A 72089-nucleotide genomic window follows, 5' to 3' on the forward strand; every position below is an offset into this window, starting at 1 on the left:
TCAGGCAACCGGAAGGATACGCTGCTAGTGGTACTGCCAGATATATCCAATTCTTTCTTCCCCTTCCTCATTCTTGTTAATTCGTTTTATATATTCTGTTTTATCGTATTCTTCTACAATTTTATCACGTTTTTTTTTTTTTTTTCAAAGGAACATTTATTGTTTCTATCTAATTTCTCTTTATATTTTTTTTAGCAAGCGTTATAAAAATTATCTATCATGAGGTACAGTGTGGCCAATCCCCCATGTGGGTATGAGCCAAAATCTTCTAGGAGACAAGACAAGACAAGACAAGAAACGATAGAGTATGATAGAAATCATTATGGCTATCTTTCTAAGTTTAAGAACAAAAGTGCCCTGTTTAGGTAACTCAGATCGCGTAAAATTCTACCATCTCCAACCAATGCAGTCTGTGAAGTAATGTCGCCCGATGATATGAAGAAATCTTTGGAAATCATCGCAAAAGAACAAGAGCGTCGATTCACATCAAGCAAGTTGCATGATCTAAGACCTCCGATGGTAATAACAGATTGTACTAGAGTTACATTGGAAGAGTTAGCTCAGGTTGTTCGAAATTTACGCTCATCAGCTCCCAGTCCAGACGGAATTACAGCTGCCATGATAAACTTTTATTTAGGTTATCACCAGCTGACCACCTGGACACTGTAAATTACTCGTTAAAACATGTCTGGATTCCATATGATTGGAAATTAGCAAAAATAATTCTAATACACAAGAAACAAGGTTTAGGCGTTACCAGAGAAAACATACGACCAATTTTCCGTACTTTTAATATGGTAAAGCTTCTTGAGAGGGTGCTTCATAAGAGAATGACAAGCTGGAAGACAGAAAATAAATTATTTAGCCCTAATCAAATTGGATTCAGAGAACACTGTTCGATATGGTGTGCCCACGCTGATTTAGAAAGCCGCATTCAACTTGCTCGCAAAAGAAGGCAACATGCTGCATTAACGGCTTTGGACATAGCCAAAGCATATGACAGGGTGGAATTTTCAGTTATATTGGAGATACTTCTAAGCCAGAATTTTCCTAAATATATTAAGCGTGGCTGGGAGAACTTATAAGATCAAGAGAATTTTATTGCTTTAAGAATGGCTGCACCTCGACAAAATTTAAACAAACTCGCGGAGTTCCCCAAGGGGCTGTTTTGTCTCCAATATTATTCAACATCTTAATGAGTTCAATCGCTTACAGCCAAGATGTTCATGCATATGTGTATGCTGATGACATTGCCTTCTTTGCAGCCGACATTGACATTCATTCCTTATATCAAAAACGGCAGAGGTATATGAATTTGCTAGAGGGGTGGCTAGAGACAATATGCATGTCACTAAATGTAAACAAAAGTGTAATGTTGCTATTTCCGTTAACAGATCCTATGTCAATTATATCTGTTTTAAAGAAGAGCCTATTCCGCAAGTTGAGTCGCTGAAATATTTGGAAATGATTCATGATGACAAATTAAACTTGACTCCTCACATAGAGAGTAGGGCATGTAAGGCACAACGTGCCTTAGGCATGATTCGCAGATTGACCAGTAGATGCTATGCTTTACGCAGGGACACTCCGCTTATGATTTACAAGATGTATATGCGTCCCATACTAGAATTTGGATGTGTGTTATTCTCAGGTGGCCCAGCTTATAAGCTTAAAGATTTGATTGTTTTGGAGCGTGAGGCCCTGCGACTATGCCTAGGGCTTCCTAAGTTCGTTGCAAACAATGTTTTGTACCAGGAGGCGCACTTACCAACCTTACCTTGTCGATTCCGTATCATGACGGTTCAGGCTTATCTAAAATTTTATAGCTATTCGGTAAGACGATCAGAATATGTATCCATCAACGACCCGGACTCTTGCCCCGCCGCGGTGGTCTAGTGGCTAAGGTACTCGGCTGCTGATTCGCAGGTCGCAGGTACCGATCTCGGCTGCGGTGGCTGCATTTCCGATGGAGGCGGAACTGTTGTAGGCACGTGTGCTCAGATTTGGGTGCACGTTAACGAACCCCAGGTGGTCAAAATTTTCAACACCCTCCACCACGGCGTCTCTCATAATCATATGGTGGTTTTGGGACGTTAAACTTCATATATCAATCAGACCCAGACTCTTTTTTTTCTTGCTCATTGGCCACGTTTTCATACATCACAAATTAATTTTCTTCAAAAGCAACTAGACAGAATAAACGTAAAAATTTGAGATATACCTGCAGCAAACGAGCTAAATCAAAATCTCATAATAAATTTTGATGAGAGTTTTCCCTTTAAGCATAAATTTCAATCACACAGGGTCCTAAATAGCCGTTTGCAAGATTGCTTGCACACGTGGAAACAAGTAATGTAATAGCCACTGATGCTTCAGTAATAGATGAGAAAGCAGGAGTAGATGTTTACTCTTCTTTACTTGACCGGTCGTTTTCAGTACGACTACCAGACTTTACACCTATTTTTGAAGCTGAACATATGGCAATTGTTCTAGCACTACGAAAATAACTTTGGACACCCACGCTGCTATAATAATTACAGACTTCTGGTCCGTATGTACGTCACTGACAGTTTCATCTCAATCAGCTGGTTAAGGACAATCCTTACGCTAATTCCTTCACAGCTTAAACTCTTAAAGTTATTATGGGTACCAGGACATTGCAGGTTAGAGTTAAATGAAATGGCGGACTCATTAGCTGTAATGACATTAAATGGCCCAATACTTTCTGTGCTTCCGGTGCTGTTCAGTATAACGGCGATAAGATATCGAAAATTTGCACTCAGGGCTGATGCCATAAAATCAGTAACACCATGCACTAAATTTAGACATTTGAAATATCGATTGAAATCCGGCTGGTGTCATACTAGACAACTGGAAGTCATGCTAACAAGACTGTGATGTCGTTTGCCCTCTTTGAGTTTATATTCACAAAGGGCTGGTCTGGGAATATCTCCCCTATGCAGCTTTTGTACAGGTCTGGAATCAATAGGCCATTAGTTTTTGTTATGTCGCCGTTACAGTCTATTAAGAAAACGTCTCCTTGTCATCCCATTTGCTAACCTTGGGCTGCCCTTCACCACTGAGAATAAACTCTCCTTTGGTGCTTCGGTTCTGGACTACAGCCACAGGAATGCCTTTAATGCCGTTTGCAGTTATCTTTGTGAAACGAAACGAATGAACCTCTGAATTCTAATTTGCATATTTGTTAATATATTATTATTAAGCAAGTCCTAAATATCAATTTTAAACGTTTTCAAGATTACTGCAATTTCAATTCGAGAAATATGTTATTCTGTCTGGTCGAAATGGCAAAAAAATGTTGCACTCTTTCTGTATTTACGTGTGCTGATCCTCCTTCTGTTAGGGTTAGGTATCATACGAAAGGGCTTAAATTTCATATCCTCAATTCTTGGCCAATCTCCCTGAGTGGGCAAGAGCCATAGTGGAGGCATTATCATTATTATCATGGTCTTGTTTTGTTCTGTTAATACGAATTTTGTTTTTCCTGGTCACACCATCGTCCTATATCTAGTTCTTTTCACTTCGCAACATTGGTGGAGGTGCTGGAATTCTCGAACTGATGCTTGGGACACCTCCATGCCCTGGCACTTCGTGTCCGCCACCGCAACGCGTTTTTGCAGTGGATAGTTCTGTTCACCCCAACAGTCGCCGACAGTGAGGCCTTACACCCGAGGCAGTCCCCCTCGGACTTCTCCAGCAACACACCGTGCCTGGAGAAATGGCTACTGGAGGGCCTTTGCGGCTTACTGTTGATTAGCCTCCAATTCCCGAGACCTTCCACGGTTAGGTTTATGAAGACATTGAGGACTGGTTAGCCCAGTATGAGCGAGTCGCCAAGGCCAACCGCTGGCCCACTGAACAAATGCTATCCCGCGTCTTCTTTGCTTTGACGGACAGCGCTCGTACGTAGTACGAAAACCACGAGTCAACGCTGTCTTCGTTGGATGAATTTCAGCAGCAAATTCTCGAGGCATTCGCAAACACCGACCACCGTGATTCTGCTCTGCATCTCATCGAGTCAGGCATACAAAAACCGAACAAGAGCGTCACCATGTTTGCGGAGGACATGACCCGACTAATTCAGTGGGCTGACTCCGAGATGCCTGAAGGTAAAAAACTCCGACATTTGATGAGGGGCGTCAATGAAGACCGGTTTGCTGGTGTCCTACGTAACCCGCGAACAAGCATAGCAGAATTAACCAATGAGGCTACGACAACCAAGCGGTTACTGCAGCAACGGCGCCGAAACCACGACCAACCAAACAACACATCTGTCAGCCTCTCTGCGTTGACTGCCAGCAGTGAGTGTTCTTTGCGTGAGCTCATTCGTGAGGTCGTTTGTGAGGAGATCCGAAACCTCCTTGTGACTCTGCAAGGATATACCGTGGCTTGCGTTGCAGAAGTTGTGCGCAAAGAATTTCACCAGACATTTTTATAGCCCGAATCGCTCTCAGACCAGCGGTCTGTAAGCTACGCATCGGCTGTCCATTGACCCCCTCCAGTGACGTACAACTCGTCACCACTGGCTTATCGCGACGTCATCCAAAGGCCCTACAACGAGCCGTGGGCGCCAGCTTCCAACCCGCCACTGCCTTATGCACAGTCTGACGTTCCTCTGCATACGTCGCCGATATACACTCCACCGACGTCTGCGTCTTGGTCGCAAAGGATGCCCACCAGCCGACCATTCATCCATGACAGACTTGTGGCGGGCCGTCGACTGTCGACCACTTTGCTTTCATTGCTGAGAAGCCGGCCATGTTTTCCGCATTTGCCCATACCGTAATCATAGACATTAGAACTTTCTACAAACCTCCCCTCGTGCATATATCGATAACCACCGTAACAGCAGTGCAGACCCGCAAGCACAGCCACACGATGTGTTGTGTCGTCGACCCCACTCTCCTTGACTTGCACCTAACTCGCTGCTGCAGCGCAGTTACGCCGAGGTGGTTCGGGGCAGATCCCCTTGCCCTCGTTGGGGAGACTAATAGCAGCGATCTTTGGGAGATGGTTGCCAACCTCCGAGATTCTACCACACCCCCAACATATTCACTACGACTCAATACGACGGATGATACCACGGATCGTACAACGGACGATACCAAGGACGACACGGACATCGACTGAAATCGTAAATTCCAATCTAGACATATGTATAGACGGACGCCCAGTAACAGCGCTGGTAGATAGTGGTGCGTACTTCTCTATTATCAGCCGTAAACCCGCCGACTGCCTAAAGAAGTCAGAACAATATGGACGGGCCCGAACATAAAAACTGCAGCGGGTCATTTGGTGGTGCCGATGGGCAAATGTACTGCTCTAATTAGTATCCATGGTTTAGGTTTTGTTGCTACTTTCGTAATTTTACCGGAGTGCTGCAAAGACATGATCCTGGACATCGCCTTCTTGCGTGAATACGGTGCCGTTATAAACATTCCTGAGAAAGCGGTTACGTTTTGGGTGACACCAGGTCAAGTTTCGGATGGGCTCTGTACAGACCAGCGATGTAAACCTTCTCGTGTCTTTGACGACGACGTGACCATCCCACCGCGGTCGAGTGCACTAGTGGCTGTGACATGTGACGCGTCAAGCGATTCTGAAAACATCACGGAGCAAATTCCAACACTGCTATTCAGCCATGATTCACCTATTGCAAGAGGCGTCGTGAGCATAAAATGTGGACACATGCACGTCCTTGTTACGAACTTCTGCTCTGAACGCCGAGAAATAACGAGGGGCATGGCAGTCACGTACGTGGAAGAGCTCGCCGAGATGACAGACTGCATAACTCTTGAGCAAGATAATTGCTCAAGAGTGGGCACGGAGGCACGCGCCGAGACAGCATGCTGCAAATGCCACGTTTTTGCCTTTTACAGGCTTACCTGGCTTCGCTTCTGGTGCTGCAGCCATCGTTGCAAGTTCCGTCGTGTTCCACGAGTGAGTGTTGGCTTCCGCTCCATAGTCGTGGTTACCAGCCACCTTACTGCCAGCACGGAAAGAATCCAAACTCTGTGTCAAGCACCGTCGCCCCTACCGTCTGCGCATGGCCTTTTTCTACGATGATCACTACCAGCGCAAGACTTAAGCGTATGGCGCTGCAACAGCTTCTTCAGTGGGCACGGGGGCACTCACCGAGACATCATGCTGCAAATTGCACGTTTCTGCCTTTTACAGGTGTGCAAACTATGCTCCCTGTATGCCAAGAAAAGTGATAATCGATGTTTGATTCTGCTTCCGTGCCCGGAAGTGCTTGCCTTTATTGCATGCGATTGTTTTTCGATGGTTTACCTTTTACTTCTTTTCTGGTAATATTGAAGCTAATTCGGACCCTGACAAGCGTACGAAGGCCTTGCTTGATATGGATTCATTACCTGATGATTCCTCCGAAAAGATGGCAGTCCAATTTAACCTCATTAAGGACCTTCACACCTAGTCAACTCAGTCAGCCAAAGTGCAAAGCACGTTAGCAACCGACGTCAAAGAAATAAGAGCAAGCCAAAAGAAGATCGAAACTCAAGTTTCAACGATACAGGAGAGGCTGGATGAGTTAGAAGCAAAAATTAATTCTAACAAGCACTTAGAAGAGGCTGTTGATGGCGTGGAGGCGTCAATGAGATTGTTTGATAAACATCTTGAGAACTTGAAAGCTCGCCTAAACGCACAGAAGGACCGTTCCCGGCATAATAACGTTATCTTTTGAGGTATTCCAGACTCTCAAGAATCGTGGCAACAATCTGAATCCAAGATAGTGTCCATCCTAACAAGCACGCTCGATGCGCTACCAGACAACGCAATCGCGCATGCTCATCGGGTGGGTTCTTACACACCAACCACATTTCGGCCAATAATTGTTAAATTATCGGACTTCGAATCTTAAAAAAGTGCTTTCTGCGCGAGTAGCACTTAAACAGCAAGGTATAAGTGTGACGGAAAATTTCTGTGCAGCCACTCGTGATGTGAGACAAAAACTATTCGAGTTTGCTATGAATCAACCTAGCGTAACCGCGCATCAAGTGCGTTACAAAAAGTTAGTCATGAATAAGAAGCAGTGCATCTACGACTCGATAAGCCAATGTGTAAAAGAAGTCGAAGCATTACGAGCACCTATAGCTACGGCCGGCCACACAACACATGTTTCGCCGTCCGTATCTGGTACGAGGCAGTCCAATCGCTCTGCGAAATAGGAACGCGACAGGGTCAACAACCCTGAACCACTCAATACATCTTTTCTTTCTACTAACATCAGAAGCATTATCAACAAACGTCCTTTATTGGATTCGGCCATTGATACATGCGAACCGGATATAATCGCATTGACAGAAACGTGGCTTCAACCAGCAATCGGGGACCATGAATTATTTGGCAACTCACGCGATTTCTCTATTTACCGCTGTGACCACAATAATCGTTCTGGTGGTGGCGTGCTTTTGGAGATAAATAAAAGGTTGCCTTCAGACTGCATTCAAACTGCTTCAAATTTGGAGATTGTATGGGCAGTCGTAACACTAGCCGACCAAAAAATAATTTTGTGTGTTTGTTATCGCCCCTTAAGGTTCACTACAACGTTTGTGTGTGATTTACATGATGCAATTAATAGTGTTTTCTTCAATTACACCACACGGCCAATTTTTCTACTTGATTGATTGATTGATATGTGGGGTTTAACGTCCTAAAACCACTATATGATTATGAGAGACGCCGTAGTGGAGGGCTCCGGAAATTTAGACCACCTGGGGTTCTTTAACGTGCACCCAAATCTGAGCACACGGGCCTACAACATTTCCGCCTCCATCGGAAATGCAGCCGCCGCAGCCGGGATTCGAACCCGCGCCCTGCGGGTCTGCAGCCGAGTACCTTAGCCACTAGACCACCGCGGCGGGGCCAATTTTTCTACTTGGTGATTTCAATATGCCTAATATCTTATGGCAAAATGAACCCGTCACGGTGTACTCAAACTCATCTATGGCGCAAGACTTCTCAGAGCTGTGCAGTACATTTTCTCTAGCACAGTTGATTAAAGTACCGACAAGGATGACACCATTCGTTCTAAATACGCTCTATCACAAGTATTGACCATGCAACCCGATCTTGTTTTTGATGTAGCTTACCTGCCTGGAATAAGTGATCATAGCCTTCTCTCGTTTAACGTTTGCCTTGCGCAACCTAAAGCCGTTAAAACGAATAAGACACTACGAGATTACAACAAGGCCGACTTTCTTACCATCAACAATGAACTGGCTGTATTTTTTGATGATTTCTTGAATTATTTCGACTATCGCGACGTTCAGTTTAACTGTAGTATCTTTCTTGCTAAGGTTGTGGAACTAACAGATAAGTACATCCCTGCTCACGGTATCTCCCCCAACCTAAAAAAAACCATGGTATATTCACCAGCTAAAACGCTTGTCTATTAAAAAGAAACGTTTCTTCAAATCGGCTGAAGTTATCAATAGTAGGGCTCGTTGGTCAGATTACAAGAAGTGCGCTGATGAATACGCGCAGGCCTTAAAAGTTGCCAAAGATCGTTTTCTAAGCAACACCTTACCTACGATGTTGAAGATTAACCCTAAAACATTTTGGCGAGTGATCAATCCTCAAGAAAGTGATCTTATAGCACTTAATCATCTTAGCGGTAATGCTATACCGACCGAGGAATTGTCGAACATGCTTAATGATGTTTTTTGAAAAAAAATTTCTTTACCCACCATCACCAACGCTCCCCATGTGCAACCATATCACCACGATCATATGTTTCCTGTCATTCTCAGCTACGATGGTGTCGCAAGCATTATTAAGTCACTGATACCATCCTCGGCACCGGGTAGCGATCAAATAAACGTCAAATTCCTCCAAAATACTATGTGTTATTCATCCATAATACTAACCAAAATTTTTCAACAGTCGCTCAACGACGGTGTTCTCCCAACTGAGTGGAAAGTCGGGAAGGTAGTTCCAATCCACAAATCGAGTAACAAGCATTCTCCCTTAAACTACAGACCCATTTCTCCCACTAATATACCATGTAAAATATTAGAACACATTTTGGCTTCTCACCAAGCAAACTTTTTAGAGTCCCACTCAATTTTCACTCAATCGCAACATGGATTTCAGAAATCATACTCTTGCGAAACTCCATTAACACTTTTCGTGCATAAACTAAACACCATTCTTGACAACAGCTTGCTCTCCGACTGCATTTTCCTCGATTTTTCCAAAGCTTTTGACAAGATGTGCAACAAACTGTTCATTTTTAAATTATGACTACTTAACCTCGACACCTGCCTTGTAACTTGGATTGAAAAGTTTCTTACTAACCGCTCACAATTCGTTTCGGCTAATGGAATTCATTCCGCGGAATGTGTGGTACATTTTGGTGTACCACAGGGCTCCGTTCTTGGTCTGCTTTTTTTTGTAATCTATATTAACGATCTGCCATAATGCGTCACGTCATCTGTTCATCTTTTTGCCGATGATTGCGTAGTTTTTCGTAAAATAACTGGACCTAACGACGTCACCCTTCTTCAATCAGACCTCACTGCTGTCCTTAACTGGTGTAACACATGGCCCATAGAATTAAGCATTAAAAAATGTGAATTCATGCGTGTGTCAAGAAATATCACCCACTTTGCCTACTTATATTTTACATATTACACAATTAGACAGTGTCACCTCATACAAGTACCTCGTAGTTTATATCAGTAACAACCTAACATGGAATACTCATATTAACTATGTTGTTTGTAACGCTAATCGCATGCTCGGATATCTTCGTCGTAACTTCTTCGAATCACTTTCTGTCAAGCTGATGTATATAACACTAGTTCGTACTAAACTTGAATATGCCGCATCTGTTTGGGATCCATACCACCATAATTTGGTGCATTCATTAGAAATGGTACAAGATAACTCTGTTCGCTTCATAACAGCTAACTACGATGAAAACACGAGCATCACACTAATGAAATCTACCCTTATATTACCTTCACTTGCTTCTAGTCGTACTGTGATCCGCTTAACCCTTTTCCTTAAAACATATCACCACTCATACTTCCGTGATTTACTAATCCTTCCACCGCATTACGTTTCTCGTCGTTTAGATCACGCTCATAAAGTTGGCATCCAATCGTCTCAAACAGAGTCATTTCAACAATCATACGTACCACGCACTTCACGTGATTGGAAACGCCTTCCCGAATCGTTTGTAACAATTTCAGATCATGACGCATTTGTGACTGTATTAACCAATTCTTTGAATACCTGGTCGTAGTATTTCACCTTATACATTTCTAAAAGGAAGATTTCACTGTTATCTGTTGTATTTGTTGTACCTGTGCACTGAAGTGTAACAATGCTCAATGTATACTTAGAAACGTTATTTTTATCTTTTTATAAGAATGTATCTTTCTATTTTCTTATATGCCATTTTGATATTTCTCATTTCTTTCTTTCTTTTGTTTTCTTTCAATCTGCTGTTGTATAACCAAAAAACATTGCATTGCCTCTTGCACTTACAAACTTGTTTTGTTGTTTTTCCACTCCCCTCTGTAATGTCTGTTGAGCCTGAGGGTAAATAAACAAATAAATAATTCAACTGATCTGCCCCCTGTAGCTCCATGTGTCGATATAGGCCTAAAACCGGTTTGAAGATTGTTTCTCTTCGACGTCCAGGGTCCGTTAAACGAAACTGATGAAACATCGAATTGTAACGAACGACATGACCAAACTTATCAGGCAAAACCCGTACCGAGTAGATTCGCGGGAACGTGAAGCTATCGAAAACGAGGTGTGACAGGTGCTCAAAGATGACGTCAATCAGCCGTCAAAAAGCCCTTGGGCTGCACCGGTTGTATTAGTGAAGAAAAAAGACGGCACCTTACGTTTCTGCGTGGATTACCGCAAGCTGAACCAGGTGACAAAAAAAGATGTCTACGCACTTCCACGTATCGACGATTCACTCGATCGACTACGGCATGCGCCTTATTTCGCATCGGTGGATCTAAAAAGTAGGTATTGGCAAATATAATTCAATGAAAGAGACCGGGAGAAAACAGCTTTCGTGACACCTGATGACCTTTTTGAATTTAAGGTACTTCCATTTGGCTTGTGCTCAGCACCGTCAACGTTTCAGAGCCTAATGGACACCGTACTATCAGGCCTCAAGTGACAGACGTGCTTAAAGTATTTATATGGCGTTGTCGCATTTTCTGCCACATTCGACAAACACGTCAGGCGACTGCATTCAGTATTTCAAGCTATCCGTTCCGCCGGACTAACCCTAAAGCCGGAGAAATGCCACTTCGGCTTTGAAGAGCTTCTGTTCCTGGCGCATCTTGTCAGCAGTGAAGGTGTGCGGCCTGACCCTGAAAAAATAGCTGCCATTACGAATTTTCAGCGCCAACTGAAAAAAGGTGGTCAGATGATTTTTAGAGCTATGTGCTTACTACCGACGCTTCATTGAGAAATTCTTGCGCATTGCCTCACCGTTGACCCGCCTTGCCAGAGAAGACGTCGCATTCGTATGGAATGACGAACAGCAAAAATCATTCGATAAGCTGCGGCAACGCCTTCAGAAGCCACCAGTCCTCACACACTTTTACGATGACACCTTGACGACAGTGCACACCGACGCCAGCAATGTCGGCTCAAGAGCTGTACTCATGCAGGGGCAGGATGGCACCGAACGAGTATTAGCTTATGTGTACAGAGCTCTTTCACGTGCGGAAGAAAATTATTCCACCACAGAAAAAGAGTGCTTGTGGTGGTGTGGGTGGTTATTAAATTCCGCCCATATCCGTATGACCGTTCTTTTAATAATGTCAGTGACCATCACTCCCTCTACTGGCTCACAAACTTAAAAAGACCCTTTAGGACGGTTGGCGCGCTGAAGCCTGAAGTTTCAAGAATTTGACATGATGGTGGTTTTCAGATCGGGGAAGCAACATTCGGACGCTGATTGCCTTTCTCGTGCGCCATATGAACCTTCGACGGCAGAAGATGATGATACAGCCTTTGTCGGAGTTGTAAATGCGGCTACTGTCGCACAGCTACAACGAGACGACCCAAAAATAGAACCCATAATTCGTTTTACGGAGGGTCGCACTTCAGCTGTACTTAGACTGTTTGCGAGAGGGCTTTCGTCATTTTGCTAACGCCACGACGTCCTGTATAAGATGAACTTTACGCCACACAAAAACGACTACTGACTCATCGTCCCAACATCTCTAAGAGTGAGGTATTACAGACATGCCACGATGAACCAACATCCGGCCACTTGAGTTACATGCGTACGCTGTGCAAAGTGAGGCATAAATATTACTGGCCAAGACTGACGGCGACCGTTCAACTCTATGTTCGAACGTGCCTTGATTGCCAGCGCAGAAAAGTGCCACCCGTCAAATCAGCAGGCCTCCTCTATCCTATTGACGTGCCTGTTACTCCATTCGCTCAAGTCGGAATGGATCTTTTTGGCCAATTTCCAACCTCATCGGCACGTCGCAGATGAAGGGTGCTTTGTAGAAAATCAACAGGAATTACAAAGAAACGTCAGCTGTGCGTACGGTTGAACGTGCATAATAAAAGCACGCAAAAATGCGAAATATAGTTGATCCTCGGAAGGTCAAACTTACGCTGTCACTCTGCAACATAAAGTCACGTAACACCTGCATGCAATGATTGCCGTATGATTTCTGGTCGATAAGTTGAGTGACTACCACAACCTCAGTTGAGCGTTACTAAACGTCAGCCAGCAGCTAATATAACATCCATTCTCCGATCCCTTCTGGTACTGCACATACGTTGAAGAAATTTTTTTCGCCATTCTGCAACGAAGCTTACTCAGCACTCACCGACACACACGAGGAATGCTAAGATATACGTTCATTGTACTCTTGCACTTTTCTTTTTCACTGCAGTTCTGTAGTGTGACGAACGTACAGTGTCGTGCTGGAGCCCTTGTCAGGTGATTCATAACGTCGTTCTCAGTCTCCTGCACCGCAATAGCCATGTATGTTAAAACATGAAGAAACATTTAAAAAACAAATACGTGTTAGGCACTCACAGAATTACACGCAGAAATAGCAGTATATTTATGTTTTTAGCATTGTGTGCGTGCAAATTTACAGTGGTTATGGCTAGTATATAAATACCATTGTTATATTTAGACACCCATTGTTAGCCATCTTGCAACAAGTAACTCAACATTCCCGCGTGCCTTAGAGTTACATGTACGCCTCTCTGATACCACATCGGTACGCGTAATCAAAGACGTCATCGTATTGTGGATACAAGTTTTATCGACGTAGCACGCCAGTTCGACAAGAGAAGATGGCTATAACTGTTTGAGTACACGTGTAGGAGAAGGCTGCGAAACGCATCGTGAGCGAGAGATGTATGAAGCTTCGTCTTCACAAGCTGGGATACCTTGACGCACAGCGGAGCCATGAGCACCAGAGGCAGCTGTGAGGTAAGTGCTTGAGCGGAGCTTGTTCTACGATTAGAATCAGCCTAGCTGTGAAGTACCGTTACGAATATAGAACGCTTGCAAACCAAACGCAGATCACACCAATTCTTTTCTCTAAGAACAATATGTGCTTCAAAGAGAAAACTTTAGCCAAGGATCAAATCAAAATAGACGTTTGAAACTGGTATTTGAGGCGACAACTTTGCGAAATTTACAGGCGTAGCGTAAGCTATGCTAACATAAGATAATTGTAACTGAACGTCGTCAGAAAAAGGCCTTCATAGGATGATCCTGATTATATAAGAGTTCAATACAATGGAAATGCATTTATTATTGCAAAGGCGTTAGACGCCTCATCAGCCGCGAAAATTGACTGGAGGTGGCGTCAACACAAGTGACACAAAATATTATCACTTACAAGTGTGGCAGCTTGGGCTAGTTGCTATGGCATGACGATAGTTATAGCGCGAGAACAAAACGACGACCCAGAGACAAGAAGGTATTTCGTGTGCTTCGATCTTGTCTCTGTGTCGTTGTTTTGTTCTCGCGCTATAACTATCGTCATGAGCATCACGTTATGAGGCCACAACAAGACATATTCATGACATCATGAATTGCCAGGTAGCGTCTCCCGATGGTGCAGTACCATCGTTCGGTGAATTGTGGGGCGATCCTGGAGGCACTGCTAAGATGCGTAAAGCTTCCGATGACTTCGATCTTGGAAGAAATGCGTTGCCTCAGAGATCATTGTAAAGAAAGCCAGCGAAACGTCAAAAGAAACCGTGTGACGGACCGCGAGCGTACTGCTATAGTGCTGCTGTAGGTTTTCTTTACAACACGGAAAAAACAGGAGTGCTAGACGTATTCTACAGGAAACAATTTTGTCGGTGGTGTCTGAAAGTGCTCTACATCTCAGTGTTCACATTTTGGGTTTACAACTCATATTTAAAAAAGACAGGTAATTAAAAATAATGAATAATTAGTATGGGAAGAAATAAAAAATATCCTGAGTATTTACAGGCTTGTGCAAGTAGTATGAGTTTGGTTCCATTCGCCCCTGAAGTGTCTTTCATATTCAAATTCTTGGCTCAAGCTATGTGGGACACCCTGTATATGAGTTCTTCATGCGGAACTCCCTAGTTTCACGCTCTGTGTTCTCCCAGCTAGCCTTCGAAAGGGTCATGGATCACTTTAACAAATTTGTCCTGCTACATCTTATTTTTGACAAAGTTGGAGAATCCTGTTTCTTCGTCCCAGTGCTTTGAGCGTCATGGCTTCACTGAATATACCAAACCAAGCATCTCAAAAGTTTCTTGTCTTCGAATCGAGAATTCGTTTCATTTACAATTTTTCAAGCGAAGTGTTCACGTGAAACGAGTTTTTCAGATCGCAGGTAACGATGCACTTCCTGTGCTGAATGCTTCTCGTCCGACACGACGCCTCGTTCGGAAGGTCTGGAATGGCGATCAAATGAACACACAGGAGAAGACGAAGTTCGGCGCCAACTTTCGTGTCGACTGAAAAGATGCGGCGCCAACAATGCCACTCTCGCACTTTAATTTTTCTCGAACGTCTTCACAGACGTTATACATGGCAGCTGGGTCTCGGCAAATTGCGTCATTTTCCAAAACTTACGCCAGTCACGCTTTCGACACGCTTACCTGCTTTATGGAGATTGCAGACCTTCCATCGCCAGAATATACAATTTCACAAGGTTTCTTTTTTTCTTTCAAAAGGCGCAGTGGAATAAATCAATTGATCACTTCATTCTTCCTCATTCTGCAGTTATATATGTTTTCGCAGCGCGCATCAGCTCAGCAGACGACTTAAAACACTTGGTAGCAACAAGCACGAGATAATGCTAGGATCAGAGCTTACAACGCACACTCTCTGCGCATGACAAATCCTAGGAGTTGCGTCAAATTAACAAGCTAACAATAATATTTCGTCACTAACAAGAATTTCATGTCAACGAAAGTGTTATTTGCGGAATTCTACCGGCGTCACTGGGCTTGCAGTTTACTATCAATCTTTGTTCATTTATTTTTCACAATGAGAGATGTTACATTTAACTTTCTTATAATAAATACACGCGTGCTAGAGTTCCTTTTGAAGGACCCTAACACAAAAATAAGTCTTGGCTAGATTCTTACCAACATTCCATGATGCGAATGCAGGCCTTGAACAAACAATACGAACATCTAACAAAAAGGGCGCCGCATTCGAGCCTACACATAACGAAAAATAGTGATGCTCAATGCCTTTCAGCACCGGGTAAAAATACAGTGCATCGCACATTCTTTGTTTTAGGGGACCCTGACACGCAGAATCGCCTGCTCATATGAGGGACAAGATCTAAGGCTAGCTGAAACCAGTCGAGTTTCCCTCGCAGATGCCTTCATTGTCTCGCTGCCAAACAACTAAATTGATCATGTCTTGTAGAGGCTAAAAGCCGAACAGGCGCGCCGCAAGTCTAGAACTCGACATTCAAACACAAAGAATGCTGCACAAGCGAAAGCAATGATCTGCATGTAGGAAATATTAGCAGTTAATGACATTGTTGCACGACAGCGTATGGATACTAAAGTGCCTTTGAAGCAGACAACCGTGTCGTATGAACAAGGCGCACTCGTATTTCTGAAATAGGGCTGGACACGTGGACGTTACGAAGAGTGCCAGTGGAGCAGCAATCACTATGTCTCGCAAAGCTCCATTCAAAGACGTGCCAAGGTTTCCCCGTTAGAGGCGTCTCATTCGTTGGTTAGCCATTCATTTAGATTTAGCTGCAACCACTCGACATATAGAAAGAAGAACTAGGCAAAGTTTCACCCCATTCGACCCTTGCATGCCAGTGCACTTTCATGAACACCAGATGGCCGAAATTTCCGGGGCCTTTCACTATGGCGTCTTTCATAAACATATCAAGATTTTGGGAGTTGAAGCCTTGGATAATATTATATGCAAACAGACCATACGCTTTACAGTTTTCGAAAACAAAAATGACGATATTGCGATGACGCCCTTCGCACAACTGCCTCCCTTATAATTCTGGCCTTCTAGGAATTAGGGTGAAAGAAAATTCGGCAGATCTCACCTACCCCGGCAGTTGATGTTATTCGAAGCACGCGAAAGCAATATGACTGTGTTGTAATTTTTTCTCGAATGACACATTACAAAATGAGGTTAGAAATATTTAGAAATGTTGTGCGCACAGAATATGTTAAACAAACACACGTCTATTGTTGCGTAACGATGCCAACAGCAAGATGGGTATAACAAAACCAGATGCGGTAAGCTTATATGCAGCGCTTGTACCAGCGAGGATGGCAGCCCTAAACAGTGCTAGATAAAAGAGTTTCAATGAATGCTGCTTCACTACGATTCTTGTTAACCAGATGTGTTGGCTGTATCATATAGGAGAACACACGTATTTTATAAGGTTGAATAGCTGGCACTGCAATAAAAATTGACGTTTTCTAAATATTATGATGTACTTCGAGACCAGGTTCGATACCTAGCGTGGCTCTGTGGTAGAATACTTCACAGTCTCGCAGAAAGGGGGACAGGGAGGGGTTCAATTTCTGCTGGGATGATCATATTTATTTTATGCGTTCGTTGCGTCAACGCTGCCGATGCCAGCTTTTAGGGTTAAGCACCTTATGTCCGACCTAGTTGGAGACCATCACGCCCCTTAACTCCTCAGCTGAAAGTGAACACACGCAAAACTAAAAACGAAAACATAAGGTAAATAACCGACTATATGTGTGCAATATTCAACTGTACGACAGCACAATACATCATTCCTTGCGCCTTTCTTTTATTTGTCCATCAATAAATATGGCCATCCGCCCACGCGTCTCTACATCCATCTATCCATCCATCCTATCATGTGTCCGTCTGTTTGTGTGTGAGGGCGCCCTACCGTCCGTGTATCTATGCATACCTCCACCTGTCCATCGAGGCGTCCATCCGCACGCCCGGCCGTCCATCTGTCCGTTTGTAATCGTGAGCTACTTCAACGCAAACATTATGGACCTTAAAACATATAGGTTCGTTCACTCGCCGTCACGCACTTCATGCAAATGCTTGATATTTCTCTACGCTCTTGAATTAAAATTACAAATGTTTCTTCGCGCCATCCCTTAATTGTTATATGTAGTGTCAGTCACCTTCAGTGCATCGCGCTTAACTACAGTTGATCCCAGCCTTACGAGACAGCTGTCACGTAGGGCTAGGATCATTACGTCTAATTGAAAAGCAGTTGTGAGATCTTGCGTGGTTCTGTGGTAGAATACCTGGTTGCCATGCAGAACATTGGGGTTCGATTCCTGCTGGGACCCTGATACTTTTTTTATTTTTATTCGTTGGGTCAATGCTGCCGGTGACGGCTTTTTTTTATTGCTCACGCGTTAAAGTTACCGAAGACTGTAGTCGCTGTTAATGTTTCAGTATAAACTGTCAATAACCTGTGCCACAAGTCTCCGCATACCCTTGGCACTTACCCTCCCACGGGTATGTGCCTCTATCTGGCGGAAAGTGTTTGACGACGTACGTGACGGGATCTTGACATTATTCATGTCTCTAGATAGATAGATAGATAGATAGATAGATAGATAGATAGATAGATAGATAGATAGATAGATAGATAGATAGATAGATAGATAGATAGATAGATAGATAGATAGATAGATAGATAGATAGATAGATAGATAGATAGGTAGATAGGTAGATAGATAGATAGATAGATAGATAGATAGATAGATAGATAGATAGATAGATAGATAGATAGATAGATAGATAGATAGATAGATAGATAGATAGATAGATAGATAGATAGATAGATAGATAGATAGATACCAGGTTTCAGCATGGATATTCTTTTTGGGAAGATTCTACCGTTTGCGAAGTTTCGTATCACTGTCTGCGAATCATACGTGCGTTTGTGTTTCTGCTGTGGCTAACGCTATAGCTATTTTCTCAGCGGTTTCAATGTGAGGCGTACCCATGATAACGATCGTCAAACAGTTTTCCTATTAGGTCATCACCATGGCAGTGTAGGCACGCTTGTGTCTGTATCTAGCTGCATCCACGAGTGCATTTTTTGTCCATGTCTGCTGTTACCAAATTTCTTTTGTGTATCACGTGCTCTGCTTTCTCGTCCTTTCTAATGCGTGTGGGATGCATGTTGTTGGGTATATAATGGAACTTTGTCACGCAAGTGGTTTGTCTTGGCATAACTAGTTTGACGCTAGGTTGGGTGTGATACAGGGTAACCTAACGATAAGTTAATTACCGTACTTTTAGGGTATTTTCGGAATATTTCGACCAGCGTAGGGCACTATGGCGGCGTAGTGGGGTAAGTTGAGCATTGTGCTTATCATTTATCACCAGAAATTTAAAAGATCCTCACGACATATCTGAGCTTTACACTCCTTGAAAGACCATAACTAGAATTATCTTAATTCGATTGCTTCCGGCACAAAGTAAAGTAAGTCAGGCCTTATAAGTTCGTAGGATTTTTTCTCATTGATGTTTTCTCGCCCTCTTTTTTGTCCAGCTTGACTCTCCTTGTTACGACGTCGCTTACACTGCCAGCTGTATAGTTGCTGATTAGTCTCCCATCTTCCTTTTACAACTTGGAATCAACGCTCTTCCCACACAAATACCGGAACGCTTTTTCCTCCTATCTGCAGTCTTTCATGCTCCTTCATTGCCCTCCGAAATTATTTCTAACCACTGACGTCATCAGATTCCAGCATTCCTATACGTATGTACGTAATACAGTGTATAATAGTAGTAATCTTTCAATGTTGTACAGTGGTACTTTTAGGTGTAGGATGAAACGCAGGGTAATAAAAAAGTTGTGTTGGGTAAAGTAGGGTAATTTTGAGCTTGGCGTAAAGGTATTCTGCAAAAATTTTTTGGCAACCCGTGTGTAATACCCTGCACCTAGCCGAACCATTATTTGCCTGTACGTTTAAATTATGGACAGGCGTTCATATAGTGTGATGCACCACGCCTTAATTAGCTTACACGGTGTACTATGTATAGTTATCTGCAGTAAACCATCATTGCTATTTGATTGATATGTGGGGTTCAACGTCCCAAAACCACCATATGATTATGAGAGACGCCGTAGTGGAGGACTCCAGAAATTATGACCACCTGAGGTTGTTTAACGTGCACCCAAATCTGAGCACACGGGCCTACAACATTTCTGCCTCCATCAGAAATGCAGCCGCCGCAGCCGGGATTCAAACCCGCGATCTTCGGGTCAGCAGCTGAGTACTTTAGCCACTAGATCACCACGGTGGGGCAAAAACCATCGTTGCTAGTGGTGTTCGAGAGTTCAAATGCTAGCTTGTATATTTTCCTCATTGAACGGTCTAGTTTGTATGAATGAATGGACTCTGAAAAAGCAAAATCTCACTTCACTCTGTATGTCCGTATGCCAGCAAGTCCGATAAATTGATAACACTGCCACATCCTATATTATCCCAAGCAGAGGATTAAAAAAATCGCACTCCTTCTGGCAGAGTAGCATTTCTTTCCGCCCTCTCGCTTACGCGAAATAGTTTGTGACAGTGTTACCAATTTACCGAACTTGTGAGTATGAAGATTGAACTGTCTTGCCTTTTTCGTGTGCATCCGTCAATCAAATATTGCCATTCCACATTACATTCGTTTTCTGACATTTAAATGTGGAACTTCCACAGGGAAATAGCTATGCCGGGAAGGCCAACGGCATGGGAGAGTGCCCGAAAGGCGACCATGTGCTGAACGACACGTCTGTATTGGGACCTGATGGAAGACTGAGCTGGGTTATTGCGATCACGTGCTTTGTGATTAACTTCATAGCAGCCTTTTTTTACCGTTGCCCCGGATTGTTCTTCAACTCCGTGATGGACACATTCGACGCTACCCGAGGCGATGCATCCGTTCCCATTTCATTGTACGGAGGATTCTACAACATGGCTGGTAATATCATCAGTTTCTTTCTGAAGTGCCTTCTGACACTTTTTATGGCATTATCAATACACTTGTGTTGAACCTTTTGATTTGTTCATATCCCACTATCCGGTTTTCAACGCGCGCACCATTTCTCATTGTCGGAGCCATTGCGGTTTTGCAAAGTCTCAGAAAGCTGCATTTTGGCACCACGAGCAATGCTGGAGTGCATTCACCGGCAAACAAAGCTAGGTGTTAGTGCTATACAACGATAATCAAGTAATAAATGCGTTCCATTCAAATGTAAGCCCAAGTTTCTCAGAGGCTGCAAGGCAGGTGGATACGTATTTGTTTCATTCTGAAGAATCAGTATGAGCGGACCCAGCTGGCTACTATTTCTGTGAGCCCACGTGTGAGTAAAGTCGGCTGGGTTGAACTAAAGTCAGTCAGTGTCCTTGTGAACTCGGCTGAGGGTAAATCGTTACGGTCTCGACCATAATTGGGGGACCCTTAACCTTCGCTATTAAGAGTTGAATGCGATATTCTGTTCCTAGTGCGTACTTCAAACACCTAGTAGTTGAATTTTTCTTTCGAACTTGCTACGTACCCACTACGTGGTCATAAGAGCATAGTACCGTGTGTGCTTTTTTAACGGGCGACTGGCTCTAAACTCTAAAGGCATTATGATGATCCCATATTATGACGTCAGATGGCAATGTACGTTTGTACCACGCGTTATTACAGCAATATTTATGTAGTATTTTCAAGCGTATATCCAGAATGCGTGTGCTAATAAAAAATAAAAGTTAATTTCACTGCAGTTCCAAGCAGAATAAATTTTCACTGTATTCACAAGCAGAGACGTGGCTCTGTGCTAAAGCACATCACACCTTAAAATTATTTTAGAGTAGTCGGGGCTTGTACGTTTTCTAACCATAAAGGAACACATTTGTTCTTACTACCTCGAGAAACGTTGATATGCTACGCTGATACGATAGCATTATTTGCTGCTAAGTGCCTGATCCAATGAGGGTCTAACGAAAATTCTTTTTTTGACGTTCTCTGTAAAACATCTCAAAGGTATAGGCCTCATGTGCTTTAGCAGTGTTAGACAGTTGTATCAATTGTTTTGTAATGTTTTTGTGTAGTGTAATATATTTACCTCGTCATCCCATGTGTGGAGTTCCACCCAAAGTAACAAAAAAGGGCGTGGTTTTGTGGTATTACACCCAGTTTCCACGCAAACGACCTGAGTTCGATACTCAATCTGACCCAGAATTTTTAATTTTATCTGCATATTTCTTGATTTTTCGGTCAAGAAAACATGACGATTTTTCACTTACAACCAACGCGAAAAAAAAAGATGGCTCTTGATGACGACACGGCGAATCTCTGGCAATCTGACCTGAATAACACGAATCTATATTATTCCTAGAGCAGAAGGAAAATCTCTTCACATAATCTCGAAGTCCTATTGTCTTCATTGATTCATTTGTGTTTTCATTTCAACGAACTCCTTATTTCATTAGCCCCCTAACCCACCGCCATTCGCGGCGGTGCTCATTAACCCTTGAAATTAAAGCCGTTGCTCTAAATTACCATCGGTTCCCTATCGCACGCATTACATGGTTCACTTAGGCTCAGTTTTACTGCCTCCTGACCTCCCGAACATCGGCACCGCTGTGTTTGTTCTTAGCTATGCTGTTGTGCAGATACCGGCGAATGTTAGGTTTATTGAATACAAAACATTTTCGTTCTGTTACGCGATGGTAGTCGTCAGAGCTTGTCATCGATTTTTTTATGTTGCCTTCCAAGTTTCATACCCCTACGCTAACGCTACCAACACGAAATGATTGTACACTGTTGCTTCAAAGGCAGTGGCAAATATGCTGTTATGATTTCGTGATGTCTAAGATGTGTACAGATCACGCTTCTTGCGTGAACTTCATCTTCATTAATAAGTTGCCTTTTAGTCGTTTTAGCTACTCTTGAACATAATAAAACTCAATGTGCTAATTACTAACTATTGTCCTGTAGACGTACTACTGACCTATACCATGATCGCTGCTGTTTTTCATGTTGCGGCCTTGCAATTACGTTGTAATCTGAAACCCAAAGCAAAAAAAAAAACATGTGGCACAGGCTTTTGGATGCCGACTGATTCGCATGAAACCGAATCCCGCAATGAGTAAGATCTGCCGAAATTTCGTACCTTACCCCACTCCAGCCCTTACAGAAATAAGTACATCGACGTTCCAAACAGGACGCCACTGCATCTTCTGAGATGCATACGAGTCGAAATAATGTTGTTCTTAATTTTCAATCTTGACTCCAGAAATACTTTGTGGCGTGAAATTAATGGCAGTGCAATTTTTGAGTAATACTTTATCAATATGAGCTCAGTAGTTTTTTTTCTATCTTCCCATAATAGTTCCCCCAATACAAACAAAAGATTTCGCCCAACAGAGTATCTTGTCGACGCTTCGTTCACCTCGCGTTTTCTCTGTGCACTTTCAAGCTCAAAATTGATCAAATTGATTGATATCTAGGGTTTAACGTCCCAAAACCACAATATGATTATGAGAGACGCCGTAGTGGAGGGCTCCGGAAATTTCGTCCACCTGGGGTTCTTTAACGTGCACCCAAATTTGAGCACATGGGCCTACAACATTTCCGTCTCCATCGAAAATGCAGCCGCCGCAGCCGGGATTCGATCCCGCTACCTGCGGGTCAGCAGCCGAGTACCTAGCCACTAGACCACCGCGGCGGGGCATAAAATTGATCAAAACAAGGCGCTGACAAATCGCGAAGGCAGCCGTTGGTGTTTACGGTGTGGCGAGTTTAAGACACAGTAGTCCTTAAAATTTTCGTTCATATATATGTGTTGTCTTGGTATTATTTTCATCTCATTGTGTGTTTGTGTCCATTTGGACACTTCACCAATGCTAACAAAATGGTTAGAACGAGCCAGTTTGGGCCGGCCTTTCAACTTTTTTATTGTAACTGTCTCTCGTCAGGCCTCGTTGCGGGTGCTCTCATCGGAAACTTTGGAGTTCGCACAACACTCATCTTAAGTGGAGCTATGATGGTAATCGGATTCGGCGTGTCCCTCTTCGCGACTTCTACGCTGTTCCTCGTCTTCACTGTAGGAGTGCTGGCTGGTAAGCCTCTATGTATTCATGTATCTAGCGCTTTGTGCTAAGCGTACGTGTCTTTATAGTAAAACTGCGTCATACAAGAAGAACGTTTACCCTCCTGTTCTCTGTTCACTTCTGTCTATAACCATATTTGCGCTCTCTTCCCCCGTGTTCCTTATTGTTCGCTGCTACAAGCGGGTGGCGAGCAGCATTGAATCCGGGACCGCGACAGAAGTCACCCATTTGTTGCCGCACCAAATACGTGCATATTTTTGTTTTATTAAGCCGTCTCACTTTCTAGCAACCACGTGAAAAGGATTTTAAGAGTGTTTGTTGGCTTATGAAAGTGATATGATCTCAATTAGCTTCTGATATACGGCACTGCCCAAAAATTGGCAGAACAGTAAAAGCTAGCTCATTGTGATATTGCAGGACGGAAAAAAAGCCCGAACCAACTAGATGCCCAATCATTTAAAACACCAAGAAAACAATAAACAAGTATTCATTACACTATGTCAATCAAGTAATTATTTCACATTTGAGGAGTGAAAACGCCACAAATTTCGTTCATTTGAGTCTTCATTGGCAACGTGAGCATAGCTCGGAAATTCGGTATTAGAATCAGAAACGTGTCCTGAATCCCATTCTTATTACGTACAAACAACGTCATTATGACGATCCCGTCTTTCTGAAAGCCGAAGGTTCATTTCTTTTCACACATTTGCGGCACTTTGCGCGAAGCATGCTCCGTGGGTCGTTCAAATAAATCCAGTTGTGTTCAAATATGACCGTATTAGCGATGGCTTGATGCCAATAAAAAATGCACATTGCGTCCCGGAACCTGAAACAACTCTGAAATATCAAATTTTTCGAACAAACAAAAGACAAATTTATGAGCTGCAAATGAGTTCTGCAAAAAACTTTCGAGGTGGCGGAAGAGTTAAAAAAAAGAAGGCAACCACCCACCTAAATGCAATATACAGCATTTTATACCACTAGAAGTGCGAAACAGCAAGATCATGCAAACGTCATGAAACAGCCCGAAACGATGTGAAATAGCGAAATACAGCGCCTTTGTACAGCTTTTCTAACTATTTCGCCACCTTGCAGGTTTACCGCAGAACTCATTCGCAATACTTGTGTCCATGTGCGTCGAGTTGTCGATGAATTCATCCTCACGCTGTCAATTGCTAGCTGCGTGGTTAGCTCAATTCGCAAAGCGACCGCCCCGGAGAGGCGTTATTACTGAGTTCGAACACTGGGCCAGGAAGAATTTTTTAGCAAGAGGCTTTCGTTTCTGAGAAATCTGTACGGATTTCCTTGTGGTTTCGTGCTACCAATGGGTGGTTGTCTTCGCTCTTTTTCTTAATTTATGAGCTTCTCTACATGTGCGTGCATATTCAAAGCAATCGCAGAGATGAAGTGAAAGAACTAAGTCCTTCGGTCATGCACTGGCGACTAGCTCAATAAGAAAGATGCAGTTCTTACATACTGCTGCTTGGCACCATGCGATGCGCTCATTTTAGAGTAGGTCACGCTAACAAGTTGAGCGAACCTGACCTACGTCGATCATCGCAGTCTGTTCACTGTTACTGTTAGTCGAAATCGCCCAGCATTTAATCGCTGATTTCAATACGCCGAAAGACAATCTAAGACGTGAACTGTGGCAAAGAGCTTCAAACATATAGCGGGTACGTAGGTGAGACATTGCACCGTATGACCGCGCACACCAGGTTACACAAAGAACACGCACACAAAGGGACGACACTGTCGCTTGTGCCGTCCCTCTGTGTGCGTGTTCTTTGTATAATCTGGTGTGCACTGCCATACATTGTAATGAAAAAGATCAACGTCTGTGCTCGAACGTCTGTGTGTTTCGAGCTCACAATGAGCTCGAAACCACCTTTGTAGTTCGACGCTGTGAAATCACTCAAGCTCTTGGTAAGTGACAGCTGAACGTCATGAATGTTGTGTTGTTTAAATCGCAAAACGGAAGAGGAGAAGCAGGCGCAGCATAGAGATAACACTCTATTTATGTATCTTCAGCCGCACGGCCTATGCATGCTGCCATCGCTAAGCGCACTGCACTGATTCTAACAGCCGCACATTTCAAAACAAAGTTTTTAAGGCCCAAGCGCATGCACGCGATTTGCAAGCGACGGCGACAAACATGTTACATCACGCTGTCGCGACAAGTCGGCAACAATTTTTCATTAGGCCGGTATAGTTTACCGTTAGCGTGAGATCAGGAGCTAAAAAAATAGCGTTACTGTGTCGCAAATGTTTGTTACGGACAGCGCCTTGGAATTCAGCGGTATAGCGTTTACGTGGTATACGTGCCCTAGCTGGAATGGTGGCACCACCTCGTGGAGGGTGAATATGTTAGATAGTGAAAAGTACGTGAGAATGGCAATATTTTCCTGTGTCACCACGTGAAGTAATGCTACAAGCTCTTTGGTAATATTAAAATTGAATGAATATGAACCACGACACCAAACGCCAAAATATTTATGTCGCTGGTTTGTTTACATCGACACTCAAGTTAGGCCTAGAGACGTTTGAAATGGGAAGCTGTATCAAAAAATACGCTAACTTACCCGTGATACTCGGTAATCAAAACTAACTGAAGGCAAGCGAAGCCATTTTAAACAGTCGTTTGCTGTGAACGAACCTTTCAACCTAGGTATGAAAAATACGCCAAAATCACTTCAAAGCGAGCATCTGAAACCGCAGTCATTATTTGCGTACGCTACTAAATCACGCTAACATGTTATCGATAAACCTGAAAATTAGCATGCGTGTGGCGAGCGGTGCGGGTCACCTGCGTTACTGCACATGAGCACTTCCACCCCACTAAGCCTGGTAGAATATAACTGTCTACTGTTGCTGGATTGAAAACTATAGTTCATGCACGCCCATAAATTGCAAAAAGAAGTTTAAAAATAGGTCGATGACAACATAACAAATTTATGAATGTCTTGTGTGGCGTAAAGCAGCCTCAAAAGCGTTTCATGACCTTTTTTTGTATTCTTTGGTTTAAACATGACAGGGTGCCCACAAGCACACACTACGATAACTATGACGCACATCGCTTTACGATTTTATATTGCAGCTAGCTACTACCGAAATCGAAACAAACTATCAATAACAAGATTTACGATACAATATGGCCGCTGTCTCACTCTCTGCGTAGGATGCGAACGTAAAGAAGCTGGTCGATACCTTGCATTCCTTGAAGTTCGTGCTGATAACAAACATCGAGAGCTAACTGCAGCAGAATCAAGAATCAGGACTGCAGTGATGTTGCTGGAAACAGTAACGCTATATTCCGGGCGATAAGTGACGTATTCTAGTTTTCCAGAAATGCGTGCCACGACAAGCAATGGCGACAGATTGGCCTCTACGACAGAAAGTCGCGTGCATGTGGTTGGGCCTTTACTGAAGTGCCCATGTGCCGCTTATCAGTGCTACCGAGCTATGACAATGGCGCGCCCTTTCGCATCAGCGCTGTTGCGCAACGATTCCCAGAATCAGAAGCACGGACAGTTGTGAGCCTAGACGGCGTCGTTGTTGTTTGTGAACAGGAACGACCGAAATTTTTAGTAATATTAGAATAAAAACATCCCTTTACTAAACAGCGTCACACACAGCGTCACACAGCACACGCAGCGTCATTATCGCTCTCAGCATAAGTTTCTGAAACGTCTCTAACAAAATAATGAAGACATTACACTACAAGAATTATGATATTGTCACGGAGTCATAACGCTGACAAAAGTAGGGAGGACTTGTCCAAATGAAAAGTGCCTACTTGATTGGCCGAACTTGTGGTCACGTAAAAGAAAAGTCAGATTACAGCAAGACACTGGCTCTGATAGTGGCGGGCAGAGCTTCGGCCGACGATCAACTGACAAGTGGCGAAGCCTGTTGGCATTTATACACTTGCCATCGAACATTCTAGCGTTATCGCTAGTGGTGACGTAGGTTCCAGAATAATCTAGAAGGTTCACGAAGTGGGCGTTATCAAACAAACCAATCTACTACACCCTCGAAACTTCTCTAACACCGAAGGCGTGGTTTGCACTGAACATAGTGTAACGGGCCGATACAAAACTTGAGGAAAGGAACGTGGCAATATACATTGAGTTTATTGATTGATTTGTGGGGTTTAACGTCCCAAAACCACCATATGATTATGAGAGACGCCGTAGTGGAGGACTCCGGAAATTTCGACCACCTGGGGTTTTTTAACGTGCACCCAAATCTGAGCACACGGGCCTACGACATTTCCGCCTCTACATTGTGTTTAAGAAAAGCAATAGAGCGCAAATGATTTATTGATGCTTGCTTCGTTCATTACGAACATCATTGTTGGAGACAAGCTGATTCTTGGTCTACTTATCTTTCCCCACATTGTACTGAACGTTGCCTCGACGGCATTCCATGTGTGCTCCACAAAGGCGTGCCAATCGTCTGCACGTGCTGGTTGAGCACAGAAATTTTAGGTGAAGGAGTGCTTGCCTGCACACGGATATTTGCGATCTTTGTTCTTTTTCGCGGCTTGGAGAATGCACTCATCTCCACGAAGTGAATCACGACGAGTGGGCAAAGCATTCGCATTGGGCAGTTAATCACCCGCCCACTCCAGCATGTGAATGAGTGACAACGAGTGTGTACAGTATATACATTGGACTATTGGTCATAACTCGTAAGATGTGTTGACTTTTTCATTCCATTTTGCCGTCATCATCACTGCTTCATTGTCTGTTGAACGCAGAGTCAACGGTTCTTCGATGGTATCTAGCCTGAAGTTGGGAAATACGGGGATTGTGCACGTTTTCTTTATATTTAGTTATTGCTAGAGAGGTCCGTTTTCTAAGCACTACCACGCGCAAATATTTTGTTTCTTTACTAGTTCGGACTTGTACGAAAACTTTCTTATCGAATTTCACTCTGTGTGCACGCCAATAGCTGCTTTGTCAGGTATGTTTCTATGAAGTCATCGCATGGTTTTGTGAGCGTCTATCGGGACGTTGGCCACTTTTGATGCCGTACTGCCCGTTGCCGTGTGTTAGACGCCTCATGGTCAGAGCGGGAGCCGCGGAGTGATTATTTGCCTTTTCCCGAGCTTTCACTTCAGGGGTAGCTTATTTTCTGCGTCACCGTTCACTTTATCGGGCGAGAGCACGTTCACGTTCCTTTTCATCCATGGCAGGAAGAGATATATGGTGATGATGATGATGCTCAACTATGGCTCATGCCCACCGAAGGGGACTGGCCAAGAATTGTTTATACGAACTTTCAGGCCTCTAGAGTAATAAATTATTCCGAGAAAAGGAGGAAAGAATGTTCCTAAAGAGAGAATAAGAGAATAAGAGAAACCACCTCTTATTGTAGATTCTGCTTACAAAAACAGTCCATGTATCATTTTGTAAACACGTACTATGATGTTTGTTTGTTTATTTGTTTCTTATTAGTTTTCTTTTTTTTCTTTGTTTTGTGCGTGTCAAACCGCAATGCAAATACTTTGCAAACGCATGCGGAAAGGCGTAGCTTGTGTCATTTTTGTGTATTTATTTTCAGTTTCGTAGCAGTTCACAGAGCTAACATACCTTTTTCTTTTGTAAATGTGACCTTGTATGCATATTTCGATGCCCCCCTTATGTAATGCCCAACCCAGGGCCCTTAAGGGACAATAAATGATGATGATGAATAGTTACTGGTCTGGAACGCGCTTCATCGTCATCAGCCACTACACAAAGTGCTCTTGGAAAAGAACCAAGCAAGCAAAGTGCAAACAACGCCTGACAGATGTTTAGCGCGTACCTCGCAGCACAATGACAAATGGCATAGTGCCGTAGTTGAAGCTTTCCTAGAACAAAGTGACGGTGGGCGCATAGTGGTGCTGTGCCGTGATGGACATACGGTGGGCATCAGGCGGCTACCTTGCATGCGCTGTGCCGAACAACGAACAACGCACAAACCTGTACCATATAGGGCGCTTCACCACTAAAATGCACGTCAGACGTAATTACTACAGAATCGGGCTTCTGTACAAGCGGCTAGAAGCTGTAATGTGATCCTCAGAACATTTTTTCTTGTGTGTTTATTCGATGTATATTGCATATTGTTATCGTGGATATATAGCTGTGCCTACGTCACCCATCCGTTCGCGTATGCCTGTGTGTGTGTGTGTGTGTGCGCGCGCGCGCGTGTGTGTGTGTGTGTGTGTGTGTGTGTGTGTGTGTGTGTGTGTGTGTGTGTGTGTGTGTGTGTGTGTGTGTGTGCGTGCGTTGCCATTATTCTACCGTATAGCAGTCGCTACAGCTCCATGTCACTAACGTTAGCACATGCGAAAAAAAATTGGCACCTTTCTGAAAACACTGTTATACTTCGGCTTTAGTGAACACACATATTCGTACATTCGGATTATCTTTTCTAGTGGCACCTTAAGGCTCTACGGCGCGGCGTCTGTTGGCCAGGTACTAAGCCATATATTTCGTAAGTTAGCAACAGCATTGCTTATGAGCGTCTTTAGTACTCCATCACTGTCGACCAGCAAATCGACCAGCAACTGACCAGCGGGGCCAGTTGTCCAGTAATTCAAATTTCATCCGCAACTTCTAAGTGTACTACACGGTGTCTTGACCACTTCTCATGCAAGTAGACTTGTAACTTTTATGTGAAATATTCACATTCTTTCTATGCTGTGGCATGCTGATGTCATCGCTTACCCCTGGTTAAATGGCTTCTTTTTCTGTCTTCATGGGCTTCTTTTTGTTCTGTTTGAAGGTGCAGGCCACGGCATGGTCTTCAGCTGCTGCATCGTGGCCGTTAGCGCTTACTTTGACAAGCGCCGCGGAATCGCTCTGGGCATGAACATGGCTGGTACACCAATGGCGTCCCTCTTGGTGCCCAAGCTGCTCGATTGGCTGCTAGGAGAGTATGGACTGCGCGGCACGTTCCTCATACTGGGTGCCTGCATGGCGAACATATGTGTATTTGGCATTCTGCTGCGTAACCCACCGTGGGAGAAGAGCATTTCTCAAGTTGCGGTCGTTCAAGCAGAAGATGGGTACACGGAGGTAAGTGTAAATTTTAAGGTCTCGTCTTCTTAGTTAGACAGACTTTCCCTTACTCAAAGCGAAACTCTCATTCTGACAGGCTTGCTGACCTGAGTAGGTATGCGAAGTATTAAGGGTCAGCTGTCATCTCGCGATAGGACCACGTACTACGTGACGCCAAAACAGGCAAAATCACTGTTCAACACTCTCCGCCATGGCAACAGGCGGCGCTAACTTTGATCTCGAACAAGCTACTCAACTATTGACCACATCCATACTATTTGATACAGAAATGCTAAGAATACACCTGTAGCGAGAGAGGAAGACGAGACGGCGGCCAACGTGGTCGTGTCGTTCTCTCGCCACTTTATTCCACGCCTCAAACGGAGCCTCGGTGGCTGTTTACGTCCGACACACCAAGTGCTGATGATGATCATGATGATGATCCTTGACACTCTGGCGCACACCCACAAAGGGGGATCGGCCAAGAACCAGGCGGCAAGATCTTAACTAATAGGCTAATGGTTTTTCAAACAAAACGTAATTTTGGGCTGAAAAAAATTATACCAAGTGCACCTGCTTGTTCTAATCCTCGCGCAGCTCGAGCTAGCATCAGCTGCGTGAGAGGCGCGGCGCGATGATTGAGAAATGATGATGATGATTATGCACTACACACCCAAACACCATACACAGCCTTCATAGATTGCGAGAAGGCATTTGATTGAATAGAGATCTTAGGGGTTACGCAGACACTGAGGAATCAGGGTGTCGACGAAGCATATATAAATATCCTGGAAAGAGTGTAGAGTATTGCTATGTGGGGTTTACCGTCCCAAAACCACCATATAATAATGAGAGACAAAGTCTAGAGGATTAACTACCACTACAGTGCAGCATGATGAAAGCGGCAGAATACCAATGAAGAAGGAGGGTGTAAGACGGGGGATGTGCTCTCGCTAATGCTATTCACCGCGAGCACACAGGAGGTTTTAAGAGGCCTAGAATGGGAATAATTGGGGATGAGAATTATGAAGAGTAACTTAGTAAGCTGTGCTTGGCCGACGGCCTCAGATTGCTCAGTCACTCAGGGGATAGATCACAATTCATGATTACTGAATTAGACAAGGAGAGCAGAAACGTTTGTCTTAAAATTAGTCTGCAGAAAATGAAAGTAACGTACAGCAACCTCGGAAGGCAACAGCGCTTTCAGATAGCTAGCAGTGTACTTGAAGCTGTAAAACAGTAAGTCTATTAAGAACAGGTAGTGACCGTGAAGTATAGCCACAAGTTTAGAGTAAACTAGTAAAATGAGAATAGGGTGGAGCACAATCAGCAAGCATTCTCAAATCATAAATGGTAGTCTACCATTCATACATTAAGAGGAAGGTATATAGCAGCTGCATCTTGCTGGTACTTGCCTGCGGAGAATAAATATGAACGCGTACAAGAGGGTTAAGCTTAAATGGAGGACGACGCAGCAAGCGATGTAAAAGAAATAGATAGGTGGAACCTTAAGAGACAAGAAGAGAGCAGAGTGGGTCAGGGAGCAAACCACGGTCAAGGAAATCATAGTGAAAGTCAAGAAGAAGAAATGGGCATGGGCTGGGAACGTAGCGCACAGGCAGCATACCGCTGGCCATTAAAGTTGACTGACTGTATTACTAGAGAATGCAAGAGGGTGAGAGGGAAACAGAAAGTTTGGTAGGCTGATGAGACAAGGAAGGTTGCGGGTGTAAAGCGGCAGCAGCCAGCACAGGAGCGAGTTGACTGGCGGAACATGAAAGAGGCCTTTGTCTTGCAGTAGATGTAGTCATGATGATGATGATGATGATATATCGCCACCATAGCTAAGTGGTAGAGCATTGGAGGCGTTATTTGAAGGCCACAGGTTCAGATCCTGTCCGTGGCAAGTCATCCTTTCGTCTAAATTTCTTTCATCGTGATTACATTGCAATTATTTTTATAACAGCCGCTGTACTTTTTCTGGCTATATTATCGTAAGTTTCTAATACTACTTTTAGGTAATAATTTTGAGGCTTTACAGGCCAAAGCTACACACCGTAATGCAAAACTCCCGAAATTCCGACCACTTGGAGGAGTACTTCAACGTGTATACCTAAACCTAAGCGCACAGACCTCTAGCATTGCCATCTCCACCTGCAATGCGATCGCCACGGTCAATCTCAAATCCATGGCATGGTGTTCTGTAGCCGAGTACCGTGACCACTGTGCCACCGCGGCGTCGGCTCCAGTGAGGCATACAGTACGAAATACAAAGTGTCAGGGACCGAAATAGTCATATCGTCTATATGAAACAGCTTTTAGTTCGCAACCATCTTCTTTGCCTAATTTACAGTGGTATAATTGCGAAGTGTTTTTTTTTTCATGATGTTGCAGACAACTTACAGCAAGATTAGTAATATATGCTACCTACACCATATAAGTACTCGCGTTCATCCAACTCTAGCAAGCATTACTTTCAGCGCCTTGACCCTGATGCATCTCAAGCACATTTTCTTATACGAGGTGAAGTTATTACAAAAAATTTAGTCAGTAACAGTGCCTAATTTCTTCATGCACTTTCGGAAACGCACTTTTCGCTAAAACGAGTCAATATCTAAATTCAAGAGTTTCCAACACTCAATCCATAGAATCATTCCGCAAGGCCTACAAAGCAAAAGCGCTTGAATCTATATATATATTGTACAGATACCCTTTAAAAATGACTATCAAAACTCTACGAACATGTTCGGGGGCAGCTTTCCTTGAGTCGTGTTTTTACGTTTTTACTCTAAATCAATCACGAGAGACGCAGAGACTAGAGTCAATGTTCTGAGGCAAGTCTTTGGCGTATATTGAGTGTAAAATGTGACGACAGTGCAGTTATTATTATGATCTTCATCTTCAGTTCGCAGAAGTGTGCTTTTGTTAGCAGCTTTTTGGTATGTTCATTGAGCTCACTTTATCTCTAGTGCGCAAGCACCCGCTTTGGTATGGAATGGTGTAAACATGATTTTGTAATGAAGTTTTGAATACATATTTTGGAGAAAAGTGGCAAAGTATGATTTTCATTTGAAAGATGCTGTCACAGACCCTACGGCACGAGGAAAAGGCAGCTTGGTTAGGCGCCAAATTTCGATCTTGGTGGGCCCCTCAGAAACTGTAAATATACAACAAGAAAAATGTATTGCGCCATTTCTCGTCTTTTCGGCTCACTTCATGACGCCATCAAGTGATTGCCGTGACGCAATTTCAGTAAAACTGTTGATTGGTCTACGTGCGAAATCATCAGTCATGAATTCTTTCCTGCCTTGCTTTGCCATGCATTCGCGCTACCGCTTTGCTTTGTCTCGCATGATTTCGCTTTGTTTTCTTCACTTCCGATGTTCCAAAGACAAAAGTGTGTAGCTGACTAGCACGAGGTCCTGGCATGCTCAACGCAGACTGCTTATATTTTATACGCGGTTAATGAAAAGTTAACTTACGAGGAGGTAATGTCGATTTTAGTAAGGGTGAAGAGGGTGAGAGAGCAGCCACACTCTTGTCTTCTAATTCGGAGTGGATTGTGCGACCTTACAGAAATTTGCCAATTTATATTTTAGTACCTCCATTCGTATTGCCACTCTCTGTGCCAGGTGCTGCATCCCTCAGAGTCCCGTTCCTTATGATAAACAAAAACTGAGAGCTATCAGCAGTAAAAAAGAACGCCAGGTTTCTTTATACAATCAATGTGATTCGAAGATGAACGCGTATATTGCCTATTAAAAATTCACAAAAATTACCATTCTATAAATGCAAAAAGATACTTCTCACAGTTTCTTGTTTATTTATTTATTTATTTATTTATTTATTCACTTTATTATTTATTTGTTTAATACCTATTTTACCCTGAGGGTACAGAGTAGATTTCCAAGAGAAACGGGATATGCACAACATATAAAAACAAGAAATACAAAGCACAATCATACAAATATAGCAAGTGATTGAAGTAAAAGAATGAATACATCTTAAAACGTATTAAAAACTAAGGAATTGACTATATCTTCATTTTTTATAAATCGTTAAGGCAATAACGAATACAAAGTAATTGTTGGGTAAAATATAAGAGGCAGTAATTAGGAAGTGATGACATTGAGGATATGCTTGAAATTAGTGGAATCAGTGATGCTTGTTGCAGATGACGCAGGGAATTCCAATCGTTAGAAGTTCCTGCGAGCTATGATTGGGCATAGGTTACTGTGTGTCAATGGGGCACTTAAACATTTTTTTTGTAATTATGACGACGAGAAATGAAAAAGATTTAACGAAAGAGTTTAACGCCCAATCTCGTGTTCCTCCACGTTTCCACATGACATAACTCTGGGGATGGCGTCAAGTTTAAGTAGCGGACAGCGCCCATGCGATGACAGATGGAGTTCAACGCTGCGAACACTGAAGCGTGCAGACGAAGGCTCCATTCGGAGGCACCTCTGTATAGGTTCTCGTAATGAGTTTCTCCCTCGCAATCAGCAGGCCTAGTCACGTTAAGGGAGCCGTTTACTTTATTCAAGCAACAAGGCGAAGACTAAGTGAACGCGCCGCTCACTCGCCTCCCGCTACGTTATTACCGTGACATCGTTAAACAACTAGTTTCGCTTGAAATTCTGGGGTCATGAATAACAAAGCAACGTTGTCTATGACTAAAAATTTGACATGTATGTAAAAAATTTTAAAAATCACCTTAACATTTTTGGTACAACCCAGGGCTGCTATGAGGCCAGCAGCGACTCAGCCATTTACGAGCTAGAAATTATAACGGAAACAACTTGGACCATCTCCCCGAAGGCAATCTTGATGGGATGCGAAGCAGCGACGTTGAGCGCGGGTGGCGTCATGGGTTGAACGGCGCTAACGCGGGCACTGCTGGGTGCGCTGGAAGCTTCATTTGAAGTGGTGGCTGAGGTAGATCTCGTAGGTGATACATACAGGCACGTTTTAACGTGTACGTAAAGTGTGCGTCAGGTTTATTGCACGTGAATCGACGAGTCGGTGGTGTAGCGAGTGGCGGATGCAGCAGGTGTTGCAGGCGAACTGACTAGGCGGCAGCTGCGGGTGTTGTGGCGAGCGCGTGGCAGGCGAGGGAGAATGACTTCAGCGCGCGACAGCGGCGTCCCCCTGCGGCGCGCGGCGCGTACGGAGGGCCAAGAACAAGACAAGGCCTTTGATTTCCTGCACCGGGTTGTAAAAGCAGCGCAGGCCTTCGGCATCATTGCTCTGGTTCACGTACACAAGCGAGAAAAGCACCACGGAGGGACAGCGTTACACAGGCTAGTCAAAGAGCTGCTTCGCATATAAAAAAACACTGTACGGATGTTACGTGATGCGAGGAGTGTCATTACCACATATACGATAGCGTGGCCAAGGCGTAGAATCATACCAGGAGTCAAAACATGCGAATTGCACGACGAGTTATTGCTTTCAAGGCCCAATAATTACAATGCACACAGGCAAAAATATTTATGCTTATCAATAACAGCAACGAGAACACATAAAGCAGCACGTGTTGTTTACGAAGCTGTGTTGGTACCTCGCCTACTGTCATAAGGAAGCACTACGGCTATGCTAAATTACTGTACTTACAGTGAGCATTTTAATATATTTTCAAAGCCTCCATTTACAGGCGCAGGAACGTTGCTTTTCTAGTGGTATTGTTTCGGGATTCACCTAAAAGCGATACTAGACAAGTGATTGGGAATGCAATGCGAACGAATCCTATTTCGCTATCGCATTCTATTCTTGAAAGAAAGCGAAGCTTATGCGTCCTCCAGGTTTTAGGGGCGAAACTTCTTAAGCCCAAACTCCATAAGCGCGAAAATGCACGCGACAGCGACGAGCGACGCTATGAGCGACGAAACAGGGCGTTCGCGCGACGTGTCGCGTGCTCGTTTTCGCGCGATCGCTCGGTTCTCCAGATTTGGAAACCGTCGCTCATCGCCCGGAAGTGCTGGGCTCAAGCAGCCGATAGCGATAAACCGGAAAAGACGAAGACTACATAGGTGCACGTGACCCTGCCCGAGTCACCTATGCGCAACAAGAAATAACGCAATGTTTATTACGCATGCGCATATATAAAATGCTGCAAAGCAATAATAAACACTTTCCGTTCCATTACACAACAATATATCTTATTTTTAAATTGGAAACCGCTCGCTACGCGGTTTTCTTGGTGCGAGTTGACGGCCTCATGCCAGCAACAGTGGAATTCGCTCGCCGAAGCCGTCGCGTGAATGAGGTTTGCCTGCGCTAGCGACTGATCGCGCGACGCCGATCTACGTCGCGTCGCTCGTCGCTGTCGCGTGCATTTTCGCGCTTATAGGGTTTGGGCTTTAGAGTGTGGGTTGTTTCCTTTTTAGTTTAACTGTAGTATGCATCTCTAGTTTAAGAATAGCTCACTAGATGGCATCGTGTGTACTTGTATTTGGAAATAATATCACTAGATGGAGTCAGTGGTTTTCGTATAGCTGACTATTCAAAAAATGGCACTGTTACTATAAGAAATTCACAGCATGTCCCCGGAGGGAAAGATGAAGAGTAGGGCGAAGCGTCTGTCCGCCCGTCCGATGCGAGCTCTAGTGTGTTAGAAGCGGATGGATGGATGGATGGATGGATGGATGGATGGATGGATGGATGGATGGATGGATGGATGGATGGATGGATGGATGGATGGATGGATGGATGGATGGATGGACGGACGGACGGATGGACGGACGGATGGACGGATGGATGGATGGATGGATGGATGGATGGATGGATGGATGGATGGATGGATGGATGGATGGACGGATGGATGGACGGACGCACGGACGCACGGACGCACGGACTGATGCTTTGGCCCATTCATTATCATTCTATCCGTGGATATGCTGTGAATGTTTCGTTCTGGAACTTTTCTTTTCATTTTTGAGTGATCGCGGAGGACAGATTGTCTGATGAGCAATGTGTTCTTTGCCTTAAAATGAACACTATTGTGGCTTCAGTGTTGCAATCTTATAGGTGATGTTGATCTTAATATTCCTCTTATAGAGTGTAAACCTGAGACATGCAAGTCACACGGCTGCGTCCTGCAAAGCGTAAAAGCCTTAGATGAACTTGTTCTTGCTTTCTCAGTGTGCTTTGACAAGAGTGACATTCATCACTGCCCAATACCATCTAAGCGTCTGCACATCCTAAGGACACATGGTCATCAACGTACTGAGAGGCCTAAGCGCAAAAATAATCTCTGGTTTACACAAGTTAGGCTCTTTTTATTCCAGCGCCGACATTTTTTAGGCATGCTGCCACTGGGAATCCGTCCACGTCATTTGTGTCGCGAAAGTAGCGTCAACAATAGAGAACGTGGGTAGTTCAGAAAGAAATCAAGAACATAAAACTTATACTGGGTCACCCGGCCAACGTGTCCAACCTTTGAGGCCATCGCACCGGGAACTGCGTCACAAGTTCTGGTAATTTTTTCTTTTTCTTTTTCTCTCTTTCAAGACCATGTTGTGTACGCTTCGCGCATTGACAGCCCACCGCGCCCGAAGGCGTGTAAATCAGTTGAACGGAGTTACGAGTCATATCACTCTGGTGAAATACCAATTTCAATGTACTGCGCCGAGTAAAAAAAGGCATAAATCATCGCTCTATGTGGGAATCATTATAACCCGAAAGTGAAACGTGTCTTACATAGGCAGTTGAGCGTTTATTGTGCATTGTTTCAGCAACAGCAACGAACTGCGAAGTCATGTCAGGAATGACAGGCAGCTCCAAACTTGTATCGCGAACTTCAAGCAGAAAGCAAGCATGACAGTAGAATATATAGGACGAACGCGGATTAAAAACTGTCACAGCTAAGCACCTAAAGCACGCTGTTGAAACAAAAATAAACATGCCCAAATTGAGCGCACAAAACAAGCGAGAACAACTGTCACAATTCTTTTTGCGTCGTTTAATCGCAGTGTGCTCCTCTCTAAATAAGACCATGGCAGCGTGCGAAGTGACCTCTGTCCTCTGCCGAGATATGATTCTGATAAGCACGCATGCAGGAAAAACCACGCTTTGTGGAGGTGGTCCTTCGTGGACACGACGACCATGAGAGCGCGTCCAAAACGAGCCTGTCACGCCATCTCGCCCCTGATGACGACGATGCGCTGAATTTTAGAAGCTCTGAGGACTGCCAAACAGTGTATGAGTATAATAATGGCTTGCGTTAGCATACCACACAACGTACGCTCCGTGGCGTATTGGTTAGCGCTGCGCATTGAGGTTGATTGATTTGTGGGGTTTAACGTCCTAACACCACCATTTGATTATGAGAGACGCCGTAGTGAAGGACTCCGGAAATTTTGACCACCTGGGGTTATTTAACGTGCACCCAAATCTGAGTACACGGTCCTACAACATTTCCGCCTCCATCGGAAATGCAGCCGCCGCCGCCGGTAATCGAACCCACGACCTGCGGGTCAGCAGCCGAGTACCTTAGCCACTAGACCACCGCGGCGGGGCGCCACGCATTGAGAGTCGATGGGTTCCTGTTTCGATTCCGGGAGACAGACGCCTGTCTTCTGGTTTTATAGGCAAAGCATTCCTTAACAAACCTCGGCGACTTTGAGCACACCTATTTATCTATCTAGCCACCTACGACATTTAGCCTTCCTGGACGTTTCCATAAAGGTATCAATACAAAAATAATATGACATTACAAGACTGCATGACGAGCATAAGTGACCAGTCACAACATAAGACTCATGACATGAGTGTCATGATTTACATTTCATGGTCTCGCTGCTTTGCGGTGGTTCCGTTCACATGATATGTTGCAAAACTAGTGTGACATGATTGCATGGTGCACCCAAGAAACAGACCCTAACGCGGAATTCATGACATGCATGTCATGTAACTCGTGAATACATGCCACGCTCATGATGCACTCGCGGCCGTTTCGCTAGCTTCACTTATACCGAATTTGGTATGAGGAGACGCCAGTGGATGACGAGGCTATGTCACTCGTGCAAGCATGATAATGATAAGGTGCGTGTTATGCACCAACAAGACAACATAGCGCGCTCAATTGCGCTCACGGCCGTTTCGCTAGCTTCAGATACAACTTTTGTATGATGTGACGTGAATGGACGTTGGAGGTAAATGACACGTTCAAACATGACAATCACGACAAGCATGTAATGTAACAACATTACTACAAGGCACACTCAGGATACGCTTGCGGCCGTTTCGCAAGCTTCATATAAACCTAGTTTTGTATTACGTCACGTGAATGAACTGCGAAGGCATGTGACTGGTGCAAACATGATAATCATGAGATGTACGTCATGTAAAAACATGACTACATCCCATACTAATGATGCACTCGTGGTCGATTTGCTAGCTTCACGTATACGAAATTCAGTATTACGGGATGTGAATGGATGACGAAGCCATGTGACTGGTCCAAACATGATAATCCTGATAATGGTGTCATGCAACAATATGACTACTTTCCACGCCTATGGTGCACTCGCGGCCGTTTCGCTAGCTTGATATACACCAAGTTTGGTATTACGTGACGTGAATAGATGGCGAAGGTATGTGACTGGTGCAAACATGATAATCATGACATGCGTGTCATGTAAGAACAGGGCGGTATATCACGCTGATTGTGCACTCGCGGTTGTTTCGCTAGCTGCACACATAGCAAACTTGGTATATCATGACGTGAAAGGAAGACGAAGGTAAATAACAAGCCCAGAGATGATAACAGTAGCATGCCTGACATGTAAAACATGACTACACGCTACGTTCATAGAGCGTTCATGGCCGTTTCACTAGCTCGACATTTCTAATGCGTGCTTCGTATATCATCAATTGGCACTGTACGTGGAATCTGTCAAGTTATTTCCCTTTGCAATTTCTTAGTAAATATTTTGCAACGTCACTTCCGTGACAGACACGTCAGCAAAACCGTGTTGGTCCCCAGCATAAAACACATTTGTGTTCGAATTCAACAGATCCTCCCACCATGGTAATCAATGTTATGCGAAGACGATAGTTATAGCCCGAGAATAGAACGGCTACAAAGAGACAAGACAGAGACGTGCGCTTGTCCCTTTGTCTTCGTTCTGTTCTCGCGCTATAACTATCGTCATGTCATACCAACCGGCCCAAACCACCACACTTTTAAGTTACGCGAAGCATGCGGAAGGAAGGTGACCACGGTGGAATTTTTAGGAGCCTGCTCCGCAAGCTTCTAATGCTTGCGCGTTCTTCGGTGATGGCGGTGGCCAACAGCCGGCGTGTACGCTTGTGTTTCCGGTGTCGCTTCTGTGGTCTACGCTTAAGGCATCCTTTCCGTTGACTCCAAAAATGCTCACTAGATGGCGCACTGCCACCCTAGGATTCGGTTCGGGCTGTCACGGTGGATGGACGTGCTTTTTGAGCGCTCCGGATCGACTGCGCAGATAAGTTGAAGTTGAAGTTGAAATTTTATTTCACCACAACGATACACCGTGATTTACACAAACAAGAAACAATTGTGGCATGGAAAGTAGGAAAAAAGCTGCGCTATAGCAGCTTGACTAGCCCCACCTCCCATTTGTACAAGGCAACAGAAACAATGGCACACCAAACTCCATACGGTGCTCACGTATGATTGAAAGAAAAAAGAAAAGAAAATAACATTCTAGTGGTTGTTTATGAAGTACAGAATAGATGCACACTTGGGTGTTTACAAACAAACAATTATTGGGAAAAAGGCAACCAAAATAAGACGCTATAACAGAAAAGGGTACACTTAAAATTTCATGCATTTAACAGTACTGGGTGCAATTTTTCTGGGTTTATAGCTCCTTATACAAACAGGTTTAATATATCACTACTTGAAAGGAGACGCAATTGCTGTTCTGTGAGGTTGAACTTATTTAGTATATGGGGAACAGAGTGCCTTAGCATTTGGAGTCCGTAATTTGTTCGCGGTCGGGGGATGTGCCAGTGTTCAGAACTCCGCATCGGATGCAACAAAATTTTCGGCTGTAAATGTGCTAAGCCTCTCAGGTTTGTGCAATTCTTTCGAATTTCAGACCTCAAAGACCACAACAAGTTATGTTCATATGCAACACAAAATTTTAAAACTTTAAACTTGACAAATAAATGGGATGTGTGTTCTCTGTAACCTATATTTGCAGCAGCCCGTAAAGCGCTTTTTTGAAGTGTATACAACTTTTGTTTTGATGTTTCAGTTCCAGAAGCCCATACCAACTGACAATAGCGTAGATGAGAACAAAAAAGCGTATTGAAGATAAGAAGTTTCTGGGGGAGCGGTAGAAACGACTGACACCTTCTCAGCACGCCAAGAGCTTTTCTTAGCTTAATACACAATTGTTCAGTGTGAGAATTCCAGAACATATGTTGATGAAAGATGACGCCCAAAGTTTTGACAGTCTCTGAAAGTTCGATATTGAAATTATTTAGCATCAGTTTTTGTGTGTACGTACATGTCATTCCTTTCGCACGGAAAAGAACGGCCTTGGTTTTAGAGCTGTTGATCTGTAACGAATTTTGGCAGGACCATTTCGAAAAAATGACTAACGTTTTATTAGCTGCTTTTATCAAATCGTCTATATTTGTTCCCGTAAAGAATAAGCTTGTATCATCTGCATAAATAATGTAAGTTATTGAGTGATCCACATTTACAATATCATTGATATAAAGGTTAAATAGAAGAGGTCCTAATATGCTTCCCTGTGGTACACCGCGTTTGATTTTTTTGGGCATAGATGTCTGCCTATTTATAGACACACACTGGTACCGATCACTAAGGTAGCTTTCTATTAAATCGAGCGCGATGCCTCTAATCCCGTAATAAAACAATTTTTCTAACAAGGTTTGGTGATCAATTCTGTCGAACGCCTTCGAAAAGTCTATGAATACGCCTAATGTTAGCTTTCTTGCTTCAATGTTGCCCAGTATCAACTCTTTTTGATGCAACAGCGCTGTCTCCGTCGATACGCCAGACCTGAACCCATATTGTGCTGTTGTAATCACAGAATGCGAGTCCAAAAATTTATACATTCTAGTGAAAATTATTTTTTCTAGAGCCTTTGAAAATATAGGTAATACCGATATTGGCCGGTAATTACTCATTTCATTTTTGTCACCACCTTTAAAAATCACTGCAACTTTGGCATTTTTCATCCGCTTAGGGAACATGCCTGTGCTTAAAACAATATTATAAATATGCGTCAGGCAGGGTGATAATAAATCAATAACAAAGATAACCGGTTCCATTTTTATGCCGTCAATGTCCTCACTTTTGCTTTTTTTAAGTTTCATGAAAACGTTGTTTACCTCAGTTTGCTCCGTTGGGTCAATAAATATTGAGGGGGCTATAGGTGTTGGCATGTAACTTAATGCATTTCTGTCGTAAGTACTTTCTGACAAAGAAGTAAAGTACCCATTGAATTTATTGGCTAATGCTTTTCCTTTAAATATATGATTATCATTTGTAATTTCGTCGACACCGGGCGTCCTATTACTTGAAAATATAATTGTGTTTAGGTTTTTCCACATTTGCTTGACATCTACAATACCGTTAGAAATAGTATGGTAATAGTCGCGTTTGGCTTGCCTTAAAGTTTTTGAAAGACTGTTTCTGTAGGCCCTAAACGCTTTCAGTGCATTCAAATCGCAATTTTTCAAGAACACCTTGTACAGTCTGTTTTTCGTACGTATCATTTTCAATATACTTAACGTATATTGTATTTGTATGTTTTGAGCTTGTTTTTCATAATTATAATGCAGCAGTTGAAATCTTCGTAGCACTTATTTTATGGTACGGCTTTCGGGGGCCAGTCACCAAGTATTTATTAGTTAGTGCGGGTGTTTGTGTTTGAAACTTTTTGTTTTTTTTTCTTTTGCCACCTCGTGGGGGAGGTGCGCGTACATTGAACACGCAAATTTTTGTAGTAGAGCTTATACTTTTTTTTTTCGTAGTGCAGGGCTCGAGTTTAGTAATTATTGAGTATAGGGACAATTGGTGTTAGAAAGAAATGCTTAAAAAGGCTGTAAAGTGTTCAAAATGTGGAGTGGTTTCGAAAGCGGACCCAAGTGTAGAAGCGGATGGAGAAGAGGCTGATGCGAAGTGTAGGCAATGTGAGGTCGAGAAAAAATGGAGAAAATGATGGTTGCCAAGAGTGAACTGCTGATGAGAATCGCGGAGCTCGAGACTACGTTGTCGACAGAGCACGAGAAAACGAGGGCAATTGGAGAAAGACTGAAGTCCGCCGAGGAAACACTAGCGAAGCTGAACAAAGAAGCGGCCTCCGGAGAGAGCATCAGGGAACCGGCAACCAGAGCGGTGGAGAAAGAAGAGCAAGCAAGCTTGGAAAAAACAGGTTCAGCCGGTTCAATTGTCGCAAGGCCCAGCTTCAGCGAGGTAGTGGTGGGGCTGGGAGGTGACAAAGCAGCCGGCGTCACAGGTGCAAGTAGCCCCCAGGTGCATAACGCTCAAGCTGAAAAGTCATAGCATGTGATAATCGCCGGGGACTCGAATTTAAATCGATGCACAGAAGCCATCAAAGAGAGGGTAAGAGGTGACAAGAGGGTTGCAGTAGGGGTGTTCCCAGGACGCAAGCTTGAAGCAGTCATGAGGCAAGCGAGCGCAAAACTCAAAACTACAGCTGATAGACGAAACCTCGTGATAATTTCAGGCGGTTTAAACGATGTCTTAAATGAAGATGCAGCAGGACTAGCAACCACACTGGCGAAAGGCGTCGATGACATGCGGGCCAATTCTAGCTGCTAAGGTACAGGTAGTGATATGCACAATACCGGAGGTACCGGTGCGTGATAGCCACCAGCAAAGAGCGGTTGTCAACGCAAACCAAGAGATATGGCGGAAGAGTCGAGAGAAAGGCTTTGAGGTGGTGGAAATAAACAGAGAGGTGCATAGGTGGGGAGGTTTTCAACGAGACAGAATTCACTTCGATGGACGGCTTGGTCATGAGGTGGGCTGGCGGCATGCAGGACGCGCAGTAGCTTTTTTGGGGGGCAAGCGAGCCCTTCGGGGTGCAGGATAGCTAGTAACGAGGAAAACAGCCAGGGAGACTCTTCGACAGGTGGTATGGACAGATACGATTCCAAAGTGGCACCAGTATCTAAGATAGGTAGAGTCCGGGGATAAATAGACGTAGCCACGAGCACCGAGCCAATTCAGGCATATTGTATATTAACATGCAGGGTGGTAGGAGCAGGCTGAAGTGGGAAGAGATAGAAGAACAGCTAAGGGAAGAGAGGCCGATGGTATACGGTTTTGTAGAAACACATCTCAGGGACACGGAACAACCTCCGAACACTTTGAACTACGCGTGGGAATATTGTAATAGAACAGAAGGCAGCAGAAAGGAGGGTGGTATTAGGGCATTCATTCATAAAAGTACAGACTGTCAAAGGGTCAAGCAGGAGTGCAAGGAACATTTATGGCTAAAAGGGAAAAAGGCAGGTCAAATGACACTCCTTGGTTTCGTGTACCTGTGGACGGGAGCAAAGGCCAGAGAGGAAAACCAGGGAATGGTAGAGTGTATATCAAAAGACATTCAGGAGTTAGGAAGAGAGTGCGAGATAATTATACTAGGACACATGAATGCGCACATAGAAGATATAGGTGGGTATACCGACCCTACAGGCAAAATGATCATGAATATGTGTGAAAGGCTTGATTTGATCATTTGAAACAGTACCGAGAAGTGTGAGGGCAAATAACATGGGAGATAGGAAGGCTGCAGTCGACGATAGATTATGCACTGCTGTCACATAGGATGTATGATAAGCTCAGGCGAATGCACATAGATGAAGGTGGCTCCAGAAGTCTGGGTAGTGTTCACAAACGTTTCGAGCTAAGTTTTGGAAGAGCAGTGAAAGTGGGAAGGAGACAAGATGAGCAACTACAGCAAAATTTTTATTCAGAAAGGCAAATTGAAATAGCCACTAAACAAATTGAGAAAATAATCACGGAGGATAATAAGACAGTGTGGACATACACGAATCTAATTAGACTGTTTGAGCTAGAGCTTGCCAAGACGCGTGACAAGTCACCCCGGAAAAGAAGACACAAACCCAAAAGTTGGTGAGATGAGGAAGTTAAGAGAGCCATATCAAAACGTCAGAAAGCCTCTAGGGAACACAGACATGCTAAGCAGCGGGGTGAACCGACAGGTGATGTTGAAATGAAATGGGAAACCTTTCTAAGCTGTAGAAGGAATGCATCCCTTTTGATCATTGAAAAGACTAGAAGAAAAGGAGCTCAGTGGCTGGCAGAAGTACATAAAAAAGTTAGAAAGGCAGCTGCAAAATTTTGGAACCATCTAAACTCCCTAAGAAATAAGACGAGCCTAGAGCAGAGGTTTATAACTACAGCCCAAGGTGCTAGGCTAGAAGGGGACGAAGCTATTGAATATATAAGAACAAGGGTGACAAAGAAATTTCAACAAAGAAGTGATGTATGCACCACAATGGACAAGGACGAACCAAGTGGTGCAATGGCTCCATTTTCACAACGTGAGTAGGGAAGGGCTGAGAAAATGGTTCCTAGTAGTACATCAACAGGTCCAGATGGCATTCCAATTATGGTGATAAAGACATTAGGTCCGAAGTCTAAGCAGGCTTTGAGAGAGGCAGTGAGCAAACTAATAATCGATGGTGAAGTTCCCGATGGATGGAAACTTAGCAGGATCAGCATGATCTATAAAGAAAAGGGGGAGAAAGCTGACATAAGCAACTACCGTCCCATAACAGTTACATCAGTGGTCCACAGGTTGGCGATGCAGATTATAAAAGAAAGAATGCGGGCATTAATAGAGGATGAGGGGGTGCTGGGAGAACTGCAGAATGGGTTTTGGAAACACAGGAGGTTGGAAGACAATCTGTTCTCACTGACACAGTGCATAGAAATAGCAGAAAAGGAACACAGGCCCCTGTGGCTAGTATTTTTGGATATCAAGGGAGCGTACGATAGCGTGGTTCAAGAGAAATTGTGGGGAATACTGAACGCACTAGGCGTGAAACATGTAGTCACTAATCTTTTAAAGGACGTCTATAAAGGTAACAAGGTAGTTATAACGTGGGAAAAACAGGTATCCAAGCCCGCAGGGGTAAAACGGGGGCTTTAGGCAGGGGTGTCCCCTGTCACCCTTATTATTCATGATGTACCTACAAGGATTACAGGCCAAATTAGAGAGAAGTGGACTGGACTTCAACCTCTCTTTAGTCAAACAAGGAAAACTCATTGATCAGGCGCTACCAGCAATAATGTACGCAGATGATATAGTGCTAATGACCAACAACAAGGAAGATTTGCAGAGAATGATGGACATCTGCGGTAATGAGGGAGATAGGTTAGATTTCAGATTCAGTAAGGAAAAATCAGCAGTCATGATTTTAAATGATAACGAAGGTAGTGATCTTAGAATACAGGAGGTCACGCTAGAGATAACCGATAAATACAAATAACTGGGCGTACGGATAAGCAATGGGACCGAGTACCTAAGGGAACACGAAATATACGTGACGACTAAAGGTAACAGGAATGCAGCAGTGATGAAAAATAGGGCACTGAGGAATTACAATAGGTATGATGTTGTGAGACGAATATGGAAAGGGGTCATGGTTTCTGGGATGACGTTCGGCAATGCGGTCTTGTGCATGAGATCAGAAGTTCAAGCAAGATTAGAAGTTAAGCGACGTGTATTAGGTAGGGTCGCCTAAGCAGCTCACGGGAATACACTAAATCAGGGAGTACAAGATGATATGGGATGGACATCATTTGAGGGCAGGAAAGCTAGCAGCAAGATAAAATTTGAGAAGCGATTGAGAGAAATGGGGGAGAAGCGTTGGGCTAGGAAGTTATTCAGCTGCTTGTACATGAAGAATGTCGATACGAAATTGCGGAAGCGAACCAGGAAATTGACTGGTAAATACTTGGAAAACAGCAGGGGGCCAAACCAAAAAGAATTATCGGTTAAGAAAAAGGCGAAGGAAACGGAGACTGACATGTGGAGAATGGGCATGATTAAGAAGTCCTCACTAGAGATCTATCGAACTTTCAAGCAGGAAATAGCCGAGGAAAAGATCTATGATAATACTTGGGGTAGTTCTCTACTGTTTGAGGCCAGGACGGGAGTATTGCGAACAAAGACATATCGGGCCAAATACGAAGGGGTAGACACGGTATGCAGTGCGTGTGGAGAGGAAGAAGAAAGTGCCGAACACTTGATAATGTTCTGTAAAATGCTTCACCCTGTAGTTCAGGTTGATGGCGCAGAGTTTTTCAAAGCCCTGGGATTTAGGGACAGTGAGGGCAAAATAGACTTTAAGCGGGTAGAATTAACTAGAAGGAGGTTATCTGATTGGTGGCTAAAGTCAAGGCACGAGTGAAAATCGAACCCTTCGCTGCAAAGTACAAATCTTCAACCTCACTATTTAGGGAAAAAAAATCTAGTTTTTGTTCATTAAGTATTACGGCTTGGTGGCGCTAGCCACCGCCAGATCTAAAGGGTACAGCCATATCCATCCATCCATCCATCCATCCACCCATCCATCCATTCATTCATCCATCCATCGTATAGAAATATTCATGTAGGAAACATGCCCTTAAATGTAACTTATCTGGACATTACTGGGGCACATCACAATGTTAGTTAGGAAATGTTGTGGGACACAATAAAGGAAGTGGCATAGGTGACTACTGTATACAGCTTTTGAGGAAAATATACCGAGAAAGTACATTTTGCACACAATATGAAGGAATAAGTAGAAATGACAGCGTTGAAATTAACAAGGGGCTGAGACAGGGGTGTCCTTCGTCCCCGTTATTTATGCTGTACATGGTGAGGATTGGAAAAGCGTTGGAAGGTAGCAACATTTGGTTTATTCTGTCGCACAAACAGGCTGGCGCAATGGCTGAGCGGAAGCCTCCAGGTCTAATTTATGCAGATGATATTCTCCTCTTTGCGGACAGTCAAGACTATATAGAGTCTAAGGTAAGATATATGTGGAAGGGAAGTCAAGGCTCTAGGAATAAAATTAAGTACAACAAAATGGGGATTGATTGTAATCAATAATCACAAAGACCATGAGGCCTTAATACAGGGGCAAGAAATACCGAGAGTAAGCGAGTTAGGTACATCGGAGTATGGGTAAATGAGGGAGATATATCTATGTAGGTACAGGAAAAACATCGGCAGCAAAGGGAAAGAGGAATTCTGCAATAATGGAGCACAGAGTCTTATGGAAATATAATAGGTACAAATTGCTTCGAGGTCAGGGGAAACGCGCAATGGTTCCAGGGCTCACATGCGAGAGCTCAGGGGTGTGCATGAAGTGAGAGGTGAAATCAGGAATGGATGTAAATCAAAGGACTGTGGGACATCTTGCGTTGGGTGCTCGTGGGAAGACGACGAATGAGGCTGTAAAGGCAGATGTGGGATGGACAGGCTTTGAAGTAAAGGAAGCTCGGAGAAAAATCAGATTTGAAGACAGGATTAGAACAATGAAGAAGAGTAGATGTTCAGGGAACTTAGTCAGGTATTTGTATTGGACGAGCAAGGACACAAAGAATAGAAATGAACTAGGAGCCTGACCAGTACATATACGGCTGGCAGAGTGGGTGACACGGCAACAAGAAGCATTAAGCAAAAAGTCCTTGAGGCGGAGACGATTTATTGGATGGCAAAGATGGAAAAGAAGTCGGCTTTCTGTAACTACCCAAAGGTCAAAAACAAAATAGAAAGGGAGAGATTTTATCAAATTTCAAAGGCAAGCGGTTTACTGTTACAAGCGAGGTCAGGCTGCCTTATAACGCGTAGTCTTAAGTGAGATTCAATAGAGAAGAAGAATGTACATGCATTGAGGGAGTTAACGAAACTATAGAACATGTTCTGAATGATTGCGACGATGTACACCCAAGTATGGGTATTGGTACAAGCCTACATGAGGCTTTGGGTTTCCGGGACAAACATGGAAAGCTGGATACGTTCGCGATAGAAGCAAGTAAGAGACGATTTGAGAAAAGTACAGATAATTGACAGAAATAGTGAGAAACTTTGGTCATTCTGTCTGAAGAGACAGTGAGATGGAACACAAATTTATACTTTTTTGCTATATTAAGATGGATTTTTCAAAAGTAGATAAGGCAATAGGCCAACGAAAAAACAAAGATTTCTTTTCGTTTTTTTCTTGCTAGCCTAGGGCACAAATTTCACCGCCCCGTTATAAAGGGGACGCTCACAGCATCCATCCAGTTGGGAAACCTTCATGTGCGCCCCGGAAGAGGCAGCCAGGTGCGTACATGAAAGCTCCGCCCAGCGCACATATGAAGGCTAATGAAGACTTCATGCAAGGCGTTGGTTTGCAATGGCCCGCGCGCTCGCATCCTCGCGACTTCGCCCACTTCTTTGTCATCGCTTCGTATGCACGGCAGCACGTGACAAGTTCCCACGATGAGTGTTACGCGCGGGTACCGATAATTTTCCAGGCCACCTTTCCCACCTGCTTTCAACTCCGCTGAAGAACGCCTGGTACCTCCACGTCAGCCATTTATGAGCGTTAGGCATTTGACTCATGGCAGCGGCCACTATGACATGAACAGGCAGGTGGTTAACGTGCCGATGGACGTGGCTAACACTGTGCAATGCCGGGCGCGGAACGCGTCCGTGAACGCCTCCTTCGATGTACTGTTCACATCCTTCCTGTACACATTCTACTGTGATAAATCTTTCTACTGAGATAGTCTCGCCAAAAAACTCCTGGTGCACCTTCGAGCAAGCTCTTCTAATATCATTTACTTTGTGCATATTTGACTCAGAAAAACGCTACAAATTGACGCTAAAGTTAAGTATGAATGTTTATAATTGCGAACCAGTGTCAAACAGAGCCATATACTCTGTATAAGCAGTTATTAGTTGAGCAACGATGCCAACCACAACATGAGTATTACCATCACCAGAAGCGGTAAACTGATATGTAGCGCTTGTGCTTGCGAGAATAATATGTACTGGCGCAACTTGGTCATCAAAGGACCCTTGCGCCAATAAACGTCACATATTGATCACATGAGAGTAGTCATGGATGCTCATCTCAGGTACCATCATCACATTTTACTTATAAAACACAGGATTGCTCATGCTACCAGTACATTAATTGCAGCATGACCATTCTTCAACTTGCACACTTTGTTTAAACTACACTACGCCTTTATTCAATGTCATATAACGTAGTGCATTACGTCGTGGGCGAACACTTATTCATTTCATTTCATTTTATTTATTTACTCTCAATGCCGTATGGCGTTACAGAGAGGAGGGGTACAATATTAAACAATCAAGAGAAAAGACAACAGCGGGGTGGTTACAAAAAGTGATTGCTGACAGTGGACCTGAAGTGCGCAGCGTCGCTGATGGAGATGATGGAGGCTGGGAGGGGATTCCACTGCACAATGGTCGTTGGGACAAACGAGTTCAGGTAGAGGTTTGTTCGGGAGTTTGGCACACCAACTTTGAACGGATGATCAATGCGGGATGACACGTATGATGGAACTGAAAAAAGGGATTGTTTTAAGGTCTGATTGGTGTAAAATATTTTATGGAAAACACATAGGCGGGATATCATACGACGGGTTGCAAGATCATGTAGTTGTACTACTTGTTTCATGTTAGTAACACTGGATGACCGGGAATAATCAGAGAGAATGAAACGAGCGGCCCGATTTTGGATAGCTTCAAGCGTGGAGACAAGATTGGCAGAAAGTGGATTCCATACAGAAGAGGCATATTCAATCTTTGGCCGTACAAGGGTTTTGTAAAGCTGCAGTTTTAATGAAGTGAGAGCTCAAGAGAAATTTCGTCGAAGGAAGCCGAGCATGCGGTTCACATTATTGCTAATATATTCAATGTGCGAGTGCCACGAAAGGTTATCTGAAATCTGAACGCCCAGGTATTTGTAGGTGGCAACCGATAATAGAGGGGTAATAATTCATCTGATATCCTCCCGCCGCTTCAACGTCTCCAAACTCAAGCCATTCGCATACTAACCATCAGTACCCCATTCATCAGCGTGTCTCCACTTTCTCAGCAACATAGTGTACTAACAATGTGTAATTTACTCAAATATAAACTGAGATCCTTGTATTTGTGTGACTTAACGGTTTCGTAACAGCCAATTTTTTGCAAAAGTTTTAATTCATAAACACTAATCTCACCAGGTTTGCCGCTAACAATTCTTCACTGCCACACACACGCTGACTACGAGGAACAGGCTACCGTATTCATTGCCTTACAATTTCTCAATTCAATACCACTATGCACGAAACATTTGCCATTTAACAGTGCTGCTCGAACCAGATCTCCGCTTCGTCTTCGGGGATGCAGTTCCCGCCCTCGCGGTGCTGCAGGCCAACTTTGCGCCAAGCAAACGAGGTTTGTCTGCTACAGCTAGGCGCGGTGCAGCCGGTGAGCAGTGTTCACACAACACCGCAACTTCTTGGTTTAGCACGAGGAGTATAACGTAGTGCCTAGATGCGTGCGCGGCGTCTTTCCAGGTCCTTGGTGAGAATAATTGCTCACGTAGCGTGGTGCTAGACAAGCATTTGTCGGTTAAAGGGTCGTTTTGCCGCCCTGTAACTTCTTGTTTTTCCAGGTAGTAGAAACAAAATTTAGAGCTCAGTTGTATTGGTAACGTCTCACCGAAGCCGCGGCAGAAGCTGTGACTCATCTGGTTCGAGATTAGTTGTTTAGAAGCTACTTTCGCGAGTCTCAGAATAAGGACCTTCCACACTGTGCACACTAACTTACGCAGCAAAAAGCACCTCGGCGAGCCATACTCTAAAGGAAGTTGAAACCGAGCTATTGCTGTAAAGTATTAGCCACATTTAAAATCTCACTGAAACGACGCTATTTCTCTGTTCAGCTGGTGTATAAACTAGTGCGCTTTCTTCTTCTGAAGAATTCAGATTTATGAGTTTCTGAGTGGATAATCCTTAGGACCATTTAAATATGCAAAATTTGTGAAAATAGGTAAACATCAGTGTATTGTCACAAAAACACTTGTCACTCTCACGCACTAGTCACGAGCATTCGAATTTCAATTTTAAACAAGCGCATAGCTGAATTCCTGTAACGATTTGGGCTTGTGAAAGGCAAACAAAACATAAGACAATCTGTTTTGTACCTAGACCCATTCGGTCGTTTTAATTGTTGCATGATTAATTTACTATGGAGGGATACTTTCTGAACTTCAGGTAAATCTTCAACTAGATCAGTGAGAGTTGCTGGAGATGCGGTCTTCTTTATTTTTATTCAGCCGGCGTATTTCAAGTTTTTTCTGTGTTTGAGTGGTGGTGGCACAGATCAAGCGTTTCTTCGATTCGCTGGTAGCAATCTACAGATTATCCATAGTTGTTTTTGTCATTTGTTTTTTTTTCATTGTAACCGCTAAAATGACACAAGACATGCATACATCTGTTAGCCCCAGTCATGCCCACACAGTCCTTGTATTGAATATATCTTAGCGGCACATTTTCTTCTTTCGCTGCGCCTGTAGATGTCTTCTGTGAATTCTGCACTATAGAACATTATTACCAGAGGGTTTTCTGCCTCCTCAAGGACCGCCAAACTGTAGTTGCCGAGAAGTTGAAGCATACTTTTTTTTTCAATCGCTCAGAACAACTAGAGTCCTCCGAAGAAGCGGGGACCTCTTGCCAGCATTATTCTGGCATATCGCAAGGCAGCAGCAGTTAGCTGTTGTACAGGTACCGTTTATTTGCGGCTTCATTAAAATTACACTGAGAAATTCGGAAATAATCAAGGAACTCCAACACTCCTCGATGCCAATGCACCTTGGTCGGTTTAGACTTCTCCATTTATGATATGCCTATATGTCTTCAGGATGTCACTTTCTTGAAAGTAAACTTCGTCCACCTTGCGCGTCTTTACCATACTTTCCCATGGATCTTTCCCACTTCTGCATTAACCACGTGGGTCGGACGGCGGGGAGAAGTGGTGTTTTTAGGGGCTTTTCCTCTAGCAGCTGGTGCGCCCGGTCACAAAACACATTGTTATGCTGTCCAGAGGGTCCGAGCTATGGCGCGCGAGATAGCAGCAACAGTAGAATGACCCTCGGGAGACGTACACACGTGCTCGATGCGTGCACACGTGGTCAACGCTTAGATCATGCCCGTGATGTCAACAATCGGAGAGTTGCTTACGTAGTGAATGTCTTCGTGACTTTACGCGTCGAATTGTCTTCAGAAGACCATGTAAGCTTGCCTTGCGACGAGACATACACACGGAAAAAAAGTCCGACTGAACACCGGCATGGTGCGCACGAAACTCCATCCGCTGTGAAGCCAACGGGAAGTAGCCGGTAACTTGGCGCGAAGTTAGGCTGCAGCGCCCTCACACTCCCTTGGAGGAAACCGCACCCGCCTCGAGAAAAGGAGCTCAAAAATAAAATATATATATATATACATATTCTATATATATATATATATGAGAAAGAGAGTGTGCACAACTCGCGTTGCGCATTCAACCTATCCGCTCGTGTGTGTGTTGTTTTCGATAGATGTTTTTACCAATGCAGTGTCTGTTATGAAAGTGTTTCTGCGATCGGTTGTGGCGATGCGAGCCCCCACATAGGATTGGCTTCCGTAAAACCCTTTGTTCGAGTGAGGGTTGAAAAGAGGGTCTTTGGATGTAAAAAAGAGAGCGGAGGTTCGGGCTTGGACCCGGGCAGAAACCTGAGTGCTGCACCAAAGCGTCTCTTCACTAGACTACTGCTCTTCCTTCAAGCTGCAACCGAGCACTCCAGTCACCGAGGGAGACCCAGACTCTCCATTCCGAACCTTTAACACCTTCCCTTCTTAGCTTGTGTAGAAGCTAGCTGAGGAGTAGGAAATTAACTCCCTCTAACCGTCTCATCCCCATTTTGGTCTGCACCAAGTTAAGGAGGGGGTCACGAGAGCACGCACACATAGATAGATAGATAGATAGATAGATAGATAGATAGATAGATAGATAGATAGATAGATAGATAGATAGATAGATAGATAGATAGATAGATAGATAGATAGACAGATAGATAGCTAGATAGATAGATAGATAGATAGATAGATAGATAGATAGATAGATAGATAGATAGATAGATAGATAGATAGATAGATAGATAGATAGATAGATAGATAGATAGATAGATAGATAGATAGATAGATAGATAGATAGATAGATAGATAGATAGATAGATAGATAGATAGATAGATAGATAGATAGATAGATAGATAGATAGATAGATAGATAGATAGATAGATAGATAGATAGATAGATAGATAGATTTTTTAGGCCGAAGACCGCACATTACTCACTGGTCGGTCATCTCTTGTTTCGTGTAGAGAACACCAGCTAGCTTCCGATTCATATCTCGTTATTGTTGCCAATGTAGTAGAGACTTGAAGGACAATTTCAAACGAACTGCAGACAGTTTTCACGAGGGAGAGTCATCCAAATTATTCGACAGTTTTCTGTTCTCTAATCTCACTCACTGTTCTGAACCACTTTGAAGGGTAGCACAGTAGTAACACGTACCTTCTGACATTCGCAGGCTGTGAATGGTGGCACTCAGCCCATCTCTTTGATGGCCAATGGAAACAACGATAACCCTCTCCATCAATTCAACGTGAGAGCAAGCGCTAGCTCAGGGAACGGGAGGCGGTGGTCAACCGTGACGAACATCACGAACCACAACGGAATGAAGCGGGATGCAATTGTCATCCCGAGTCGAGTTCGAGATACAGGGGTCGCTTGGAAAGGAACTACGTCCAGCGTCAACACCGATCGCCGGTTGTCCAGCAGAGCATTGCAATCAGTGCCCGAGCAACGGCCTTCAATCGTATCCAAGCAGAGTACGATCACTGGAAGCGTTATGGCGTCGAGTCGACGTTCCTCTTCTATTGCACCAAGAGTTTCAGCAAGACGCGATGCAATGGAGAGAAGAGGAACTATGATGAGCGTGGCAGGCTCAATGATTGCGTTCAAAAGATCATCGCTGAACGAGGGGGGCATGTTCTCGCGCAGAGGAACAGCAATAAGTGTGATCGGCTTGTCTGTTCCCGAAAAAAACGAGGTTACAAGTGTGAAGCCGATGACGATGACAACCGAAGCGCCATCCTCGGCACTGAGCAGCCTGAAAGAAGTGCTCTGCGCGCCACGGATGTACTTCCACACCTTTAGCTTCTTCACATGTGCCTTCTTTGTGGACTCGTTTCTCACCGTCATGTTCGATCTTGGCGAAGACATCGGGGTGCCTGCCAGTGAATCTGTGCTCGCCCTGACTATCTTGTCAGCTATGGACACTGTAGGAAGGCTCTTTGTACCTTTCTTGACCGATTACGGAGTCACGTCGGCCGCGTGCTTGCTTACTCTGAGCTACGCTATGCTTGCAGTCATTTCGGCGCTTATGTCATGCATCTCAGGAAGGCTAATGTTCTTGGCTTTATCAGCCCTTTTGGGACTCCCCGGTGGCTACATCATCGTTGGAACGTCGGAAACTCTCTCCAAGGAACTAGGGACTAAGCACCTTCCGATGGCGTACGGCGTCCTGGCATTCATAGCTGCATTGGGAGGCTTCGCTCGGCCGCCAGTTGTGGGTAAGTATGGAGGGTTATACTTCATTCGAAGAAAGAAATTTTCTATGTGTTTGGCTTAATTTCGAAGTCGTAGAAGTTCCCACCGAAAACCTACACAAAATTTGATTTGCATTTCATATGTTGTTGCGAGTACATTACTTAGCTTCACATTCTTGCCCAAAACAATCGAGCAGAACATCCTGCACTGCTCTAGCTCTGTACTGGTACTGACATCTTGTTGCAAATATAAACGTTTCCCAAACGTGTGGCATCAAATAGCAATTATTCGCGCTACATTCGTCATACGGTGTCTCAAGTATACAAGTCCAGCGCACTGTGTAGTTATGCAATAGGCACCTATCGCTAGTCCTACAAATTTAAACATAACATGTCATAAATATTGATGCTGAAGATGACATGCTACTGTGGTAAAGTGGCTATGGGGCTAAACTGCTGACCCGAGGGTCAAGGGGTCGAATCCCACCCGAGGTAAACGCTTTCCAATTCAGGCAAAATGCTCGACGCTGTGTGCCCAGATTTTCGTGTACCTTAAAAGGACGCAGCAGCAAGCACAGGGCCTAGTTGACAGGAGGAACATTGGAGAAGGCTTTGTCCTGCTGTAAACATAGTCAGGCTGATGATAATAATAATAATAATAATAATAATAATAATGATTATGATGATGTGAAGATGATGATGATGATTGTGTTCACCCTACAAAAATGTTACTGAACAAGTGTTTGACGACTCAGATAACCAGTATCTATTATTAAAATACATATCGCAAGCATTTTAAATCTAGAGCGCTCCGCGGGGCGCTGTGGCGGCGCAAGGTAACAGTGGCAAATATGCTAGCTGCGATGTTTGGTGGTGTCAAGAGCTTTATTGAAAACACCGGCCCGTTCATGGCCTGGGCCCACGCAATCCTCGAAGATGACCGGAGACCTTGTCTCCTCGCTGCCTCAAAGTCTTCCAGGATGGCTCACAGTTGATCCTGGAGGTTGGAGGCTGGAGCTTCATCTGGGTGTGTGCACCATAATGTTTCCCAGTATGAAGCTCGCGTTATTGCTTTTGGACGCACTACATTTTTTTTAGATTACAATGTCAAAATATGGTCTTGTCGAAGGTAAAAGTGTCCTTGCTGCCGAACACCTCATTTCGATTGTCGCAAAGGTCACGGTCGACTGTCGAATGAATGTTTCTTTTTGCACAGTTCACGTGTTAATGTCCGGACGCACATGAAACCCCAGTGTGGCTGCAAAGAGTTTTTAAGAAGCCTGTGCATGTTATTCAGCTAAGCAGACAAATTGTTCGGCACGGTTTCGTAGATAGGTGGGCTAATGCAGTAGGCAGTTTCCCGTGGTCATCGTTTATCAAGTGCTGATGGCCTAGAGCATTACGGTGGCACGCCAATATTTTGAAGCGTCCTGCACTTTACCTCGTAAGGTGGCGTTAGCACGCATAGCAACTTAAAAAGTTTTGCTGTTGCATATCCGGCGCAGCTGCGCTGCAGTGCGTCTTTGTCATCACAACTCTGACAAACCGTGCAAATCAACAATCTTGACGAGTGGGCCGGGCAAACCGATGCAGCCAGCTGCATTAGAATTCAGCGAGTCCCCCTGCGTAATGAAGACTAATAATTCGCAAAACAGCTTATCACAATAAATATATCACTCCTGCGAAGATCATCAAACATCCAATATCAAAGGGACTGTAGACAGGACTGCCAGAAGTGCAATTACAGCAAGTGCGGCTGGTGGGAAGTCAGTGAAGAGGCACATTGAAAGTCGCGTCGTCGCATGCCGACTCGGGAAAGTCATGTCCGATTTGAATCATTCAAACGAAGCGCCCAACCAAAAAAGTGCATGACGTCACTTATGAGCGACACAGCATCCGTTTCTGTGTGGAGGTGACTCGTGTGCCGTGTGGCGCAGCGGCCTCTGCCTTACGCTATTATTCAAGAGCGCACAGCAAGCCGTTTCTCTTCTTAATTGATGACGTTTTGAAAAAATGCGTATCGAGTACAAGTGTTCAAACCGTATCTGCTGTGAGTCATGCTCTGCTGTGTCCAGGTATGGGTTAAAAACTTCATCTACCACGATGATTAAATCACTGCCATGGTCGTTAGTCGTCACGATGTTGTGGCACTAGGCCACACGTCACTGCATCGTTGTCAAATGGTGCAATAGCTGCAAAACACCATTAAACACTGTACAAACTCTCATAGTCACTCAACAATAAGCACTACTTCTGTGGAGGCCTTTTTCACTTTCGTGTTATACTGATTCTTATAACGATGGAATCAGCCATGCTTTTTTTATTTTAGCATCGTTGGGTCAGTTGTTTTTTTTACATATTTCAGGTGTTTTTCGCGATGGACTGGGCTCTTACGACGGCCTTTTCCAACTCATGGCCGGGATATTGCTGACCTCGTCCCTATTCAACGTGGGACTCTGGATCACTGGTCGCTCTTCCACCTGGAATGGAAAAACAAATGAAGCTGTTCAACAAAGCACATTGAAGACCATCTCGGAACCCCAGCCTGCGGTGATAAAAGAGGACCAATGCACATCCTTGTAGGAGCTTATGCACAAATGTGGAGATGCTGGGCATGCTTCGAGTGAGCGAGCAACTTAATCTGCGGTAGCGCTGCAAAGATGGACGTTTCACGCCTATCTACTGATCAATACGCACATTGCAGGACTGACAAGTTGATTCTTTAGCGCGGTGTTAACACTGTGCTAAAGCGCCTAGCATCACGATAGTGTACACCTAATTATGACTATCTTTGCTAGAAATCCACATCATCTAGACAAGAGTATACTGCCTATCCGAGAGCCCAAGCAAGACGATGTCCTGGCTTCTCAGAAGGGAGCTATATTTACCTATGCCCCACATTCTTCTGCTGGCTTCGCTGTTTCAGCTTGCAAACATATTCAGAACTACTTAAATCATATGTAGAGCACACTTAAGCTCGTGTTTTGTGAACACTGACACTTGTGTTTATCGTCAACTGCGACAAGTTGAGACATAAACACACACGGAAAAGAGTTCAGACAATTGTCTAAGTACCGAAATTTGTGGTCCACCAGCTTTGCTCTCGTTGCAACACACCTAGAAAATGGCGCAGTGTGATTTCTTGGAAAGGTGTTTTTTTTCCTGGCATGTGCTTTTTTTGTCTACGCTGGCTTGCAGAGTTTCCATCTCCGGAGGGGAGGCAGGTTGTGCGTGGTGTTTTCGGTGGTGTGAGTAGAAAAACGCCGAGTTTCATTGGCAAACATCGACGGAAGAAGGTATTTTTTTCACCAGATTGTAAGATCGCTTGTAACACAAAAAAAACTGTTGCCGTCTGACTACACTGAATGACTTGGGTAGTCGTTTGTACCCTTCGCAAGATTTCTAGTACAGGGCTCGAGAGTATCGTGATGCAGCAGTATCTCAGAGATACTTTTGAGTTGCTGTATCAGATATATTTGCAAAATGTGTATATTTCAGTAGTGAAATACTTTTTTTGTATAGAATGTATCACAACACTGCGTTGACATGGTTATCTCAGCACTCTTCTGTCAGAACTGAGCCGATGTGTATATATTATCGAAATAAAAGCTTGAATGCGCTTGGCTAGTCAAAAGCGGCCTTGTCAGTCCGCGACACTTGGAGATCAGCGAAGAATCTCTCACACGCACAGAGTGTTCTATGTCGTTCAGTGTTTTACGCAACTAAAGACAGAATCGAGGAGGCAGTGCTGACGATCTTGGATCTCGCTCAAGGCCAGAGAAGCAAGGTCAATTTCATTTCTGGGACAACTTCGGTTTTAGTAGTTATGACACGAAGTTGTGTTCACCTACAATATTATACAGCATTTTATATATCGCCCGTCTTGAATTGAAACTGAACCGATGCTCTGTCAACTCGCAGTATATTTTAGAAGCTGCTGTTACTTGGGTTTAATTGGTGTAAACCTTGTTAGCAAAACAGATCAATCATGTGTGTGGCATACTTTACCTCTCATCAGAAGTGTTTGTTTGCGAGTCGAGCGATATGGCTGATTTGCATTTGAATTATCTCCAGCACATTATTTGACAATTTTACGATGCACTTAATCAATTTACAAGCGCATGCTGAACATCAGCACCAGTGTAACCGAAAAATGCTTTAGTTTCTGTATTCCTGAATATGTTAATCCCTGTAATTGTATTCTGGGATAATTTCTTTATCTTTTCGCCAAGTTATCTTCGTAATATCTCGTTATGCCTACCATAGATAATTCTCAGTACTTGTATTTTTAGCCTTGTAGCACGTATATTTCGATACTTGTACATTTAGAATACTTTTATGGGTGTCTCTGCCCAGCACCTATTTATGCGCACAAGCACGCTCCATTGTCTCGTAGCTACGCAGGAACAGCATTCTTACATTGTAGCTGTCGTTAAGAAAAACTTGCTTTGCTACAATGGTATTCTATGCGACACTCACAAGAAAGAAACAAAAACAAGATTGATTACATCTGTGTCTTCAAACATTTGCGCTTGGAAAGATAACAAAAAAAACCCTCAGTCGAACGACCTAGAAGCCTGGATTTGTGTTCGCACATACAGTTTTAAAAACATGGTGACATAGTAAACATAAAGGGTGGTCAATGGCTGCCTGTCGCGGCCCAAAGCCGTAGGATTGCTGCCATCTGTTAGGTGGCGCACATAAAAAACTGAAGGTGTACCGATCGATCACGACGTGGCAATAAAATAATTGACACTATAAAAGCAATATATTGAAATAATTAGTGGGTACATTTGTGCTTCGGAAATTAATAAAAAGCGGCTGCCTTGCCTACGGCGAATCCGTATGCACCGCTGCTAGGCCTGACCACACCTGGACCTCTTGTTGCTCCTGCATCACTACGGCGCCGTTCTCTCTCACCGGCTACAGCGGTACACACACCTACGCATTCAACAAGAAAGGTCAGTAAATGAAAATATTTCACATTTCAGTGATCTCCCACAGGCCCCGCCGCGGTGGTCTTGTGGCTAAGGTACTCGGCTGCTGACCCGCAGGTCGCGGGTTCGATTCCCGGCTGCGGCGACTGCATTTCCGATGGAGGCGGAAATGTTGTAGGCCCGTGTACTCAGATTTGGGCGCACGTTAAAGAGCCCCAGGCGGTCGAAATTTCCGGAGCCCTCCACTACGGCGTCTCTCATAATCATATGGTGGTTTTGGGACGTTAAACCTCACAAATCAATCTGTGATATCCCACAGCTGGTTTCTAGACAATCAATACGTGATAAAAAGCGTTTTTTTCAAAAGCTTTGCTGTGCGCTCGAGTAAGCTTTCCAGCGCGAATGACAGCATTACTGCTACACGTCGAGCAATGCAAAAAATCGATACCTTTGAAACCATGGAATCGGGTTTTATTGTGACACATAAAGCATACTGACAACAACTGTTTCGGATAAAAACTGGTCGAAACCACCCCCAATATGTTAACGAGAAATAATCAAGCTACAACAGCTCAAACGCGTTTACCGTGACTAGCCCCAACAGTACTAGCCCAACAGAATATCGTAAATTAGCCAGTGCTTTTTTCGTAAAAGAGAAAAGCTCCCCTTCAATTCATTAACGTTTCCTTACCTTCTTTAGTAAGCGTTTTGTGCTCCTTGCAACCCAACCTACCCAGGCGTGCGTGTGAAGTCAAAACATGATCCGCATTCCACTTACAGGTAACTCGGTCGTCCTTAGCTAGCACGCTTCCTTTCTGGATTGTGTCATCCCCCGGGAATCTAAATAACTTTCAATCTCTAAACCGTAACGTAATGGTTAGCGAAGTCGGTAACGGGTACTTTTGTTTATGCTCAGTATGAAACCCGTATTCAGAACTGCAACTCATTAAAAATTATTATTTCACAATAGAACTGCAGTTAGAGCTGATTTATTGCAAGACTGGTAAAGTCGACAACAGAATCAACGAGCGATTTTAGGATATTGTACTAAGAAAACTAGATCTAACATACCATGGTACGCCGCTGTGACCTCGCTTTTTTTTTCAACGCAAACAAAAAAGCTGAAAGACATCCTTCGCACCTCTCGATCTTGCGTAGACGCACGTAACGATGGCGAGCGAGGAACAAGTTTTTCTTTACACCAAGGCGACCCCATCCCCACGAAGACAGCTGTTATTAGAATGCCGCTGCGCCAAGTCTAATTTGCCCAAGACCTGTCTTACATACTGCTGGGAGAACGGGACATTAGTAAACTTAGAAAACCTTGATAGCTAAAGTAACTAGACTTTTTCTTCGTCACTCTTTCAAAGCACAGGCCGCTTTCCGCAAGTACACGGGCCCACTCCGATTGCTTTCCTAAAAATGGGAAAAATACGCGTGTAGCATGGGAGCGGTGAAATACGATCTGCCTGAAACGTTTTTCGCCATAACGCCCGCAAAAGTGGGAGTGAAAAAAAAACAAAAAACATGCATCGTGATCTAAAAAACGGTATAAATTCGCAAAATGAAATTTTTGTCCCAGTCGCCTATCTGAATCAGCCCCTATGGGATCGATCAAGTTGGAATACTGACGAATTGGACTCCGCGATTGTATAATCAACGACACAGCACACACATCTTATCACACGGTGCACCTAATAACCCGAGTACTGCGCCCCTCTTCCTTGATTCATAGAGCCAATATGAATTCTAAGCCACAATTATTTCATCCCCCATACATCAGCAAGTTGGAATCACCTTCCCAGATCTGTAGTCGAGATTACTAATAACTGTATGTTTAAGGCTGCTATAACTAACCTGTCACCATACGTTTTTAGGTCTTAGGTTTTTTTTAAGTACTAGACCTGTTAAGCTTTATAGTTCTTTAATGCCTGTTTTTGTTCTTACAATGTGCACTATTTCTTGTTGGTTTCTTTCACCGATCCATGTAACCACCAATTTTCCGCTTTTTATATTATGTTGCGTTAAAAATGTAACCCACTGCCCTCTGTAATGCCCTCGGGCCCTGAGAGTATTGAAATAAATAAATAAATAAATGAACGATTTGAGACACAAAAAACATCTCACGCCTACAGCGCGAGACAGACGTGCGATTTGCCGTGCGGTGCGGCGTGCGGTGCGGCGTGCGGTGCGACGATGCGACAGCCGGAGTGGTGACGTTTCGTGACGTATCATCGCATCGCACCACCGCACATTCGGCGCGGTGAGCATCAAACCAGCCAGATATATTCGCCGCCGCATCGCACTGCCGCATTGCAGTAGCCAATCAAAACGCGAGCAGACGAGTGACGTCACGCCGCTAGTGGCGCCATCTCCCTGTAGCCGCTCCCATCACCCGTGATCTAGGCCAGTTCAAGCGAGTCGATGGAGCGGTGCGAGCGTTGATTTGCTGACATCGCCGACTTCGGCGCCGTGACAAACATCGAGTACGTTTCCCTGGTGACGTGATAATGTTCTGGACTGAATAAAGTGATGCTTGAAGTGTGCCTTTTCTGCACGACAACGCCTGTTTTGAAACCGCTAGCGAGATCAGAGATCATGAGCAGCGATCTAAGGTCATTTCACATGTAAACACAGCTACCGGTGTCTGTGCGCTGTAGTATTGTCAGTATAGTATTGTCAAAAACAAGCGCTCAATGACGAGCTCGCGTGTGAACGGCGTAGGAGATGGCCGGCGCCCGCGATGCTATGCCTACCTGTCGGAGTCGTGAATAATCTACTGTTGCCGTGGTTACGACGTGCTTGCCGTTCACGAATGCGATTTATCAATTACTTCTATAGAACGAAGCGTGGCTCTGCAATGTTTGTTTTGAGCCTCATTACGAGGATACCAAGTCGTTCGACCCTGCATTTCGAGGCGCCGCATGGGGGCGGAGCCTGCCGCTGATAGCTCCTTTGCCCTCATGTGTCCCGAAACGTCGCATGCGGCACGCCGCACCATGTGACACCGCACGCCGCATCGCACGGAAAATCGCACGTCTGTCTCGCGTTTAAAGCCGGGAGCCGGGTTCGCCGGCTAAGACGAGTTCCCAACGACCTCCCAAAGATCATGGTTTATGTTGTTGTTGGCCACAGGTGCGTGCAATTTCGTAGCGTCATTCGTAATAGCCAATAGAGTGACACCGTGACCTCCTCCTCCTATTATTTCCTCCTCAGCGCGCAGGTGAAGAGGGAGCGGAAGAGATGGCAGACCTCATGGGTAGAGTGATACTCTCCTCTCCTCTTCTCCTCCTATGGAATGTTGCCCGAACATGTCGTGAGTGAGTGGTAATGCCTTCTCCCCTCTATTCTCATTGTGCATCGGCTGGGCGAACGAAAGGCACTCTCTCTTAAGCTTCCGCTGACGGGTGATCGCTTTCTGTGGTTGCGTGATAATTGTTTAGCTATGTTCAGCCGTGTGTCCAAGTGTTGTAGAAAATTTTGAAAAATGACAATATCAACACCTAGAATACTGAAGGTAATCTTCTTAAGCATTATGGTTGCGTGTTCAAGCAGAGCGAATGAAGCATAGATATGTAAATTAACTGAGGCACATTTATCATCACAAAACTGTAGTATCACAAAACTGCAGCATCACAAAACACCACTGAAAATGGCCGTGGCATCAGGAGACAGCTCCACTACGCTTCACCGTAATGAGAAGAAATGACGTCAACTTCCTCCGAAGATGCATGCAAGATCTACCGAGAAACACCCACCCTGAATTCCCTCTCAACCGTCGGAAACAAGCAGTCATGGAGCTACAGCGCACCTATGGAGAAAAAGTAGGAGTTCATTGTGTGGACAATGCTGCCTACACCATCAAGTATTGCTACAACCTTGATGTCATCGGCAGTGAGAGCTAGATTATTTTTAAGAGCAATACTCCTTGAGTTTTGGTTTTCGTGTTGCTTTTATTACAGCTTGTCTGATTATTCACGCTGATTTTTGCATTGTTACAACCGGCCCTGGGGAACCGGGCAGGACGAGTTTGGGGGAGAACCGGTTCTTGACCGACGGTGCCGTCCACCCCCACCTCCCCATTCGGGCTCCTCCTCTCGCTGAGAGAGCTCCGGGGTCTGCTGTGCGTTCGTGACCATGTTTGGTAACATTTTGGGGCGCCGGGACCATATATGGACATCGTGTTGGGTTGTGCCACTCCATGTGTTGTGAGAGGTGTTTCCCCCTCCCTCGTGGCCGAGGTGCCGGGGACACCGTATTGGCTGACGATGCGGACAAGGCGCCCAGTGTCAACGTGGCGCTATAAAATGTCGAAGACGTTTTGTATCACTCGCACTCTTCTCTCTTTGGGTCAGTTGACCACTTCTCCACATGTAAATAAATCTCTGTTGTTCGTTTGGGCGCTTCCTTCTCGCTGAATTGTTGGACGATGGATCCTGCGACGGGGCCAGCTACCGAAAACGAGACCGGCAGGACCCGGAGTCCCAACAGCATCAAGACCCAGTAAAGGTAACAGTCTATTTAGCTATAGTAAGACCTACATTAGAATATGCAAGTATCATAAGGAACCCTTATCAGAAAGAACTAATCAACAAAAGTTGAGTGAGTTGCTGACCCGCAGGTCATGGGATCGAATTCCGGCTGCGGTGGCTGCATTTTCGAAAATTCTGTAGGCCCATGTGCTCATATTTGGGTGTACATTAAAGAACCTCAGGTGGTCGAAATTTCAGCAGCTCTCCACTACGGCGTTTCTCACAATCAGATGGTGGTTTTGAGACGTCAAACCTCACATAACAATCAATCAAGTTGAGCGAGTACAAGAAGAGCGGCAACATTTATTCTTTCATGATATTCTCGAACTAATTCTGTAATATAGGTGCTACTTCAGCTACACTTACCCACCCTTTTGGAACACCATCGTATATCCAAACTAAAGTTCTTGTTTTCGCTTTCTCAAAATGCATTTAACTTTGATGGAGCGCAGTACCTTGTTCCGCGACCTGTCCATAACCTACGAAGTGGCTACCGCAGCAACTTTGAAATCCCCAAATCTCGTGTTAACACATACGCATTCTCTTATTTTCCTAGAATCATAAAATACGTAATTGTGAAACTAAAAAGTGTGAATTCAAAACTAAAGAATATTTTATAAGTAAATCTTCGTGAATGCTACCTTTTTTTTATAATTTCATTGAATGTACCGAGTTACACAAATTTCGTGTGACATGCGAAATTCAGTAATGTGATGCCTACTGTTCTGCAGTGAATGATGTATGGATAATGTGGGTGGTGGAGCGAAATGTTGTGATGAAAAATTTCGTATTTTTTTCGCCTATACATTGCTTTTCTATGCTTGGCATGATAGTTAATATTGCCACATTGAATATGCAGCACCAAGAGAACAACGAAGAACACGCGCAGAGAGATAAGAAGACGAGGTTCTCTTCGGATCAGTCATCGGATCAGTTGTAGCTATTAGTATCTACTTTGTTATTGATTTTTTCTCACTATCTAAATCTTTATTTTATTTCTTTTTTTCCAACATACTGTCTTAACTATACAACTCCCCCCCCCTTTTTTTCGTTGTAAGCAATAATGCAGTTATCGTTAATATGAGACTATTTGTTCTCTTGGCCAATCCCCCAGAGTGGATACGAGCCATGGATTAAAGGATACAAACAAACAAACAAATCAGTCATCGATACCAACAATGAGCAGGACGTTTTGCGTTCTGCAGTAGAGTCGACTTTATTAAGTCCATCATAGTGCCTGTAAAAGTTCTTCAGTGGAATTGTCGCTCCGTATCTTCCGCTTACATACATCTTATTTATCTCATACAGCAAACAAATCCTAATACAATTTTACTTCAAGAGTCTTGGCTTTCAGTAAACCAAACATTTACTCTGAAATGTTTTCGAACTTTTAGACTGGATCGGCCAGGTAGAGGAGGTAGATCATTGGTTCTAATATCTTCAAAAATGTGACATCATGTTACTGTAACTTTTGAACATATTTGTCCGGATTGTTAATTGTAAGGAATAGATTGTTTGTTACCTTACTCCAACAGGATTACAGTGAATAATGCGTACTTTCCGAATGAAGTAAGGCGCACAGATCACCTAAATTGTGTTATCAAGAATTCTTCGTCAAATTCACTTTTATTGGCTGGGGAATTTAACTCGCATCACACTTTTTGGGGGCTTAAAACAGATGGCTGTGGCAAAAGATTGTGGAATTGGTTGCAGGATAATAATTTTCGCTGTCATAACTCTAGACAAGTCACCTTTCTACGCGAGACAAGCTGATCAACATTAGACCTACCATTTTCGTGTGGCCAGTTTATGATTTCCTCGTGGGAAACGTTTGATAATGGGACGAGTAGTGATCATGTACCAATTACCTATGAAATATTGCTACAACAACTTACCTCTGCTATCCGGCAACAACGGTTCACCAACTATAAAATTTATAAAACTGTTTTAAACTCCGCGCTCTCGTCATTTAGAGCACGCGTCGGACAGCAACGAGCTGATTCAGTCGTAGCGTGTATAAGTGACTCTGTCAAGCCGGCAGAGTTTTCTGTTAAGTACGGCAGCACACCGTCAAATTCAGCTTAATGGAATGAAGATTGTACGCTTGCGTATAGGCGACGTAAGGCTGCTTAGAAACGTTTACGCCACAACCATACTCCGAAAAATTGGGTTGACTATATATTCCACGCAGCGCTGTTTAAACGTACAGTTGCAATAGCTAAAGATAAACACAATTCTGACTTACATTCGCGTTTATCAAAACCTGATAAAAGATCTGCCCTGTACAGGTTTCTACGGAACAAAAAATCGACGCAGGTACCAGCATATTCGCATTCAGTAGTGCTGTCTCCTAAAGAGACAACAGATTTGTTAGAGGGCATCGCGAAAGGACTTGAAGCGCGTTTCGCTTCGTCATGCTTGAGACCTGTGACATTCAAAAGCGCAACCTCGGACTTTCGGGAAGTCACTATGGCTGAACTGGCAGATGTCATACTAACTGTAAAGCAAGCGGCTCTCGGTCCAAATCAGATTACAAACTCTATGATTAAATTGATATTTAATTCCCATCCCGAGGAGCTTTTGACTATTGTTAACTGCTCCTTACAGCACACACGGATTCTAAGCGCAGGGAAAATTGCTAAAGTTGTGTTGCTGCGAAAAAATCCATGCCTCGGATAGGTCCTGGATAACATTCGGCCAATTTCGCTTACTTCAAACCTAGTTAAATTAATTGAAAGAATTCTTCATAGAAGGCTCAGTGAATTCATCGCTCATCAGGACATCCTTTCACCAAGGCAAGTAGGATTTAGACAGGGGTGCTTTATATGGTCGGCTCATGATGATTTGGAAAGCCGAATTCGCCTTGCAAAAGTATCTGGTGAGCTTTCTGCATTAGTCACTTTAGATATCGCAGAAGCCTACGATAGTGTGGAATACAGTACATTAACTTCAAGATTAGTAGACTGTGAGGTTCCCAAGTACATTATATCTTGGGTTCAGGAGTTTCTCTTTGAGAGACAATTCTATTGTTGCCACGAGGGAATTACTTCTGCCTCATATAAGCAAACAAGAGGTGTTCCGCAAGGATCAGTCCTGTCACCTCTTTTATTTAATATATTATTATCATCTATTCCCGTTCATAGAAATGTTCCTATTTACGTCTACGCCGATGATATTGCTTTTTTCTCGTCATCACGAGATATCAATAGTTTGTATCAAATCTTACAGTCATATTTGAGCGAGCTTGAGGTATGGCTTGGCGGGCTGTCTTTTTCACCTAATGTTAGCAAATGGGCTCTGCTTGTATTCCCTCTATCCGTTCCCGTATTTCTTTCACTGCATTATCGAAATGATCCGATTCCACAAGTAACAGTGCTAAAAAATCTTGGTATTGTTTACGTGGACAATTTAAATTGGCAGCAACAAATAGAATCAAACACCCATAAAGCAGAAAGCGCCGTAGGATTGCTCCGCCGGTTTTGCAATAAGAATTCAGGGATGCGCAGGGATACGTTACTTATGATATACAAACTTTACGTACGCCCAATTCTGGAGTTTGGCTGCGTTTTGTTTTCTGGAAGTGCTGAGTACAAATTAAGGCCTCTTATATTGCTAGAAAGGCAAGCTCTGCGGCTGTGTCTCGGGCTACCTAGGTGTGTCGCGAATAGCGTGCTTTATTTGGAAGCTTGAATCATTCCACTTCATGCTAGATTTCGACAGCTTACTGTGCAAACATTTTTAAAACTTTACGATGCGCCCCTCTTCTGTTCACAGACAGTTTTCATCAAACATCCAGTTTCTTTATTCAGCGCCTCTGGTTTCGTTATCAAAAACCCCAAGTCATTTTCGTCGAGTCTCTGTTATCAAATCTTCACGTTTCCCTCCGGCATTTAACTCCACGAACCCAATGCTCGGTGCCAGTTGACTTAATTTTCGATGATATTTTTTCGAAAAATGCTAAGTTACTTCCAAAGCATGTTCTGGAGGGCCTCCTTCAAGACCATCTCAGTCATTTTCCTAAATACATAGTGATTTCGACGGACACAACGCAAAATCTTCAGAAGGCTGGAGTTGGTATTTTTTCTCATCAGCTTAATTGGTCTTTTGCGCTACGATTGCCTGACTTCACACCACTTTATCTCGCAGAATTCCTGGCTGTTACATTGGCTCTTCAAAAACTAAATTATCAGCAATCAAAAGCTATTATTATTTCGGATGCTTTGTCTGTATGTACACATCTAACATCCGCAAAGAAGCCTCCTCTTCTCAGGATGTTTTGGTGTCTCGTACCGCATAGCCTATCAGAAGTTCGGTTTATTTGGGTCCCCGGGCATGCTGGAATTGAACTAAATGAAATTGATGATTCTCTCGCTTCGGCATCTTTATATTTCACGGTGGTTCTAGTAGCTCCACAGTTTCCTTTTATTACTGCCGAACAGTTCAAACGCCTGTTAATCTTAAAAATCAACGTAACGTCGCTTCTACAATCTGAAGAATTTCGGCACTTGCAATTCACATGGAACACCGCAAAATGCCTTTCCCGTCAAGGTGAGGTGACCCTCACAAGCTTTCGCTGTAGAGTTCCTCTGTTAAATTTTTATCTCAACAAATCAGGATTTTCATTAACTAACCTATGTGAAGTTTGCAATGAACCGGAAACAATAGATCACTTTCTTCTCACACGCCGCCGCTTCGCATCACTGCGCCGAATAATTCTTGACAGACCGATTGGTATGCTCGGATTGCCAGTCAATACATCTACCCTATTATCGTTTGGAGCCAGTCAGTTGGGTGTGGACCGCAGTGCTATTCTGTCAGCGTTACATAAATTCATTCAGGCAACCGGAAGGATACGCTGCTATAGTGGTACTGCCAGATATATCCAATCCTTTCTCCCCCTTCCTCATTCTTGTTAATTTGTTTTATATATTCTGGTTTATCGCATTCTTCTGCAATTTTTCACGTTTTTTCAAAGGAACTATATTATTGTTCCTACCTAATTTCTCTTTATTTTTTTACCGAGCGCTGTAAAAAAATGATCTATTAAGAGATACAGTGTGGCCCATCCCCCATGTGGGTATGAGCCAAGATCACCTAGGAGACAAGACAAGATTCTTGGCCGATACCCCTGAGTGGGTACGAGCCACGGCTTTGGAATCATCATCATCATCATCAGTTTGCCAGTGTTCTCGTACAATTAAAGTGAGTTTCCTGTATTCGACTGCTGCTGTTTCTGCATTGTGACACTGGTGGAGGCGCTAGGTACATGTTCGGGACGCCTGACAACAGCCCCGAATCTAGTTCAGAAAGACTTCCGCGCATCGACAACCCCGTTCACCGCAGCAGCCGGCGCCTGTTAGGCCTCAGCCCGGAGTTTGGTTCATTGCCGGAAAGCGTGACTGTGCCAGAAAGCATGACGGCGCCTGGAAGCACTGGTCCCAACATGTCCCGCCCAAGCACCACACAGGTGACTGTTTTGAACCCTCGACTTCCGCCTGACTTCCACGGAAACGCATATGAGGATGCACATGACTGGCTTGAGAAATTCGAGCACACAGCGAATGTTAACGGGTGGAACACCACACAGAAATTGGGCTACGTTTATCTTCCGCTTCAAGACGGAGCCCGAACATGGTTCACGAATCGCGTGTGGTCATCTTGGTACGAGTTCCCGCAGAAGTTCCTCGACACATTCGCGAGCACTGAAAGACGAAAAATCGCACAGCGTCTCCTCGAGTCACGGATTCAGAAACCAAATGAATCCGTTACGATGTTTGTTGAGGACATGGCGCGGCTATTTCGTCGAGCAGATCCTAATATGCCCGAAGCCAAAAAGGTTAGCCACCTCATGCGGGGCGTTAAGGAGCAGCTCTTCGCTGGTCTCGTACGAAACCCGCCTACAAGTGTGGATGAATTTTCCAAGGAGGTGACATCTATCGAACGCGCACTGCATCTACGTTATCGCCAGTATGACCGCCAAACCCACAGTGCACCGATCAGCGTGGCAGCCACGACCACAGCAACAACATCCGATGAAGGTTCTTTGCGCCAACTAATACGAGAAATCGTACAATAAGAGGTCAAAAAGCTCGTCGCCAAACCGAATGATTGCGCGATTGCCTCAGTAACGGAAGTTGTACGGAGATCAGGCAAGCGCTCTCTCTTCCTGAGCCGAACACGAGCACTCCCAGGGCAAGCTATGCAGACGTAGTCCGCCGACAGCCAGCGAACGTGCCGACACCACATCAGTACCACCAGCAACATCCGCCGACAGCGCCTTGGTACTACAGAGAAACGTCGACGCCGAGGCGGCCAC

At 44.1% G+C, this 72089-nt stretch overlaps 1 protein-coding gene across 1 annotated transcript; it reads left to right on the forward strand.

Annotated features, from left to right (window-relative positions):
* The first annotated feature begins 13462 nt into the window (after positions 1-13462).
* LOC142803021 (uncharacterized) lies at positions 13463-58887 on the forward strand. Its single transcript, XM_075888120.1, has 6 exons — positions 13463-13486; positions 20200-20461; positions 23449-23592; positions 30361-30653; positions 55284-56328; positions 58670-58887. The coding sequence occupies exons 1-6, from the start codon at positions 13463-13465 to the stop codon at positions 58885-58887; spliced, it is 1986 nt and encodes a 661-aa protein (XP_075744235.1).
* The last annotated feature ends 13202 nt before the right edge of the window (positions 58888-72089 follow it).

The sequence above is a fragment of the Rhipicephalus microplus genome, chromosome 3 (assembly GCF_043290135.1).
Source record: "Rhipicephalus microplus isolate Deutch F79 chromosome 3, USDA_Rmic, whole genome shotgun sequence".
NCBI lineage: Eukaryota > Metazoa > Arthropoda > Arachnida > Ixodida > Ixodidae > Rhipicephalus > Rhipicephalus microplus.

Bases quoted from the DNA above. Each gene is read 5' to 3' on its own strand.
- LOC142803021 (XM_075888120.1), top strand. From the start codon at position 13,463: ATGAGCACCAGAGGCAGCTGTGAG. The intron at 23,593-30,360 runs GTAAGCCTCTAT...TTCTGTTTGAAG, and splicing joins CACTGTAGGAGTGCTGGCTG to GTGCAGGCCACGGCATGGTC. The intron at 30,654-55,283 runs GTAAGTGTAAAT...TGACATTCGCAG, and splicing joins CAGAAGATGGGTACACGGAG to GCTGTGAATGGTGGCACTCA.